At 43.8% G+C, this 72,089-nt stretch overlaps 1 protein-coding gene across 2 annotated transcripts; it reads right to left on the minus strand.

The window, feature by feature from the left end:
* Nucleotides 1–21,277: 21,277 nt before the first annotated feature.
* Nucleotides 21,278–31,084, minus strand: SSTR5 (somatostatin receptor 5). Of its 2 annotated transcripts, none has more exons than XM_087733681.1 (2): nt 30,659–31,084; nt 21,278–23,256 (listed from the first exon to the last, which is right to left on the minus strand). In XM_087733681.1, exon 2 carries the CDS (start codon nt 23,190–23,192, stop codon nt 22,080–22,082), a length of 1,113 nt encoding a protein of 370 aa, XP_087589807.1. In that variant the 5' UTR covers nt 23,193–23,256; nt 30,659–31,084; the 3' UTR covers nt 21,278–22,079. The 2 variants fall into 2 exon arrangements, with proteins under 2 accessions (XP_087589807.1, XP_087589808.1); XM_087733682.1 differs by lacking the exon at nt 30,659–31,084 and adding an exon at nt 30,259–30,438.
* Nucleotides 31,085–72,089: the final 41,005 nt, after the last annotated feature.

Here is a 72,089-nt window from a genome sequence, read left to right on the forward strand (position 1 = left end):
CTCTCTGCCAGCACTGGCTGCAGCTCAGGGACTGGCAAACAGGCAGGATGAGCTGGTGGAGCCCCTGCAGTGCTGCGGTGATGGGGGCTTTGCTTTCCCTCTCCCAGATCAGGGGAAGTTTTCTTGACAGCAGCTGCATGTCATGTTCCAGCCAAAAGCTGCTGCAGAGGATCTGGGCACTCCAACAATTGCTGCCATACATTAGGCATGACAACCTAATGCTATTTGCAACTCCTTTCTTCCAGGGAAAATTGCATTAAAGTCAATTTACAAAGAAATTCCTTCCTCCCTCGGCTGTGGAGGGAACATACGTTTTTGCTGGCTCAGGGACCTAAACGCTGCAATGTGAGCAAGTGGCAGATCTCCTCCTGTCTTTGCCACCAAAAGAGCATTGAAGGAGCAAAACTTCTGTTGCAGGAAACAGGAATTGCCACGGGGTTTGGTTTTGTGCTAATGCAAAATGCCAGCACTGCATGGCTGCCTGTGCGTACCCAGGGAGTCGTATTGCCCTGTTTCCCAGCAAGGAAGAATGCAAATCAATTACTTGACAAGGTCATTCTTCCCTCTGTTTCTCTGTCTGTGCTTTTCATCCCTTTTAAGGCAGAATTCTGACTCTCCTGTTGATTGAAAAGGCACCTGTACAGAGAAGTGTAAATCACATGCTGCTGTGTAGATTTTGGATGGCAGGTCCAGACAAGCATTAGTGTTCAGGGAATTAAAAAGTGTCTGCCTGCTTTTGGGGGGTCTGCCACTCTTATTTGTGGTGCCTGGATCCCATTGATAAGAATTTCTCTGAAGTGGCTTGGGCAGGAGCCCCTGTCATTTTTGCTTTCAGTCCTGGGTAAAATCAAGGAGGGAAAGGCTCAGAAAGTGCTCTGGACAGAAGGAAAATGCCAAGACTTTCAAACTTCAGTAAGAAGCTTTGAAAACACACAACTGTGAACAAACACAGGTTCTGGCCCTGAAATCTGCTCCTCTCCATAGGAAATGCTCCCTCAGACCACACAGTAATGGCAGTTGCTCCCCAGGGTGGAGAAATGAGCTGAGAGCAGCATAACACTGCTGCAGTGATGCTTGCTGTGTGCAAGACTTGTCATCTGCTATTTTTAAGATCTAATAAAATACAAAAGGAACTGCTGGGATAGGCCATGTGGATGCCAGCTCCTCCTTGCTCTCTCCTGCCATGCTTTCTGTGCCCATTTGGCAGTGGTGCTGCATGTCTTCTCTCTCATTGCAGAGAGAGAGTGACCCTTGCTGCTCTCCTGGGAATGGAAATACAGGGCTGGGAGGAGTATGTAATGCAGGAAATGTGAAAAAACCTACCAGGCACATTTAATGTGGGATGCTACAACAACCATGTTGAGTTATAGAGGTTCCTTGCACAACCTTAGCTCTAACAGTGGACATGGCTTTAGTTCTCCACCATGCTGGGACACTTAAAATAGACCTGAGCGGCTAATGTATTAAATTCTCTCCTTAAGAAAAGGAAAATATTAGTTCTCTGAAGACCCAAAGTGAAAAGTAGATCAGGGCTAAGAAAGGGTATTGGTGCACTCAGGATTTTGGCAAGGATTCCTCCCCAGCCCTGCTCCCATTTGTGAAGGCTGAAGGAATGGCTGGTGCAGGTTACACAGCTAAGATACTTGAAGTTGTAACTCAGCCCAACCCAATATAATCCCCAGATGTTCCCCTAGCTATACCCCTGAGACCAGAATGAAGTAAAATCAAGCAGATAGTGGGAATCTGGCCTGAATTTAGCAAGTTCATGGAGCCTGGGTTGTAAAGTCAGCACTGCCTGTACTGATCAGACCTGGCCTGTTATTGGAGATGATTCAATTTATTGTGTCCTGGGGATTTCAGGTTTTTAGTGACAGGTCTCCTAATGGTTTGCATGTTAGCAAATGTTCGATTACCAGTGTCTCTGTATTTTGTGCTTAGTAACTCCCCGTGCTGGGGAGTTTCACCTTGGATGATTCTGAAGTGGAGCAAATAGCATTTATTTGGTATATTAACCTAATCTAATTGAGTCTCTCTGATCATTAAGAATAGCAGTTACAATTTATCAGCCATAAAATCGCTAACTGCATTTGCTTAATTACTCACAATGTCATTTGTTAGGGGCTTTGAGGAAGAAAGCAGTGGGTGGTCAGAGTTGATAGATACCACATACTCCACCAAGCCAAAAAACACCTTCCCTACTGATGCTCTGGGCAAAGCAGTTCACCCACTTCATATGGTCTGCAACGCTGCTCTTCCTGTGCAAAGCAATTTAGCCTCTCAGCACCCCCTGCCTTCATTGAGAACTGGATAGCTGAAAGTCAATTCACAGCATCTCAGGACTACTCCGTGATGGGCAGGGTAAATAATAACTAGGTGATCTGCCCCCAAAATCAGCAGCGCCACAGGCATCCCTCCCGCTTTGCTGTGGCTTGTTCACCTGTGGCAGGAGCCGTTGTCTCACCGTGCTTTGGGACTCTCTCGTGTGAAGCTGAAAACGCTGTGGCGGTGCTGCAGGCTGAACCTGCAGTGGTGCAACAGCCTCTGAATTACTGCACTGACTCATAGCCTGTCTCTTTGCTAAACTGGTGAAAAGGAAAATACTAAAAGTTTTTATTATTAGGTGGCATTTGTCAGAGGCAGAATGGCTTTGCAAGTCAAGTATTAGGTCTTTAAAATGCAGAGCGAGCCATGGCACTCAATATAGAATTCCCAAATGCTTTTAGTTTCACACTGAACAATACCCTGTGGCACTAGATAAAATATTGTTACAAAGTGATTTATGAGTTGAATAGAATCCTGCTATTATTGAAGTTAATTGCAGAATTCATCTCTCCCTGCCTGGAATCTGTTTTGGGTCCTCACGAAGTGTCCTGTAATCTCTTATTCCCAGCTACGGGGCTGCAGCCTCAGCCAGTTGCTGAGTAAAAGGAGTTTGTTTGTGTTCGCATTTGTAACCAAATTAAATATAGCACCACTTTTTGTGCAAAGTGGCTTGTGCACAGTAAGTCCTGATGCAAAGAACTACTTGAAAAAAGCCCTTAGAATTTCAGGTGTGATAGCACGTCACAAGCTGCAGAGCAAAGCAGTACTTTCCCAGCCTTGTGCTGTGGGAGGAGTTTCTTTCAGGTTGCTTGATCTTGCTGTGATTGTTACTCACTGGAAATGACACTTGCTAAATTGTCAAGTGCCACAAATTTGTGCTTTCATTTCCCTCTGAAATTCAGTTTGACTGGAAATGTATCAGTGAAAGCGTGTATATTGCGAGCTCCTGCTGTACTCCTCACCTTGATGCTTACACTCACGAGAACTTAGCAATAAGAGTGAGTTTTATTCTTTATCACTATTAAGACACAGACCTGTGGTGCAGCCAAACAGGACAAAATATCCCAGCTAAAATGATGTATTTGACACGAAAAAGGCTACGCTGATTTATTGGCAAAAAGACCAAAAAAACAGTGTGCAAACTGGAACATTCACAGTGTAATTCATGCCCCTGCCCCACATTTGGTGAAGCCCAGTTGACCACAGAGCAGGTTATTCCCGATGCTGATTTAAGCCCAAGTGAGACGTGCGAGTCTGTGCTGAACTGTCCCAAGCCTGGTTAACTGGTGCGACATCAAGAAATCAATTCACAGCAGTTCTTAACTAAATTTTGCAGAACCCACATCTTTCCTTTCTGGTTTTGTCACATTAAAAATAAAATAACTTGTAGCTGTTGAGAGGTGTCCCATGAGATACAGGCTTTCTGCTCACCTAAAGCCCATCCCTGGACCAGCAGCACCCTCCAGGCTGGGCCAGCTGAGCTGCCACAGCATCCAGTGCCCAGTGTGGCCTGGGTGACACGTATGTACCCCAAGGCACTGGCCACAGTCAACTGCACCTTCTGTTCTGTCTCAGCCAGACTGAATTTAAACATTTCAGCTATGTGTCAGACACATCTCAGTTACTTTTTATGATTTATCATGATCTTCCTCAAACTAAGATCTCCTCAGTCCCAGAGTGAATTGGAGAGTTGGTGATGCATGATCAAAAATCTTGAGAATATTGTACTTTTTTCATCTTCATGTGCAGGATATGCTGTGCTTTGAAATTTTTCAGCATTTTAATTAGATATTAGGATCAGCCTCAGCTTTCAAGTTGTACCTTTTAAAGGCTGGGGAAGGAGGATGGTTGGAAAAGGGGGAAAAAAAAAAAAAAGGAAGAGAAACACCTTCATATATGGGCTTTTCATACAATTCCATTTTTCACACTTTTTTTTGTGCTTTCTGGAAATTGCAAATGCTTTTTGCTAAGTGCATCTCTAACAATGCTGGCTCCTGCTCACTGAACAATATGGAGGTGTTTTAATATCGTATTGGAAAATTTCTTGAGGGATTCACAAAGGATGAAATCCACCCCCGTGCAGCCAGCCAGCACCAGGTCCGTCATTGTGAGACGTAAGTGGTTCATAAACTTCACTCTGGCCTCTTGCACAGCAGTGAATTTCACCTAAATGAACTGCCTGAAGTGATTTGAGACTAAATCCATGCTGGTTTTAGCTGGTATCTATCATGCTCGCTACTGGCATTGCAGAACCTGGTCAAGGAGGCAGGGCTGATGTTACCCTGCCAATAAACCTGTCCTTTTCAGGGGTGCAGAACCCCCCTGTTCACATTGCTTGGCTTGGTCTGTAAATTCCAGCTCAGCTCCACATTTATGTCACGGCTACATCAGGTCAGACATGGGATGCAATTGCATTTTCCCTACATAAGATTTTACAGGTGTTGGAGAAACCCAAATACAATTTGGTGACATGAATTTATTCTATGTAAATTACACTTTGCTGTGCTGATTCCTGTCTGGAGTAGTCAGGCACATGCATGCCAGAAAATAAAATATTTGCAAGGCTGAGATGTGAGGCTCATCAGACCTCTGTCTATCACCTGGCATATGGGACTGGATTCACACATGTGGCTACAGAAAGCGAACGCAGCCTGTGGTGTGAGGCTTAATAGCAGTGCAAACAGGAAAGCAGAATGATCACATTAATTCTGGAAGCCGCACAATTAACTCCCCCTGCCCATGGGAGCTACTGTCATCACGTCTCTTTAGAGACGGCATTTCTTCTCATGACATGACACCGCTCTGGCGTGTGCTGCCTGTCTTTGTTCTGCTTGTTTGAAGCAGCAGTTTTGCAGAGAAGTCAGGGTGCGACATGCACGATCTCTTCTGTTGTGCGGAGCTGCTGCAGCCCCAAAGTGTTAGTGATGGCCATGACTCATATGCGTCAATCTGAGACTGGTAGGAAGAGCCCGCGCAATGTGTCATGTTATTAACTGGAGTAAATGTGTTTCTGTTGATCCCACTCGTTATTATTTTGTGGTGGCTATAGGTTCATGGGCTAGATACTCATGACAGCCAAACACAGACTGAAAGGTGCTGTCTGCTGGAGGAATGGTGAACTCAGATGATGGACCTGAACTTCTGAAGCCTTGGACCTTCTACATGGCGTTGCTAAGAGCCCTTCATCTTCACCCTGGTTTTGTTTGTGCTCTCTGGGCATGCTGTTAACTCCCAGGCCAGGAATACAGCACACTTTTATTTCAAATTTCAAGAAGGCAAGAGAATGTTATGTTGGGAAAAGCCAGGAGAGGCATAAGTTAATTGAGACCTTGGGAGGGAAAAAATATTTTTCTCCAGACTCTCCACAGAAAGACGTGGTGGGACTTGCCCCTGGAGCACTGGGAGGGGAAGCCCAAAATCTTTCTCTGAAGTTTTGAGGCGGGGAAGCCAATGGCAGATGCTCTGGACCAGTGATGGTTGCGCACCCGGACCTCCCATCCAAACACTCTTGACTTGCACAAGGACTATAAAACCCAGATCCACATTTTACATCTTAGACTGCCTGGCAGAGGGACAGCCTAACTATATGAAAAGGTATAGTAAAATACCTGTCCCTGATGGTAATTCCCAGACCATTGCTGTGCTGCAGGTTCAGGGCTGTGCTGTGCGTACATTTGCGGCACGGGGGCTGTCGAGTCAAATTCAGATGCAAACTTATCTGTTGACCTTACAACACCTAACCTCACATCACCTAACCTCACATCACCAGAGGACAGGACTGTACATCCCCTGTAGCACCCATTTCTTTTAAGGGATATTGCTTTTCCATTACCCATGTTGGAAAAAAACAAAACACTACAGCAACTCTGAAGGTTCATCCCAGGAAATGGAGAGTAGGCTAAGGGAACAGGACTCATCTGATGTTTGGGACGACTCGGTGCTCGAGGTCAGAAACCTGAATCGAGAGCTTAAAGGCTCAAGATATAGATGGTAAGAGAGCAAACAGAGAAAGCATTCACCTTTAGTGACTTTTCAGGGGAAGATGAAGAGATACAGAGGATTAAGTGTTACAAGATTACAGCAGGAAAGAGCAAGAGAACACAGAAACCCCAGAGCATCATCCATCTCATAGCAACAAGGCTGGATTTAGATGGAGTTATTCAAACAATACAAAAATGTGCAGAAATAAATGTGACATGGAAACGAAGTGCATGTTGAGGTGACCAAGACATTTCAGGTAACCAAGTTGGTGGAGCTGGATAAGCTGTTCTGGGAACAAACCACAGTAGTATAAAATGAGCAACTTTTGCCTTCTGGTTGAAGATGGTAATGGGCAGTTGGGAGGACCAGGGGAAAGGCACCATTTAACACATGCTAGCAACATGGCCTTGCAATTTTTAAGGGTGCTGCTGCAGGTATCAAGGCTGTTCCATGCATCGCAGGAAACATTTAGATCCCAGTGTTAACCCAGTCCTTGGGGCCACCAGCACACAAAGCCTCAGGGAACGGAAATCTGGTTTTAACACATGGTCTCTTAGGCTTGTGGTAGTCCCAGGGAGGTTTGCATTAAGGCACACGTAAGCAATATTGATTTTGGAAGTTAGACTATGTTTAGCTGCAACTCGAAGAGGGAAGGAGTAAAAATAAGTCTCTGCTCTTACTCCGATGTAAATCCATCGGTCTCTCTATATACTCCTGCCTCATGCCCCAATTCAGATACATGCCTGGGTATCGACTCCCTTAGAGAGCAACCAGAGAGAGCTCCTGATGCCAGTGGAGTCAATGGTGACCCTACTGAAGCCCAGGAGGCCAGAAGTCACCGGAGAAGCACATTAATCCCAGGTAACTCCTGACCTCTCTGAGATATCCACCTGGAAGCTGCCATTTGGAATTGCTGCGTTCTGCAAATGCCACTTGTATAAACTGAATATGTGACTTTTCCCCTCACTTATACCCATTTTTATTGGAATAAAAGGTGGTACACTTAAGACAGGTGCTCCTCTATCCCAGCTATTGCTTGTTTTACGTTTGCACACGTACTTCAGCAAAGCACTTTGGTATCCAGCAGTTGAAAATCTGTTTATTGAGAGGTCCGCATGAATCTCAATGAATATTTGTAACTGGGGGTTTAAACAGAAATGGCAAGAAGCAAATACATTTTTCAACCTTGTGAAGGTCAGATGGGCACAGGGCAAGGTTTCCTTGACCTTCATGTGCAGGTGGGTGTGTGTTTTCAGTAGCGCAGCAGGAGAGTTAACATTTGTAATACTTTAATGAATCAAAGGGTTGGCTAAGAAAAGAGTATTTAAAGCTGAACGGGAAGTTTTAATTTCAAGAATTGTCTGTCGAGGTATTAAAAATGTCAGTCAGTCCCTCAGGCTTAGTGACTGGATTTGAAATGTGTAAAAAAAATAACTGCATTGGGGAGTGTCACTTCTGTCTCTTGCTTTCTGGGAATGGCTGGCTGGGAGGACAGATTTTCATCTGAATTTGTCGGTCTTTGTCAAAGCATGACATGTTTTGATGAAATGTGTTCAGAGATGCTGTCAGCTTGCCTGGCTCCTCAGAAATCCACCGCCAAGCTACTGGGGAAGCCCGTGTCTCCCCAATAGCAGGGTACAGGCTTTGGAGAAAGAGCAAGTGGAGCTTTAGAAAGCACAACTCAAGCCTGAGAAAAGTCTTCTTGGGATAAGGAGAGGATTCCGTGGGGCAACGGCTACATGGCACCGGGGCAGATGGTCTGCAGGAGCTGTGGAGGATACCTGCGAGGAGTACAGCCGTTCCCAGAAAAAAAGCGCTGGGCCAGGAAAAGAAATGCCAAATTTACACTGAACTGCTTTATCTGGGCCATGCTGGGGAGATGATGCCTCAGAACCCAACAGGGCTGACCCAGGGACTGGATTCTCCCTGGGGGTGGGAAGCAGACCCTACGTGTGCTCTTGGCTGCAGCTCCACTGTGCTTCCTCCTCTAACCCCAGCTGGGGACAGGCATTCGTTACGAAACCAAATTCCCCAGACAGTTGTTTGTTGGAAAGGTCATTTGGCTGTCTTATCTGAAAATTGATGCATTGAAAGCTTTCCGAAATTTGCTCATTAAATATGATGCATTGCAACATTATCAACAAAAATGTTGGCAGGCAGGCTTCTTACTGGAACATCTATTTTCTGGCAACCATGGTCACAATCCTGACCCAGGGGTAGTGGGAGCAGAGGCAGGGTAGGTCTGGCCCCACTTCAAAACTAGGACCCAAAATGATACCTTTTCAGACCAACCTTCTTTGCAAATTCCTGTAGTACATAGATCCAAGGATGAGAAGAATAGAAGAACAAAATGTCAAAGTCACAGGAGAGATGATGGAGCCGGGGGAAGGTGTGGGAATGCCTGTGGGTGTCTCTAGGACTGGGCCTGACCTGAAGGAAAGGCAAAGCAAGTGCAATCGGGAAGAAATCTCCTTCCCTAGAAGAAAGACCTCAGCACCCTGCAGGACATTACTGCTCCTGCCAGGAACTACGGGGACTGGGGCATGTTTCATGATGTGAACAGCCCTCCAACCCACACGTGGTCCCTGGCAGTCCTGCCCTTCTTTTTTAGAGTCATTTAGCAGTCGTGTGCAGCTGTGTGTGTACATCAGGCATTTTCACGACTGGCATTTCAGATACCACTGCCCTCCCAAGAGGACCATTGTGTTTGAGACTGACTTCCCAGCTCTCCTGGATGCAGCAGCAGCTGGCGAGTGAAACGGCAGCGTTATGAACGGTGCCCCCGTCCCCTCTCCCCTCCTCCAGCCTCTCGTAGCAATTTGTCAAAGCAGCATGAGAGTCAGAAGCAGCACTGAAACACTTTGCACTGAGATTTTCAATTAGGGAACACAAAAGCCTGTATAATAAACTCTTAGAGGCTTGTTAGCTGAGACATAATTAAGATTAATGTTGACTTGGGACCAGAGGAAACAGGGCTGAAAGTGAATCAAAGCGGGGCAGACAGTTTCCACCATTAGGATAATGCAAGAATGAGTTTCCTCCCTGCAATAGCGGATGGTATCAGGTGCATTGCTATGCCGGAGGAAACCCTGCTTATGTTTCCCTATTCTGTTAGAAGGCAAACATTAAAAGGGGTAAAAAGTGGCTTTCTTCCTCTTGTTCCCCAAAACGTGCTTTCAGCCCTTGCACAGGCAGCTGTTTTCACAACAGCTTTGCACACTCAAAGCTCAGGCAATAGCAGGTTTGGAATAAAGCTCACACTTTGGGTTGACGGGGAGACAGCTCTTTGGCCAATTGATTTCTGATGCTTCCCCAAGGCTGTGATTGCCAGTAGGAAGAATGGCAAAATTAGGAACCTTGGCACACAAGCACCCCTGCCTCAGACAACAGCTTACAGGGGGGCAGCCCCACACAAGGGTCAGACAGACCAAGCCAGCAAGTGTGCACACACAAGGGCACAGGGCAACATGACTTCTGCATTCCCTGCTTTGATCTCAGTTTTATCAGCCTATTTTCAGGTGTCTCACTATTCCCTTCAGGTAAAACTTTTCTTGGTTAATTCAAAATATGATCAAATCCTATGGAGGAAGGAGAGAAATAATCTTTGCTCTGCTAATGCAATGCCAGGTTTTAATTGTTTCCCATACATCTTCATTTATTAAAGTCCTTTTTCTTTCTGAGGCAGAAAGTGTTCCTGGCTGAACCCATAAATCAAGCCAGGATAAGCGGGTGGTAAAATCCACAAGCAGTTACACACCAATGTCAGTGAAACAGCCCTGTCGCTCTCTCCAAGCTGGGTTTTCAGGCATCATGTGGCCAGCCACACACTGCACTCTCCAGATGACTCCCATGGATGCTGAACTGTCTGTGGTTTCACTGCTGGGTATATACACCAAAAACTATACCAAAACTCAGGAGTTTGCTGATTCAGTTCCCACTTGTGAACATCTAGAACCACGTTAACACCACCTTCAACAGCAAAGTGCTCACTCTGGCAACACCAGTGGGGAAGGATTGCCTTCCCTGCCCCAGTCTGTGTCCAGATGCTGCAAACCCCCTGTCTTTCCAGAGGTCAGAGAAAGGTATCAGTGAAAACAGGAGGGGCAGGCTGTTTGGGGGATTCCTAGTAAAGACCAGTGCAGATGAGGTGTAGGATGGTACAGCTTGGGACAAGGCAGGAGGCAGCAGCAGGGACTGGGAAAAAATTTCAACATGGGCACCTATTCTCCCTACAGAGCAGCAAAATCCAGGATCACGAGGCAGAGCATGGGAGGGAGAAAGAAGGGCCAGGGTGCAGGGAAGCACTGTGGGAGGAGTGGATGGGCAAAGGCACGTATGTACCAAGGGGGATGCTGGAGCAAGGGGGGACACATCCCAAAATGACAACTGAATTGCACCCCATGGGTCAAATCCTGAAGTCTGCAAATATCCTCATAAGGAGGTGGGAATTGTTAAAATGTTGGTTCCCACACCACTGCCCCAGGTCTCACAAATCTCTATGGAAAATAGCCCCCTTGTTATTGAGTTGTGAGGCAGAGGGCTTCAGTCATTTTTGTTTTGTTACCTAGAATCTCAAGACATGCCTCATCATAAACTATGCACATACAGAATGAGCTGATGGAAGGTTACTGATGTTAATCACAAGCTGTGTGGAGACAGAGAAGAAAGAGATGAAAACCTGAAATGCGTACAAGCCGCAGGAGTCCTCAGAACTGCCTGTCTCACTGCTATCCCCCATCCCTCATCCCATGCTCTCTCATTTACATCTTTTTCAGGTAAAGACCAAATGCTTTTTTATGTTGGCTAAGTGCACAAATACAGCAGCACTGGTCTGCTCTCCTGGGGTGCCCTGCTTCTTCCATCACCTGCTGCTTAGGGGCCCCACTCTGCATTTGTGCAGCTCCTAGCACAAAGGAGAACTACTCTTGGTGCGCAGGCTCTACAGAAATGAGCATGCTCAGTACTAGCTGGCTTTTCACTAATATTAGTGAAAAATAGTACTGTAACTCAGTAGTTATACCAATATTGACCAGAAATGTAAGACTGCTGTCATGGGGCAGTCAAGCTGGATTTACATGGCTGTACTTGCGTGAGGGCTAATTTAGGCTTTAGATAGGGTGGTACGATGATACCAGACCAGTTTGCACCTCTGTCCTTTCCTGTTACTCCTCTGTCCTCCTGTTACACCACACATGATGTGCAATCATGTTGTCTCTGTGGGCTGAAATCTTATGGGATGGCCCCATCTGTGTTTACCCTACCTGTTTGGATGGATTTGGCACCCAAGTTAGTGTCAGACCATGAGTCTTCCAAGTTGCAAAACCAAAAAAACTTTGCTAAAATTCCTGTGATCACCTCCCCTTCACTGACCTCAGGGCCAAATTCTCCCTTCTTGAAAGTCTGCGATAGTTTTCCTCTTGATTTGCATGGCCATAACCCGAGGACAGAGCTTAATTCACCATGCACAGACTACACCACCTTTGATCGTTCAGCCAAACTCTAGTGCATGATCAAAAGGGAGAGAAAACAAGAAAATATTCAGAAATGGGCTGAAAAAAACCCAACCAAACAAAAAAACAAAACAAGGGTGGGGGAAAGAGTGGCTATCCATCACCATTACTGTGTCACACAAGAGCTGTTATAGCACTGATTTATCAACTGCTAAACATTCAGAGTAACACACACAAAAAATCTGTGCAAGCCAAAACACAAAAACCTGCAAGCCTGTTTTAGCTCAGGTGAGTGTTTCAGTAACAAGTCTTTGCTAACTTGTCTGATTTGAACTGAAATGGGTTAGGGAGGGCTCACCTGAGCCACTACAGCAGCAGGGAGCTGCATCACCCTGCTGCCAACCAGAGGTGGGCAGGTGAGGTGGGACTGAGGCCAACTTCTTGGCAGCTGTAGGTGGCCCAAGTGGCTGTGGGGCTGCGGTCCCAGCAGGACAGCCCTGTCCTTCTGCTATTGCAGGTGTGTTCAGTACAAGGCAGACACTTCACATGCCCATGCTTTGCCAACTGGCAAAGGCAAATCAGCCAGGCTCCTGGGAGCAATCTCAGGAGCTGGCAAATACAGTGTTAGCATCTCTGTGGGACCTCTTCCATCAGGTTCTTGGGATAGCTGATGGATTTCATGATTAATAATATGCCCCTTCTCATCATCCTTCAGACCATAAATCTTGCTCGCAGTGGAGTGAAAGGCTGAAGAGAACAACAGCTGCATATAAATGCTTTTGGGCCAGACAGGGGCATTTCAGTGCTGTGGCTCAGCTTGAAACAGTTAATGGTGGCCAAGGAAAAAAAATATGTTCTCTTTTGTTCTGTCATTGTGGGGGAGAAGAAAACTTAATAATCTATTTCTGTTCCTAACTAGGCAGCCTTTGGAAGCCTGCTTTAGCAGGTAGTCCTGAAGCCCAGCTCTTAGCTTGCCTGACTGCCCCAGGCTTGAATTTTTACAGTCATCTCTCATGCCTGAGCTTATAGGAGGGGTCCTGACCCCCATCATCCACTTCAGGAAATGGCTAGATTGGGTCAAAGTCCTCTTTAGTTTTCATCTGGCTGGAAACTAGATCATGGGGGAAAAGGGAAAGGTGTAAAGCCAAGTCTCTTCCCAGTATTGAACTGGATTGCAGATGTATCTGAAAGCACTTCTTCCTTGGTTTCAACAGTTGAAAATATCTGCAAGAACCCTCCCTTTATCCCAGAACACCCTTCCCCCTTAATCCATCATTGCAGACATGGCCCTGCTTGTTGCTGCCATCCCTTTAATTTTGCAAGCCCTTTTGTTCCTCATCAAGTTATGCATAATTGCTTTGATTAGAAGCATGAGCTGGCAGAAGTCACCCAGCCAGAGATGGGCCTCCAAGTCTCAGTTGTCTCGCACCCCTCAAACCAAGCTTCCCTCTCTTAATTGTTTCCTTAATGGTTTAAGTCATTAAAGGGATGGCCTAATTGCAGGTAGCATTTTTTCACTGCCACCCCTCTGCCAAATGAAAAGAGAGTCATTGATCATGTCCAGTACCTTTGGCCTTCGCCGAAATACCTGAAAGGCAAAGAGGTCACAATGGCAGGGAAAGGTCTGCACGGAGGAGGCATCGCAGCCCTCTCTCCCCAGCAGCCTGCCCCAGAAACCAGATACCTATGAAGTCCCTGGCATTAGTTAAAAGACTTCAGCTTTGCTATGTAAGTTGTTTGATACTTGCAGCCTTTTGACATCTAGAGTCATTATCTGCTGTCAGCTTCTATTTTCCTGAGTGCCACCCCAGTGCCACAACTGGGGCCGATTTGTAGCTGTTGTAACTCACTGAAAGACACCAAAGCAAGGCTGAGGCCAAGCTGATCCCTGCTTCTCTTCCTTCCCAGCACACTCCTGATCCCTTGAAGGTAAGAGGGACTGTGCCACGTAGAGAAAACATCATCTTCCTGTGTCTGGGCTGCAGTGCAAGACTGATCTTGCTCCTCAGTGAGTGCATGCCAGCAATTCCTGCTGTTTGCAGCTGCCAGTGAAGTTGCTATGAGCCCTGCCTTGAGGTCTAGCCAGAGCAAGACACAACTCTTTCAGCTTATACTCTTCTTTCCTCCCTGTGTTTCACATCCTTAAGGAGAGAAAGTGCATCAGGCAGCCAGCAAAACTCTGGATGTAGGAGTACAAACCATCATGTATCTTGTTTTGGAGTATTGCATCTCCTCCAGCTCACTCCACAAAAATTTGGGCTTACAGCACCGGCAATTCCAGAGTTGGCCCAATAGCAACAGTCATGTTACACCAAACAAGATGGTGTGGACACTCTTCTTGCACTTGAGGACTTGTCCAAAGCAGAGGATTGGGTTGCATCCAGAGAAATGACACACCGCCTTTTCCAGCTGCGGTACCACAGCAAACCACACTAACAGCAGGAGGGATGATGTTTGCTGTAGACCAGGAGAGCTGATGATGGTCATTAAGGCTGATCAGACTTTGCTTCCAGTGGCACCCCAAGGACTGCTGTCTTGAGCAGAGTGACTCTGGATTGTCTCAAGGGCAGGAGAAAGCACAGTTTGACTCGGTATTTTTCGGGCATGCCTGGGTTGAAATGAGTCAGTCAGGCTGAAAACCTGCTGTGTCCTCTGCTCAATCTATTTAACCAGAGACTCTGCTCTAATCCAAATTAGGACCATGCCTAATTTTTTAATTTATATAAAGGGAATTTGGCAAAAATAGTTCCCTGCCTTTTTTAATGTTATTTTAGCAACAGAAATGACATATTTCTTATAGATCATGCTGCAGCTTTGTAATCCTTTCTGTATTTTCGCAGCACAGTCAGTCATTTATTTGCCAGTCATTAGCAACCAGCAGAGAATAAAATCAGTCAATACTATTTAGATAAGGCATGGTTGGTTATAAAGCGCTGGCAGAATCCTTCCACTGGCTGTACTTTGAAATTAGTCATCAGTACAACCTGGCAGATGCAGGTTGATAACTCACCCACTGAAGGTCTCTGGTACTATGGCCCTGGTGGTGAGAGTTATCTTGCTCCGACGGACAGGATGGTAGCAAATCTCCAAACAGGCTGCTGAAGCGTAAAACCTGCATTGATGTTGGATGCCAAACCTCTTATAAAAGCCAAAAGCGCCTGGCTATACTGGTGATTTGCAGGGAGGAGGAACGGAAAGATTCATTTTTCTTTTTAATTTTAACTCAGACAAGTGTACGGGTTTTGAGGAGGTCTGAATGAAATGCCTCAACAGGCGAAGCACAGCAGCACCCTGCTCACGTAGGTCTGCTTGGAGGGCAGGAAATATGCCCGTGGCTCAGAGATAGGGAGGGAAATTGCGGACGAGGCCGAGTGCGATCGAACGTGGACCATGACAGATAAGACGGAGCGTATATCAAGGGCAAGTCTGACTACAGAAGGACTAAGACAGGCTCCGGCAGCCTGTATTTCATTCCTATTTCAGCACTCAGGACATCAAAGACCCTACTTCATGCTATATGTTGAAATGCTCCTTCATGTGCTTCAGAGATGTGATTTCCCAAGGCTTTACCCAGATTTCATTCTTCCTCTTCTGTCACTGTGTACAAATTACCTGCATTTTCTCCATAAAGTGAGAATATTATTTCTAGCCTATACCACACACACATATATAACCCCTAAGCGCTGGCAAAAGTTATCTGACTCATATACCATTTGCCTAATTGCTATTGTGGCTGTCGAGTATTGCACATGGCTGGGATCTGTGACTCTGAGTACTCTTACCCAGGTTTCATGGGGATATTGCTTGGCATGGTTTAGCATCATCATCCTGGCCGTGCCACTGATGGATGGTGTGTTAATGTGTTGGATGGCCCGGTTTCTGTGATCTATTCAATCCTCTTTGCCCCAAGAGAGCCACGCTGAAACCCAATTTTCTTTTGAAGTGGTCCCTCTTGGAGAGGGTAATGACAAGCAGGCACGCAGTGCCCAGAGCAAGCTGCAAATTTTCTGGAGATACATTGTCAACGAGAGCCACCTGATTGTCCATCTAGCACAGCATTTACCAGCAAAACCCCCACCTGAATAAGGGAAAGGAGACTTATGTCAGAGAGACACAAAATCAATGCACCAGAACTTATCCTTTTCAGAAAAAACAACTACTCCTGCAAGACTTAAACAAAACTGATGTAAACTCCATGGTGCTGGCACCAAACATGAATTTTGTGATGGGAGTTTCAAATGTCTCTGCCAGGTAGGACAGGTGTGAGAAAGGAAGCGCTGGGTTAGTTTTACAGGTGGAAAACTGTGGGAATCACATCCTGCCTCACACCAAAGTTGTAAGGCTAAAATTAGGAACTGAACCAAGATCTGTGGAGTCCTAAGTTGACGCCGTAAGCACAAGCCCATCACTTCTTCACAGACAGTGCATGATAGGAGAGAGTCATTTCTTCCTCATTAGTTCCCCTGTTTTTATGGGAATATATTGCATTAAATTAAATGTGTTTGCAAAACAAGAATTCCTTCTGAAATGCACATTTATTCATTCAGTGGAGCGTGACCATTACTGTCTGCTTAGTAAATAAAATTGGTTTTGATTCTTTTTAAATTAGACAACAAATCAGTCATTAGCCTAATGGAAAGCGTTTTTCAATCTCATGGGTACATGCTGCACGTATTTCTAAAATGTTTTCTTGGGGGTTTTTATGGCAAATTAATAGAAGCTAACTCCTGCTCCCCTGCTGTAAGTCAAGAGAGGAATCAGAAAGAGATTCAGACACTTCTGAGTTTCTCTGCATTCTGGTGCCATTCTTTCTTGCAAGGAGTTAATCTTCAGTGCTTTATCAAGAACAGTTTCCTATGAAATCAAGGGAAAGAGGATATCTGGCTTGATCAGCAGATAGATCATGCTTTTCAGCATCCTTTCTGTCTTTCTGATAATCACTTGTGGTCAAGGCATCAAATGGGCCATTGAAAAAAATGGGTGATTAGCAAGGTATAACCCTTCATCATGGACTGCAAATTTGATTTCACACTGAAATCGGCACTGATTTGCACCACTTCTGTTCAATCTTGATGTAGGAGTAAGCTTCAGGGCTAGCTTGGACATGCCAGCGGAGCAGCCCCGATGTCCTCAGGGTCTAAAGCCTCTGTGTCCCCAAGGCGACAGTTCTTCCACACAGGAGATGAGCTGGGGCCTGAAATAACAGCCCGGTGAGGTGGCCTTGGGCAGGCTTTTCACAGCAGGTGAGAGACCTAAGAGTTACCATCATAGCAACAGCCAGATTACTTGAAAAAAAGACTTTTTAAGACCGAGAAAATATGCAAACAATTTTTGGGTTTGGTTCATTTGATGCATAAATTGTATACTTTGTCCAGAATGTTTTATTAAAGTGAAGACAATCTCTGCAGCGTAAGCCTGAAGACCATGGTAGGTGATTAGTGCATGGTAACTCTACACAATACATGCTGACCTGACTTTGAGTCAGAGAAAAGAACAGAGAAATTTTGCTCGATACACAAAGAGCTTATAGTTTGCACTAAAACTCTTCCTCTGTGGTAAAAGATGATGCTTTTGTTAGCACAATATTAAAGTTTATAAAGCATCTTGGCATGAAATGCTGTTGGCTTTTCTTTCCAGCGTGTTATAAAATCATCATGGAAAGAAAAACAGAGTATCCCTAATGCACCAGATTATTGTTACACTGGTGTCTCCTGATACTGCACCAGATTAACGTGACAGAGCAATAAAACTCTGGATCTTCATTTATCACACCTCTTTAGCTCTCTCCCATGCTCAGAGAGGTTCAAAATTAATATTAGCTTTTTCACTGAAGAGAAAATAAGAAGTTACCCAGAAACTATCAATATTTCAACTCTGCCAATTTTTACTCAAGTGTTGGTCCTGTGAGTATTCTTCAGTTCTTCTGTGTTCTTACCTAATCCACTGAGGAGGTTTTTTATTTTCTTTGGTTTTGGAGTTTATTCTTCCATCTGCTTCTTGTTATATTGCTTAATCTCTAGGTGTGTGATTTATTCTGGCAATGTGGTTTTATTTTTGTGTTAAAGTAACACTCACACAGTCCCTGTGGGTCTGATACACCTCAGCCTGAAAGATGTCTAAAAGGGGTGTCCGGTCCTGGGACGAAATGTCTGGAGGGACATTTTGGGCTTTCTATCTACCCTCTGTCCTCAAACCACCACTCTGAGTCTGCAGACAGTTTTGTCTGACTCCAAATTCCTCCGTCTCTATTCTGAGCATCCTTCTGGCAAACCAGTATCCACCTCACAACCTCTCTACATCATACATGGGTCTCTGCCCCACCTATAAATTTATTTTAAAGTATCAAAGGCTAAGTATGAGACTGTTGTTCCTTGCACATTTTAATTCTGTTGGTGGTGCTGCCAGTCCCAAGCATATCAATGGCTTCTGTTGGACTGCTGGTTTTGAGGCTATTGGGTGCACTTGCTTCAAGTTTATAATGAATCCTTCATAATCTCCAAGTGAAATGATTTCTCTTACAAATGAAGACTGAGATACCCAAGCAGCCCTTCTCTCAGGCAGCCTTAGGATAATACTAGTGAGGACTGGCAGCAATGACACCCTTTCCCCCTGGTTCCCAATGCATTGCCTATCTCCAGGACTGCCAGCTCTGGTTTTTGTGGAGCTCCAAGTACATTGGTACGAGACAGCAAATTACAAGGGGTTTTTTTTCAGTGCTGACTTTCAGCCCTGAATGCTGTATTGACGGAGGTCAGTACTGGTCTTCCCAGTTTTACAGATACATAAACTGATGTACAAGGGGTGAAGTGACTTAGGAGGAGTCTCACAGCCTCAGGGGAAAATTCCTAAATCTCTTCCTGGCATTTCAGCTATTCCCTGTTCATAACCATGTCTTGCTACTTCCATAGCAAATACTAATATAGCATACAGCTGGTGAGAGCAACCAGCCTTGCTCAGCTTTGCTGCTATTGTGAAAACCCCTCTGGTTTCTTCATTCTGCTAATTTTCCCTGTGCTTAAGAGATCAGCTGCTCCAGAGGATCAGGCTGGTGATTGGTGATGGCATAGATGCAGCAACACAGTTTGACTTGAATTCTGCATCCCTGCACTGCTGCAAAGCAAGCTACCGATGGTGCACACACAGGGCACCCTCCCTCTGTGAAAGCATTAATTATTACTGCTGCTTGCAAAATGATCTGTGAACTAAAATGTTTTTTTCTAATTCTGTCACTGGAGAAGAACTTCTGGCTAATCAACTGGAGGCAGATGGAGTTGGCAGAGATGACATAAAGGCCTGCACTAATTATTCCACATGTCTCAAGAACTAATAAGGGCGTTGATTTATGCCTGGAACAGCCCGATAATTCTGGAAATAATAGATATTGCATGGCTTAATTAATCAATGTAAACTTGATTGTGCTCTGATTTTGAATTAATGGCTGTGGTATAGCACAGGTGTGTGGAAGGTGGGCTGCAGCCTGCTACTGCAAGAAACCTAAATGTACCTACTAATGTCCCAAGCCAGGGACCCGGCTCTCGATACATCCTGCAATTGTCTGTTATTGTATCTGGTGAATTCTTGTGCTCTCGTGCTTGGGGAATGTGAGTATGGCCATATATGATGGCACAAAGAAGGAAAATGGTGCATACACACACAACAGTGGGCAGGAGCAAGAACTTACTTAGGAATCGGTCCATCCTATGAGTTCAAGCTAAATAGTTGCATCAGGAGTAAGTAGTTTTAAGTCCTGAGGGGTTTTAGCTCAGGCTATCGCCCTGCCTGGTGTGCTTGGTCCTCAGGGCTGATGGTCATGCAGGCAGGTTTGTTCTCCACCTGCACTGAAAGGGGACACCCTTGGGTGGGAGCGAAGGCTCTGTCCACTCTGAGCTACAGGTCCTGCTGGCTGGAGTCAGCCTACAGGACAAAACACATTTTGCTCTGGCTATTGTCCTGCTTTCTCCATTCTTCATACACAGACCATTGCAGCGCTATGGTCCATCATGGGACCTCCCCTGCCTCTCACCCCAGGCTGATTTTTTGGACATACACAATTTTGCTGATGCACAATGTTTTCCTGGACCAGCCTGGGAGGATGGACAGGTTTTACTCTGTTTTCACCCTCCTCAGAGCTTCTTTTCATTCCTCCACTGTGGTTGTTGAAGTGAAGATAGATGTATGGACTGGTTGAGACCGACCCATGGTAGGCCAGAATATATATCACTGAACAGAAACACATGCTTTTCCCAAGACAGACGTCAGTTAGAAATATCTTAGCTATGAAGACAAATCCAAAAAGGAACTTGCCTGCTAGGGCTTATGGTAATATCGGTACATGCAGAGTCAGTTTTAGCCTATTAAGAAGCCCAGTGACTAGGTCTCTGAACAGGGATTTAACTTCTCCCCCTGCAGAGCATTTTAAGGAGAAGTATTTGTGTACCATAGTGGCACGTTTTAACAAATTATACCTGCTTTTAGCACCTTATGGCACAGGTGACCCAACACGTGAGTAGATTTTGAATGGTGCATGTCAGGATGTGGGAACTCCAAACTCCTCAGAAGGACAGTTAAGAGAAGCAACAGGTCTCTGCTCCTAGGCAGTCCTGAAGGCCTTGGTCAAAAAGACTCATGAAAACAAGCTGCTGTGGACTAGCTGATAACAGTAACTTGGCTTTGAAACAACATCTTCATGCTCCTCTGCTGAACTTGCCGAGCCTTTGCAAAGCTATAAGAGGGAGAGGACTGCAACCTGGATCTCATTTTGGAAGGCTGCAAACCCCAAAATCTTTAGTAATTTCAACACAGGGCCTCTCACTCTAATCACTCTTGTCCACCCTTCTCTGGGTTGCACTCCAAGGGGAAGCCATGTCAGCATCATGCTCTGTTTACAGTTATTTAAATAATCTGCCTTGCTTGTACAAATGCCAGGCTGGTATTTACTGCTGGCGCCGGGGCTCAGCCACGTCCCTTAGAGATGCTATAGAAGGTCACCAAAGGTTGGAAGGATGGCTGAGATGCCCTCTCCTTTTGTATCCCCTGCCCTGCTTGCTATTATATACAAAAAAATTTCCTTACAGAAGGACTGTTTGACCTGTGTGGGTGGCAGTGGTGGTGGAAAGCAATTTCTGAAGAGAATAAATAGTTTCTGCCTGGATTAAAACAAATATCTAACTTGCTTTCTTCCTTTTTGTGTATGAAGAGTCCTCACTTTACCATGCAAGTAGCTTGGATCAGATACGAGGCAGGAATCAGGTTTGGATGCTGTTCCTTGCTTTCCCCATCCTGCTATACGGTCTTACATTAGTCATTTGATCTCTATTTGTCTCTGAGCTCCCAAGCACCATGAGGCACAATGACTTTCCTTTTCATGTCTGAGCAGGACAGAGCCCCACAGGTCCCCATCCTTGGTCCTACCATGCTAAACTATATTGCATCTACAATGATTTAAGCATCAAAGACTCAGCTGTATCTTTTTTATGCAGTGCCTGACAGTCCTTGGCAAAGCCATGAAATGGATAGTCAGAAGGGGATTGAACTTGTTTTAATTTCTGAAAATACAGTTTATATTCATGTCCATACTTACATTCAGAACCAATAAATATACACAACAGCTTTCCAGGACTTCACAATCATCGTCACTTACATAATGATAAAGTGGTTACATTACATTTTGTATGCAGTTTGGTTTAGAATGTGAAAGTATTATGAATACATTGAATCCTTTCAACAACGTTTTCCTAGTCTTGTTTTTATTCTTTCTTATGGTCTTTGAAAGATTTCCAAATACTATGAATCTCATATATGGGTTAATGACAGTAAAACAATGTAAATGGAGTACACAGCACTCTATAACCATGGCTCATACACAATTTCAAGGTCAGTGCTGTGGCCTTTTTTTGTATGAAACTTCCTCTTAAGAAATAGTGTTTTTCTTTTAAGAGATCCCCTTGAAGACTTCCAAAGATATTAGCTGATCCCAACAGTGCAAAGCAGCCATAAACTCAGCTTAACAAGTTAGTTAAAACAGGTTTAGTGTTGGTTTGCATCACTAGAGCTGTACAAAGCCGTCAGTGTGTGCCATAAATCAGTTCTTTATAGAGTACAGAAAGTGATAACACATGTCTGACAGCTAAAACACCATAAGAGCTTCACACAGCCCAGTATAGGCCATAACATTTTAGCTGGGAAAGGGGGAGAGTGAAGAGAAGTCTATGTACATTTATTTGAGCTTGTGAGTCTCCTGATTTTAGCTTTGCTATGAATTCATCTCTCCTTTAAGTCCCCAAGTTCTCCAGCTCTACAAGTGCTTTGCAGTACCAAACCATGCCCTTAGACCTTGCTAGTCTGCATATGTCCATTGAATTCAATATTTCTCTGGGTTAACATTGATTCCTGCAAGCGGCTGCTGTTCTCTTGCCTGTGTTCAGTGGGGTCACCATCCTCTACACCATTGCCCTTTCGGAGGTGAAGGACTTTCTGAAAACTCTGCTTGAAGTTGTCAGAAAGAAATCCATAAAGAATGGGGTTGGCACAGCTGTTTGCATAGGACAGGACCACCACAAACAAGTACACCCCTACCAACACAGGGTCTTCTGGCAGTATAAGTATCAAATTGACAATGTTCATCATGTAAAATGGGAGCCAGCAAAACACAAAGACCACCACAATGATCACCACCATCCTGGTCACCTTCCTCTCTGATCTCCTGCGCCTCGTAGACCCAACTCGGATCCCCGAAGATTTGACTTTAATCACGATCAGTAAGTAGCAGAGACAGATCACCAACAAAGGACCAAAAAAACCAAGGACAGATGTGTAAATGATGAATGCTGCTGACCAGATGTTGACAGGCTCTGGCCAGTTCATGTTGCAGGTGTGAAAGTCCTCTTGCACATCCGAAAAGATGATGACTGGAAGCACCACCAAGAACGAGAATGTCCAGACAGTCACACTGATGAGCTTGGCCACCCTGGGACGTCTCCACTTGGTTGATTTAATGGGATGAACTACTGCCAGGTAGCGGTCCATGCTCATCACAGTCAAACAAAAAATACTAGTGAATTGGTTAATGCCATCTGCAGTCATAACCAGCCTGCACAAAAAGGAGCCAAAAGGCCAATAGGAGATGGCATTCTGGGTGGCCAGGAAGGGCAGGCCAAGCATGAAGAGTACATCAGCAACAGCTAAATTCAAGATGTATATGTTGGTGACAGTTTTCATCTTGGCATAGCGCAAAACCACATAAATGACCAATGTGTTGCCACTGAGTCCAACTGCACATACAAGGAGGTAACAGATGGGAATCAGGACTTTGTGGATGTATTTGAATGTGGGCTGCTCTGAGAGCGTCCCATTCTCTGTCACGTTCGTCAGCAGTGAGGAATTCACATCGCTGGAACTAGCTTCTGTGCTAAATGCGTTGGGAAAGTATAAAGGATCCATAGCTTTTACTCCTCAGATTTTCTTTTAAGGCTAAGAGAGATTAAACTTCATGGGCATCTTGTTCCTAGAAAGAAAAAAAAAAAAAAGGGAAGAAAAAGAGAGAAAGAAAGAGTGAATTCAAAGTAGACTAAGTTTTACACAGCATTTAATTTTCTATCTATAGTCAGAATTTGTGTTTGAATTATGCAGTTAGCACATGTGATGAGATCAATACCTGGGCAAAGGAACTGCACAATGAGAGAGCCCAAGTGCTCATCCCAGTAGATGGTGGTATCTGCTTAATTTTCACAAGCTCCATGCAGTGGGGTCAGGGCTGGATGCAACTGGGAAGATGGGAGGCTGCACGGCAGTAATACAGCATGCATCCCGCCGGGGACAGCAAGCGAGAGAAGAGAGGGTAATGGCCATCACACTTAGAGGCAGAAGCTTTCCTGCAGCAAAGGAGTCCGAATGCCCCAGCATGTGGGCCGTTCGGGTCCAAAACCTACTGGTAACTAAGGCCAGTCCTTCCTCTGCTGATGCGAAATGTTAATTCTTGCATGCCTCTGTGCCACTTGGCACGCAAACTTTACTGTCTGACTGTCTCACCCTACATAACCTGTCGTACATGCATTTTTCCTCTTTTGTGAAACCAAGGAGCAAGGGGGATAATACTCTCTACTTTCCAACTTGCACAAAAATACGCAAATCCAGAACCCACCTTTCCTCCTAGCTTTCTGTCTAAAAACTGATATAGAAAATGTTAGAAGATAATTTTGAAAGACTCTGACCGAACAGCACATCCAAATTAGACTGAAAGCAGAACCCTGGCATTAGTGCCGAAAGCTTTAAAGTCCAATTTAGGGCAATTCTGCTGTCACTTAGCGGAGGGTGCCTGGAGAGGCTCAGGGACAGACTCAGCCCCACCTCACTCCCGTACAAGCTCTGGGTGCTTTCAGAATCCAGAACCAAAGATAGTTCCCAGCTCTTCTTATCTGAAGCTCCACTGTTATGTTTCACAGGTCTCCCTGTTTACACAGAAACAATCGCAGTTTGATATATTCAAATGCCACTTACTGCCTGGCAGAACCAATTGAGAACCCCCAGGGAACATCGGCAGCTGTGTAGGTGGGGAAACAAAACCTTCCATAACAACCAACAAAACCCTAGAAAAAAAATCAATGAACTCCGAGATGGAAAGGACCATGTCTGAGAACACTTTTCAGTCGGGTCAGGCCATGTGCACGCAGATATGAGGACTGCGATGGAAAGGAACAAGCTGTTTCTGTTACATCTCTCAAGACTATTCTGTTAGTGTTTCTGAATCCCTCTCCTCTCACCCTGAAGAGTGCTTTTTGTCTAACACCTTTCTTCTGCAAGAAATCCAAACTGCAGTGGGCAGCTTCAGGACAGACAACTGAACAGATTTGGTGACAGAATATGTTTTATTAGACAATCTGAAAAGGGCTGAAAATTTCCAACGCTCTGTTTCTGTGGAATGCTTGATTCATATGAATATTTTTTCATTCTTTGTCTGAACATGGTCTAAGTAGGTGTTTATAAGGCTTTCCACTATAAAAAAGTTAGAGCACCTGCTATAAAAGAGTGGAGATTCAAAACACCAGTCTGGCCCAAGATCTCTCCAAAGTCTGGCCAGCAGAGAGTGGTAAAGGTGCTCAAGGAGGATGTGCCCAGCAACTTTTGTTCCCATCACCTGATGGATGGGTTTCCATAATAATCTGGGGGCATGAATCTGGATTCAAAAACACCCAGCCCACATTGCGCCCATGCCTTTCAAACAAAAGCAAAATTCAGTATCATAAGCATGAGAGAGACTTCTCGTCTCCAAGAGGAATGCAAACACCTCCACGGGCTGGTTACTGTGCTTTCTCTTTGGGTGAGAAAAACTGCAGTGGGTGAGAGTAGAAGTCCCTGCAGCTACCAGTAGTAATCATAAATATGCTGTTCTGATTTGGAAATGTACAGATGGGAAGTAGGTGTCTCACATGTAACTCCGTGGCTGGGAGGAGATGTACCAGAGAAATCAGAAATCCAGGGTGGCTGGGATGGTAAAGCTGAGAGAGCTGCCAAAGCTCAAACAAATGATGGCTTGAAGATGGAGATGAGAAAGGTACAAGGCAGATCTGAAGGTTCTGAATATGCTACCGTGGTGTTTGGGGTTTAGGTATTGCAGCCATGGGCTCCCTGCAAGAGTCATTGCAGTCCCTGACAGCACACTGCAGGGAGAGGTCAGCTGAGACCATGCTCTTTGTGAATTAAATAGGACTAAACTTACTGCTTACATAAGAAAAGGCAAACTCCAGTTCTGGCCAAAGAATGGACTTTTAAATTCTGTTCTGACACTAATTTTAAATTATAAAGTTGTATTAAAACTCAGATTATTTTGGAGGGGAAATCAGGGAGAAGTCAAAGCAGCACCATGCTCCTCTTGGGCTGTGAGAGTTTTGATCTTTGGAAGATTGCATTTTCTTGCAATCCAGATGCTGTGTGACCCAGTTGGTTAGCCAGTATCTTTGAAGCGAAGAATATAAAGGAAATGGGTGGTAGGATGGGGCAGTTGGTGTTTATAAACTCATATTCACGGAACTGCATCTTTGGGATCGAGTATGGTGCTGACACTGGGAAGGCACTTCTCCCCAGACTAGCTCAGCAACATGCAGTCTAGGCCAAAAAGCAAAATTTTTGTTCTGGGACTGCAAAAATAGGAGGACAGTAGTCATGTGTGGCTCTCACCCTAGTGCTATAAAAAATGAGGATGGACATCTTTCTTCTAAAGTTACCTCCTTTTTCCCCACAGTACATATCGTTGAAATTGTTGACTGTAAAATAACACAGTAAGTTCTTCAAGCCTGTTGCTCCTTCCACCACATTTAGAGTTCAAGCCTTGGGAGAAGCACTGAGGAAGAGGAGTTCCCTTATGTGGATAACCTACTGCACAAAATCCCTGCTTGCCAAGAGCCTCAGGTTCTTTGAGCCATCCATTCCTGGCATTCCTGATGAACCCAAAGGTTTTTCTTGAGGGACCTTTGCATGTCTTCCATGGAGGGGGACAGCTCTTCCAGCCTTCTTCAACAGCAGCTGTAATGGTCTCCTCCTGCTGCTGTGCTGTTCCCAGTAGTCAGTGATACCTCAGCAGTTTGTCAGTCTGCTCTTTTAGTATTTTGGGGCTCTTCTCTTTGTTTTCTGTGAACGTTAATCTTTACTCTCAGTTTTTTGTTCCATTTGATGAATTTTGCACCTTTTGCTTCAATAGTGGGTGGATTCAGAAGGAAATGCATTTGCTAAGGCGCTCATGAAAAGTCTTTAATCTCTTCATTTGGTGACAGCCTGCAGGTTGGCAGCATCAGCAAGGAGCTGCCGTCATCTGGACGTTTCCCATACACTGGCTGGGGATGTGATGTGCTTAGAGTCATCCAGATCTGAAAACTGAGCCCGGATCTCCAGAGCCCCCATTCAGTGCTTTATCCACTAAGCCACTGAAACCTCATTGCCTTTGCCTTGTAGGCACTGGTATTTTGGGATTCATTGTGGCATGGCAACAACAAAAAAACCTGAACAGCTGCAAAAGCATGTTTTGCTGGCTGCCTGATGAGCATAGATGACTTTTCCCTCTGTCTAGCTGATAGCTTGCCCCTCACCAGCACAATTTTGTCTGAACTTATATTTCCACTACAGCAGTTAATGACCATGAACCTCAACAAAGGATGACTAAATATAATTAAGGCATGCTGACTGATACCTTATACACTTATTTTGGTATTCTTAATTAATGGATTAATAAAAAAACACCTCTAGGGGACTTTCTCTCATCCAGATATTTTTCTCTTTGGTGTTTGATCTCCAAGACACCATACTGGTATACTTGATAAATTATGTGCTTTCTGCTCAAAACACATGAACCAAAAAGGACAATGGAGCTAAGAACATAGGTCCAGAATAATCACTAATATAATTCCAAGTTCTCCTTTTACAGAGCAGTACCCTGACAAAAAAAATAGGCATCCACTTCAGCTGAACATATCTGACTGTCTGTGTCCCTCCCCAAGAAAACTGAGAGAAGAAATAGCAAAGATATTATGGTACAGACCATTCTGCTCAGAAGAAGGTATTTAGCCTTTGTGAAAACTTCTCTAGCAGGTGTCCTAAACAAACGTGCTTTTGCTGGGCACAAGAGCCTATCTAACAGCACACAACAGCCCATTAGTGACTGAAGCATCACCACAACATAAGGAAGAACAAACCTTAAAACTGTCCAGGCAGATCACGGTTGAAATTCTTCCTGGCTGTGGTTACAATAGCAAAGCAAAAATAACTCTATAAAGTACATTGCATCAGAGTCAAAGCTGGGTATAGCTGGGATCAAGAAGGAATTACATAAAGAAACCTAATTTTATGAGTCAATATTTGATCTCGCTGCCTGTTTATCACTGGAATCACAACTCTCTTGTGCAGCATTGAATGTAATTGCTGCAAGAGAATTACGGCAACAGAACAGCAGATTACTGCTTCCAGGTGCAGAATAACTAGCAGGAATAGACAAAACGGTAATCCAGACAGGTATGCTTTTAAAACAGATGCCCTTGGTAGTAATGGGAAGAAAAGCACCTGGATAAGTATCCAAGAAGTATCTAACAGCAGCAGAACCTCATGTTTTTTGCACCCGTCCTATGGAGTTGGCCACGATGTGTTAGCAGAGCAATTTGCTGCAATGAAGCGAAGAAACACTCTCCTGGTCCCGTAGTAAATTTGCCCTTTTGGGGAGGAATGTTCATCACCTGCTTCTTCAGATACAACCTCTGGGGCCTCATGGTTTGCATTTGCATGGATCGAGCAGGCAGAGCCAGGAGTTGCTGCTGCAGGAGGGAGAGCGAGCTGCTGGTGCAAGGGGAAGGGAGGGAGGTGGTGGTGTGAAAGTTGGTGTGACCTGGCAGAGCAGCTCTGAAATTACACAAACACCCAGGCAGGGCTCTGCATGAGGAGGAGGGAAATGCAGCATTATGCCAAGACCTGCTTCAACTTCTTACAGTTATAATAATGTTCTTGTACTAAACCAGTAGCTCCCTGAGAGCATAGAAATCTCATCATTTCATATACAGAATTCTAGGTTTTCCCCACTCCCTACCCTGTTCTACCACCTGGGGTAAAAAAGCAAAAGGATTCAGTTCAGGTGGGAACTTTCTCCTTGTTAAAATCTGCCATTTGACATTTCTCAGGGTGTGTTTCTCACTCCAAAAAACTGGAGTGATTGATTTTTCTCTACAGAAGACATAATGAAACAACTTTCTTGCACTAATTGGTTTTCTCTTTTGCCTAGTTGTATTGGTACTAAACACTGATCAACTGAAGTCAAAGTTGAATAATGCCTTGCCACTTTTAGCATTTTCAATATCTTTAAGAACTATATTTTCAAGTTGGCAACACTTTGTTACCACCCTGCTCAGACCAGCCCAGTGTTTCCTAGAGCACTCTGCAGAGATCTTACCTGATAACTTGGTTCTATTTTTAGTTTGCAAATAAACAGTCCATAAAACACTTTTGCTTTTGCCAAATATTTGCTAAATACTTTTTTTCCCCAAACACATTTCAGGCTCTGTTATGCTCAGAGCTGACTCACTTTTGCTGAGCTGGTCCTGTCACACAAACAGTTGTGTAAATCACATGCTTCTGGTTTTGCTCCCAGATCAGTTGATTTAAGCAGCTTCAGCCAGAGGAAAGTGTGGAGCCCGACATCTCCGTGCTCACACCCGGGCAGGTGTGGCTGGCGCTAAGCTCCAACGGCTGCACTGGCGCACCACTGTAACCAGGCGTTTTTACCAAGATGTTTCTCTTCTGCCCCTCTCTCCTCTGCAATCTGTTGACATCAACTGATTTCAGGGACATGACAGGTTCAAAGACAGTTCGATTGAGGAGCAATTAACTATGGGCTGTGTCTGCTCCCAGGCTGAGGGAGAGCTAAAAGACCCACAGACCCCTTTGGCTCAGGGATCCCCTCCAGGAGAGAGCCCCAGGCTGGAAGGAGCTCAGTAACAGCTTCTCTTGCTGCAAAAAGTGGAGCAGCTCCAGGAGCCTCGGGGGGCACCTCTCAAGGTGCGAGGTCTCTGGCTTGGGCACACCCCACACCAGCAGTGTAGATCCACTCCAGCCAGTGAGCGCTGGTGACAGGGTCCCCCAGGAGTTGGGATTCCCAACACAAGCACTAACAGACTGATCCCAGCACCCTAAGTATTGGCTGCCTGGTGTAACCTGCGTGTCTCCTCCTCCACAGAACTATAAAAAGTCTCTAGTTTACCCCAACGCAAGCCTGCAAGTTCAGAACACCAGAGCTGGGTTGTTCTTTCCTGCTCTTCAGTGCAAAGGTCTGAGCAGAGGGAACAAGTTATGCCCGGTTCTGCGAGTGCTGGGAGCTGTAAGACAGCGGGGCACAGGGACAGGGTGACTCGGAGGACTCCGCCTTCACCTTGACCATCCGCTTTTTGCTGACCACCCTGGAGCACATCCGACCCTCTGCACTTCCCTCCCGTGTTTTATCAGAAAGGGGCATGGTGCGCTCAGCTCTAGCCCCCCGTGGCCGTCTGTGCCCCCGTCCCGCCAGGCTGGGCAGCATTCAGGGCTCTGCCACCTTTTCGGGTCATGGTGGGGCTCAAGCGGCGCCGAGCGGGTGGTGTGTCGGGCTGTGCCTGCGCATCCCTCCCGCAGGTGCCTTTCTCCTCCCTTTCAAGCGGCCGCTTTGAAGCAACGCTAAGGCTTGTCCGGCTTTAAGCACCGCATCCTCCGCTCGGCCAGCGGGTCCTCTCCCCACCATCCGTCCAGCCAGGATGGGGTCACTTCGCTCTCCAGCAGCAAAATCCCCGTAAGAAGGGCAAACTCGGGGTGACCGCTTGCTTCGGGGGAGCCGCAAACGGGACCGAGCGCTCCGGTGCCTCATTCATCCCAGAGAGCCCTCAAAAGCGGGGTGCGCTTCGCAAAGCCCCAGCCTGCCCCGTCACCATCCCTCCTGCCTCTCCACCCATCCTCTTAGACTCCCCCAACCCCGTTCGCTCTTCCCTTCTCCCCCGGCAATGATTACCTGCAGTTCCAGGGACTCCTCTCCGCCGGGTGCAGGCATGAACCGCCCCGCTGCCCCCCGGGCTGCCGCGCTGCTCCGGCTGCAGCCCCCCCGGGCCGCTCCCCGAGCCGGGAGCGCACCCCGCGCTCCGCCGCTTCCCTCCGGCGGCGGGCGGGGACCGCGGCCGCTCCCCCGGGGAGGAGGGACGGGGCTCCCAGCCGGGGCTGCCTCCGGCGGGGGGGGTGGAACGGGGGACGGAACAGGGTGCCGCAGCCCGGGAGGGGACAGCCTGGGGCCACCCACTCTGCAGAAAGTTGGGCTGCAGGTAGGGAGCCGTCGGTGCCCTCCGCCGGGATGCTCTGCTCCCCCCCAACCCCCGGCATGCCTGTGCCCCCCTCCCCAAGCTCAGGGAGGCCCTTACCTGGCTCTGTCGCCGCGCTGTGCTGCCGGTCCCGCTGCTCTGCCCCGGCCGCCTGCACCCCGAGGAGGCGGCAGTCCCCTGCCACGGGTGCGGGGTCTGCGCCTTGCGAGGAGAGCGGCGGCTCCTGGGAGGGGCTGGGAGCGCCCACTCCGTGCCCGCGGAGAAGAGAAAGGGGTATCACAGGAGACCTGCATTTCCTCCCCTGGTCTAGCTCCCTTCCAGCTCCGAGAAGTCCTTTTAAAGACTCCCGCAGGCTCGTTTGGAGCGAGACCCTCCCCGAGCGCAGGGGACTCACTGCTGCTCCTCCGAAAGCGCAGCACCTGAGCGTGCAGGCTCCTTCAGGGGCAATGAGAAGAGACTCTCATCTTCATCACGTTTATTTTACGCTACTGTCCCTGGGCACTGAGCATAAGGGAAGACTGAGTAACAGGGTTGCACTCGGCATCCCGCCTCTCCATGAGAGTGGGAGCTAAAATCTCATGTGGGGATGTTTTACTCCAGCTGGCTACGAATCAGGCCCTAAAATTACTAGCTAGTGGAAATATGCAGGGCTTAATATCCAGGCTGTCAGGCTGGATATTGGTGTTTGGTTTACTCCCTCCTAAACTCCCATTCACCTCACTGAGGTTCTGCTGGGCAGGAAGGGGCTGAAGTATTTTGCCCTTTGAATGCAAGAAGTGAATAAAAGCCATACATAGCTCCCCCCTCTGCCCTGCACCCTTCGACTGCTATTACATATATAAACACCCATACCAATGTCACCTAAGCCCCTTTGCTCCACTGCTTGCCCCCATGTACATAGTAGGGGGTGACCCGAGTGGCGGCTGTGTGGTTAGCTGAGCGCAGGGCTCCCCAGCCCCTGCCAGGCACTCCTGTTTTCATCAGCATGCACGAGGCACCGTGCTTCGTAATAATGTATATGATCTTAATCCACTGCTGAGGCTTTTCAATTAGAGATCTGTGATTGAGTCAGATGTGTGAAAGCAAAAAAGAGAAGGAAAAGCTGATTTTGGCATGTCACTTTCTAATTCAATCTGCTGATGTATTTATGGTCATGTATTGCTAAATTGAACCAAGACTCCAGTCTGCTCTTGCCATGACAATGGGGAGAGTCATCTGTTAAAAATAGAGTTGGGATGATAAACAGAAAAGAAGAGGAGATTTTGATTACCTTCTTTGAAAACATGCCAAGCAAAATGTGATACAATAGCCCCACTGTGAATATCAGCTTGAATCAAAATAGGGCTAATTTAATGAATTTCCCTCGTATATTTTACTAGCATTTTATTATCATTTGTGATATAAAAAAAGTTGCTAAGAAAACATGGTAGTCCCTAAGTTTCCCTGAAGAAAATGCCACTCTTCTTCTAATTAAACACCTTGCCAAAAGTATTTTTACCAGGATCTGTGCTATGACAAAGGCAGGATTTTCAAAAGCACTCAAGGCTTGTCGAATTCTTTACTCATTCAAGTCAACAGTGACGCTCCATTTCAGGGTTGAATGAAGCGAACACAAAGGCTATCTGAGAACGCTACCTTGTCATGCTTTTAATGTCTAATGCCCCTGGTCAGAGACCAAAGATCAATTGCACCAACCATAGAATAAACATGGGAGGAAAAATAACTCCTGCCACACAAGTGTGGGCGCAGATACCTGGCGGTACAGGCTGGGCATGCAGACCTTCAGAGGTGCGTGGGAAGGGCGATGGCCCAGATTTGTTGTGGTGAGGGTCAATGTGTGAGGCAGATGAAATGTGTGGAGGACAAAGCACACAAAGTTGATGGGACATAGTCTTTTCTTTAATTCTACTGGGTCTGTCCTTTTCGCTGCATGTAATATTTTATACATGTATAATCTATATATCTTTAACATTTTTATGTTGGGGTTTTAGAGAGGAAAGAGATCTAATATTGAGCAAAAAATCTCAAACTGCGTTATTTCATTTTGTTCTACTCTTGGTGTAAAAACACCTCTCAAATAGCCATAACTTGGATACAAGTCTATTTATTTTGCCATTCCTTGTCACATAGAGGAATTCAGTGTCATAACATGATCCCTGAACAGTGCATTTCCTACTGTAATGTTGAATGATGATGAAACTGCTGACAAATGTAGTGGTAGTAATACATTTTAAAATGGTGCATATGTGTAACATGGGGGAGGTGACAGCTCCAAGGGAGCTGTAAAGACAGGTTGCATGGGAAACTCCTCCTGTGCTTTTGAAATTGCCTTGTCAAAATTCAGCTGAAGTAGAAAGGATGAGTTGTGATCATTATTTTTAGAAGGAAGAACTCCTGGGTAACTTATGTCAGTAGCCTCTCCTGTTGAACCTGGCAGCAAGGAACAGAGACTGATTGCTGGCGAGGGAGGAATTATGTGTGTAAACCATCTCAGTGATAGGCTTGGGTCCAGGCCTGGCTTGAACTAGACGGAGGTGTTGAAACTGAGACCCTGGGGTTGGATTGCCTCTGATTAGAAGGACTGAAGTAGTGCAACATAGCTACTTTTCAAACTCAGATGAATAGAGAAACTGAGAAGGAGCAGAAGATGTATGGTTTGCTCCTAGTTTGTTTCTGGAGCCATTGCTCTAAAAATTGATTGTGTGCTAAGGATTAGACCCAGACTTTTCATAACCACAAGAGGACTAAGGTCAAAACCAATGAAATCAGTATTGAAAAGCAGGCAAATCTGCATAACTTTGCCAGGCTGGAAGTAGACTCCTTGGTGCTTCAAAATCTTCCCAAATGGTGAAGGAGCATCTTTATTTAAAAAAAAAATGGGAGTCAGAGGCCCTGGCAAAGAGGGAAGTATGTTCTTGGTTAAATAACCAGTTGGGGCTGAGAGACACATCCATTCCTCATCCCCACAAGACTACCCAAAGTGCAGGATGGTCATGTTGTGAAGATGCCTGTCCCAGCAAGCTACAACACTGGGAGTCATGGCGAGTGAAGCTGGGGCTGCCAAGACTCAATTCCAGCCTCTGCCTGAAGGTTACAGTATGTTTTCCTCTAAGGATTTTAAACACATTTTTTTTAACTTTACCAGTTTTGAGAAAAAGGAAACGTGTGGGGTAAGAGCTCTAGTATGTTACCTTGAAAGAAAATCATCGGACTTGCTGGATGAGAGTGGTTGCTCATCACTTGGAGTTTTCAAATCCAGCTGAGATTTGGACTATAGTGTAGTCCTGAGTTATTCATGTTACCATAGAAATAAATGGATCTATTTTCTGCCGTTCACTGTTCAAAGCTTCAGACTACACTGGCTACAGATATCTATCACCCCTCCACCTCAAGAGCCCTGGCCATGGCCATGGGGTTGGGTTTCCAATCTTTGCTTCTCCAGGGAACTCCACATGCACATGCAGTAGGGACTATTCTTTTTTTTTCTTTTTTTTTTTTTTTTTCAAGTATTGGCTTGCATTCAGCTCAACCATTTTTGAAGCTCACAGAAAACATGCTTCAGCTCAGCTTCTAACTGGAAGACAGTTACTCTATTCAATTACATTCACAGTTTGGCTGGCTGAAGCTGAATGTTTTCACTTTGCCTGCAGAATATGCTGTGAAAAGCCAGGCAGCGGGAATCACAGTAAGGTTGAGGTGTTTTTGCTTCTCTTTGTTATTCTCCTTGCGAGGAAGAAAAATCAATGCCTTTCAAATCAGTCCATTAATAATCTCTCAAATGGGCTGTAATTACAGGCCCATCTGTTGTCAAATTGTTGAATTGCCTGCAGCAGAGATGTGTGAAGATCTTCCCAGTTGGTCATTACTGAGCAACCCTGGGTTACTCCCAAAATGGTGATGCACTGACAGATTGCTCTGCCTCTTGGAAGCCGTCTTGGAGGAGACAGCACGGGCCAAGGGGCTGGGTTTGCTCATCACTACCTTGAGCGAGCATTGCTCAGTTATATGCAACTTGGTTGGGAAAGAAAACCACTCTTCTTTCCATGACTTTCAAACCAGCTGTTCTCAATAACCATGGAGCAAACTCATTGCTCCTTTAGCCCTAGATCTGGTAGACATACTGTTATTAAAGCCTTGATTTTTGCCCAGTCCTTTTGATAGAAATATGTATCTTTACACAGAGCTTACTCCCCTCTGAATAAAGCCGTCTACTACTCCCTACAGACACTGAAGTATGTTTTTTCCCGCACTGAACAAGAGTCACTAGTCTTCATCTTTAACTGGCAAAAGTTCGCATACACCACTTTGTTTGTACCAGCAGCATCTTGTGGTTTTCAGCCAATTTTTCTAGCATTTTAGTTTTTCAATGAGAAGCTCATTTTCCATCAGGAGGACTTCATTGGATGGGATTCTTTTGTTTAACCAACCATTAAGATCAGTGACCCCCTTCCTGCTATTGGGACGTGCCTAAGTGGCAGGTAATTGAACTGCTTTCGCTCAGTTCATTGATGATGAAGGATTCTGTGACCTTCCAGCGCTTGGTTGGAGAGACATGTCGATGTCACGTGCCATCATTTCCCACCACCCCTGTCCCTCCTCCTTCTCCTGTCCTCAATGCATCACTTTCCAGCAACAAAAGTGGTACTAAGCAGACAGGAATGGTCCTGGAGCACTGATTCCATAAGATTTTTGGGGACCATGGTTTTTAAAGATGAATAATTTATTAAAATAATTTTGCCCACATCCTGCTTTTCTCTATAGTTTTTAACTGGCATCGTGTAAGAGTCTCTCAGACAGACTCAAGTGATGTTTGAAGAGAATTTTGCCATCGTATTGAAATGAAGAGGGAAATGGCAGGGTTCCAGCTGCACAGCAAAACCTTTCCAAAGAATTGCTGGGTTTCATCAAAGGGATGAAACAGGAAAAACATTTGAGGTGACAAATGGTTAACTGCAGAATATTTGTAGGAAGATATTTGTATGTGCACATTTTTTCTTTTTTTAAAGCAGTGTACTTCTCTGTATTGTGCTTGGAATTGTTTGCACAGATTTTTTCTGATAGGCTGTAATAAAACAAAATTAGATGCATTTTCATGTAATTAAGGTGCTTTGTTTTCAATGAGATGATGTCCAAGCAGCATATTTTCTTCAGAATGTGACTTTCATCTGTTAAACTTGTGCCTACAGCTGTTAGGAAAAATATGAGATGCTGCATTTTGAAAACCAGGTGATTTGCAGACCTGTAGCTCAGATGAAGATATTTCTCTGAATTCTCATCATTCTCTGCATTATGCACCTGATCCTTAGGCAGCACCTCTGTAAAAGGTTCTATTACTCTGCATTACATGGCCATCCTAAACAAGTGATAGGACCACACACAACACACAGGGAGTCCAGATCTGGCAGGAAAAGACTCTTTTTCCATGAGAATTTCTTGTCTTCTACCAGTGCAATGGGCAGACCATCATTATTAGTTAGTAGGAAGCAGGTAAACCTTTCCAGGTATCTTCTAAGAAAAGTTCACCATAATTCAGAGTTCAGCTGTGCAAAATATGTGTCCTACATAAATGTCCTCTAAGCATGTTGATGCTGCTGAGGTGCTCAAAAGCTGCAATGGATATTGCACTGGTGCTGGCACTTTCAGAAATGTGCTCTGTGGGCTGAGGATTGGAGCTGGTGAAGTCAACAGGTCTCTTGTGACCTCTGTGGGTGGCTTTTTGTTGTACTGTTGTGACCGGGAAGCAAAGTGATGAGGTGAGTTACTTAATGATTCATTACTCATTTTGTAGTTATTAATGTAAGCAGCAGCCAGCATCTCAAGCCTGCAAACTTGTTTGGTTTTCTGCCAGTTTCCTCATTATGCACATGTAAACACAGGCAAATCATTTAATAGAACAGCCTTTATTAAATAAGGAGAGAAGCTTTATTAAATAGAAAGCTCCTGAGCTCTAATGACAAATATTTACAAGCCTGGGGACTTGTTGCAGGATTGGAAGGGATAATAGCAGCAACTTGGTAAAAATAAAGTATTTGGTAAAATACTGCATCTTTTAGGATTCAAATCCAGAACTTGCTGCTCTCTCCAAGGAGAAGGGTAGGAAAATGATCTTTGACTTACAACTGCTCTCCAGCAAAAAGACATGGAGTGTACAAGTGCATTCCCTGGCCTCTGATAGAGCTGTAAACAAGTGTTTCCTTCATGTTATCTGAGAAACACTCAAAGCTGAATGATAATATTTCTGGTGAGCCAAACAATATTTTAGAAATTGTTGAGTCAGAAAGGCTTGCAAGATTTGAGTTGAGTTCAGCGCAGACCAGGAAGGTTTTCACACACCCTGTACTACCTGTGACAGACAAATCCATGCTTCAACCAGCCCTATGGTGCAATCTCTTGTTTAGGGCATCACTCTCAGGGGAACAAGGCTATAAACTGCTTAGAACAAAACCCAAGTCAAGAGGTTTTTTAGTGCTTAATCTGTTGTCACTACCAAATAGAAGCAACAATAAAAGCTTTTCAAGAGAATGAAAATAAGTTGGGAAGTAAAAGAAGTTGGAGGTATTACAAAACCTGAGAAGAATGCTGCATCTTTTGTGCTGGGGTTACATCAAAGATATGTCAAATAGCTCACATCTGCAGTGATGCACTGTATGCACTTCCACCACATGAAGACCTTAATGTGAGTCATCTCACAGGGAACAAGTGAGGAAAACAAACCAGGTTTATCACTGCTGATCACTATCTACTTTGTCCAGCATGTTGATAAAGAGGTGACTGTGCGCTGGCAGAACTGGTCTCCTGCCTTAGGGACAAATAGTGCCTGTGAGGATCAGCTGGTATTTTCAACTTTTCTCTCATCTTTGAAACAAGTTCAATCCTTCCCAGGAGAGGTGAGGTGAAGGAACGTAACCTTGACCACATCAGCTCTGGGGCATTAACAGTGTGAGCTGGTACATTCCCTACAGTACTGCTTGCAGGTACTTCTACCCACCTGCAGGTTCACACAGAGAGGACATAAAGCATGAGGACCATGTAGACACCAATTTAGATCTTATTCCTGTCCTAAAGCAGCATTTTAGAACAGAACAGAACAGAACAGAACAGAACAGAACAGAACAGAACAGAACAGAATAGAATAAAATATTTCAGAAGAGACCCACAACAGTCATCTAGTGCCACTGCTGGACCGCTTTAGGGCTGACCAAAAATTATTAGGGGCATTGTCCAAATGCCTCTTTAACACTGACAGGTTGGGGCATCAGCCACCTCTCTAGGAAGCCTGTTCCAGTGTTTCACCACTCTCTCTGTAAAGAAATGCTTCCTACTGTCAAATTTGAACCTCAATTTTGAATAGTCCTTGAGGATCTTGGACCACAGAGGCCTGCCTATGTCCCTTGCATTTGTATCTCCTGCTCAGACAAGCTGGAAGCAGTCCTTCCCATGCCTGTAATATCTGCAGTATAATATGATTGAGGTTGTGTTTTCTGCATGTATTCTTTTTCTGCTAGCATTTTATCTGTCTTTTAATGGAAATAACTTGCAGCCTTTGGTCCTGTTAGGAAATTAAGTCTGCAGACAAATTCACTTCAATTTATTGCTTTGCTTTTAATGAGAAGCAGATGTAAAAAAATGAAATATTAAAAAGAATCTCTATGCGCATGTGCCAATTCGTGGAACATAATAGTCTCATTATTAAATTCAACAGTCAAATTTGCTTTGGCGCTGAAGTGAGCCTGTCTCATTAGCAGGCTTGCTACTGCTAGTAAGTGTTTGGTTAATGGGTAGAATATGTTTTCTTGGATTCTTCCTGGCACTTTACATGTCTTGCTGTATGAAGAACAAACATTACATAGGTTTTTTTTTTAATCAGCTATAATGTCTTACACTTAAAATATTTCAATTCACTCTTTTGAAATGCTCTATCAATACTTATTTAATTTCTGTCCCTGGGGAGTATTATGCCCATTTTACTGGCACACTGTGTTCTGTGAAGCCTCAACTGTGAGTTGATAACAATGCTGAAAAAGAAGCACTGATATCTTTCCTCACACTACATAAGAAAAGCCAGCTGTTTACCAAAAAAAGCCCTATTACAGCGACCAACAAGTTTCACTTCAATTTTTGTAGTTTTTATGAGACCATGATTTTTGAGATCAACATTTAGAAAACATTTATTTACTTTTTATTTACTTCTTTACAGTCAAAATGCTTCCTAAATTGGAAAGTCATACTGATTTCTGCTGAGGTTTCGTTTTGATCCTTGAAACAAAACCTCATTCCCCACAGCTCTAGTTTCACCTTTTTATTTTCTGCTTCAGGGAATTGAAAATGCTCTCATCAGAGAGACTGGGAGGTAAAACTTGGTGGAGATGGATATATTTGTGTTTCTAATGCCACATTTCAAACCATGACTCAGACTAGTCAACTTTGAATGAAATTTCTTTGGAACAATATACCCCCTAAAGTATCCAATACTCCTACTTCTAAAACCACATGACAATGCGTTAGCTGAGATTACAACTGCTATTAATGTACAAGAGAGCAGGGCTTAATCCTGCTTTTCAAAATATTTCTGATTTATATTTCAGCAGCCTGAAAACACATCTTCTGTCCTCCCATGTTGATAGCTTGCCTTTACAGGTGGTTTCCAGCATTTGGAAAACCAAATGAGGCAAAGAAAAAACAAACTCAGACATGGAAAACAGGACATACACATAATGAAAAGTTTGATGGTAGGTGAAGGACTGGTCTTCAACTGGCTGGTCATAATTTCCCCTGCAAAGAAATAGACAGGGAGGTGCAATACACTTATTTTGCCAGGATTGTGCCCAGAGTGAAGCATACACCCCGACAGTGTTTAGTAATCACTCCACTGACTAACCAAGATTGAAGTGATTACTAAAAACTGTTTAGTTAGTGAGCTTTGGCTGAGGTGCCTGGTCTCATCAGAAGCAGAAGGACATGACTATGTCATTTCTCCTGTACCAAAAATGGAAACAACTTGGAGTTTGTCACTTAAACTCACCGGTTCCATCTGGCAGCTGGACAGGTTGGGAGCTGGGAACACAGCTCACGGAAATGAATAGTTGGAATTGGGATTTGATCATGACAGATTCATCGGACAATATTTGCCATGAACAACTTAACATCCCTTCATTTTAAGACAGTCCACATGTGCTTCTTGGCCTGCCTTCCTTTGCCGTACAAGCCTTACAAGGCTTTGATTTCTGTATAGTGGAAATGCTGTATACATGCCAAATATCACGATTATTAAGGTCACTCACATGGAAGAGAGTCTTAATGAAAACATGAAGAGCCATGGCCTTAATCCAAATAATCCAGGGTGCAGTAATAAAGAAGTTCAGGCAGAGACATCTCTCAGCCTTCATCCCAGCCTGGATGTGAATGTAACACTTATTATGTCCCTGACAATGAATGAACGAGCAGCTATGAGACTGCGACTCATCCTGGCTCTTCCCTGGGTAATTAAATGGATTTTTAATCTGTATTTGCTCACTGTGGTGTCTCAGGAATATGCTTGAAGTTTAAGCCATGTGTAATTCCTGCTAACTTATGTAGTCACCCGCTAAGGGGTCCTTTGAAAGTGAGCCACTTGCCCTTCAGGACTGAGGCTGGGGTGAAAGGAAGGAAGAGAAGGATGCAACCTGTGGTACACATGGAAATGTGAAGGTTTTATGCTTAAAACCTCTTTCAATTGCACTTTCCCCTCCTGAGAAGGTTTGCTTTCAGTTTTCCATCAGAGAGCACTGCAGCTGCTGGCAACAGGAGCTTTTGCTCACCTGGATTATTCGGCACTGCCCTTGGGCAGCCAGCAGTGAGGGTGCACCTTTCCAGCTCCTTGCTGCTGGGAGAAACCAGGATAGCCCACAGGGGTGACCATCTCCAGTGGAGATGATCCTGCACCAGGGCAGACACTTGAAGTTGAGATGATGTCTCCATCAGAGCCTCAGCAATAAAAATTTTAATAACTGGGCTTCTTCCTCCACCACTAATCCCTTCCCGTCAGGTTCTGTGTCCTTGCTGAGGTCCAGGTGAAGCTTAACTCCTGTCTGGATGCAGATATAACACTCTATGATACAGTAGATATTTCATCCAGTTATACGCTGGGCAGCACTGCTTTAGTGCTCAAGGTAGAGCCTTAAACAAGCATTAAATTGACTTTGTGATCGATGTGAGCCTCTGGAGAAGGGCATATCTTGCCTACAACCTTTTTTAAGGTTTGTCAGCTTTATTTTACTCTTTCTCTTCTTCAGCTTCATACTAGTTAAACTTCCCCCTGGCTGCTATGCTTGAGAAGCAAAGTAGCTTTTCCCTTTAATAGAAAAAAAATTGCTCTTGACAAGTAGGACTTCTTGTCAAATATGTTTAATTTGTGGCTGTAGCATCCTACATAAGAACATGGAGATTCATAACTTACATAAGAAGCTTGTCTTCTTCTCTGCCCTTGTTTCCTTCTTATTATAGCGTTTTATTGAAGAATCCTGGGCTGGTAATTTTTCCACTGCTTATCTTTGTGCAGTTTTTAACAGATTTTTTTTCTTCTCTCTGCAGAACAAATGTCAGAAACAAGATGACAGATTTCCCAATGAGATTCACACGCAGTCAAGGCAACAATTTCTTGTAAAATAGTGTTTTCTTTAAATACTTCAGTGTTTGCAACCTTCAGCAGAGCATTTCGTCAGATGACAGAGGATTTATTATAGTAATTTTTCTTACCCATTTTAGACAACATTCCTACTTTGCGTTGATAATCTCTGTGGTTTCTCAAGAACATATAATCATAATAAACTTACTGAGTGCTGGAACTTCTGTGACCAACCATTTTCTGTCACTTTTTGGAAGTCAGGATATGAATGAGCAGGGTATTAATTTCTATCTCTTTTCCCAGAGTTTACACCTGGCCAGTCCTTACCCTTCTTTATTTTCTGAAGTTGAAGACATGAACTATCTAGAAGCTTTTATGGCTCTCAGTATGTCAGGATTTGAGCATCTTGCAGCCACTGATGTTATTTACATGCAACTCTTCGGGCTTGCCAAAGTGTTCTCCTCTTTGACAGATGGGGAAACAAAGCACAGGGTAAATTAGTTGATCTCCCCAAAGTCACACAAGATTTTTGTGACTTATCACTGCTTTCATGTCCTTCTTCATTAGAAATTAGGGAGAAAATTCCCTGTTATTGCTGTTCATATATGCAGATGAAATGCAAAGTAAAACAGCGCTGAGAATTCTGGAATTATTTTAAATCCAAAGATTTTACAGGAAGAAAGATGTTGAGATAGGAAAAAGTTGGTTGTTTTTTTTTTACCACAATGTTTTAAATATAAAGATATTTTGGAGTAATTTCTATTTTACCACTCTTTTGACATTTTTGCTCATCTGGTTTTCAAATAGCAGGAGAGACACCTCTGCTTTCATAGGAACTGAAGCACAGCCAGTGAGAAAGGGAAGGTCAGATCCTGGAGTGGTTTGCACTTCACCACAGAGGTACTTTGGCTTTGGAGCCTCCACCACAAGCCAGGAGGGAAGGATGCAGCCTCTTGGGGCACAGAGGTGGAGGGAAGCTGCCAACGTCATTTCTTGCTTTCAGCATCAAGTCGTGTCGTTGAGCAAAGAGGAAGGGTAGGAGCAATTGTACTGCCAACTGCCCCTGGCAGTTATTTTGGTACCTTGGGATCTTTAGTGGATCCTAGGACTACCCGTGCAGCCTAATAGAAGGAGGTGGGTTATCTGGCCAACCTCCCCAGTCTCCTCCTCAGCCAGTGGAGATGCAGAAGTTCTCCAGGGGCTGGTTTGGAGAAACTTACTTCACATCTTGCTCCTCAAGGAAGGGAGTATTTACCTTTGGCTAAAATTGTAGTCCAGCACAGGCATTTATTTTGTTTATGCTGAGGCCACACTACCGGGCAGCTTATCTGCAAAGTGCACTGGACAGAGAGTGGGCAAGAGACATGTGTGGAAGGAGGCAACTGCAAGGGGTGGAGGCTTGGGAAGCCACTAACGCATGCTTGCAAGATCAAAATTCACATCTCAAGCTGCCAAAGAAAACATGTTGCAGGGCAAAAGCATTTCAGGAGAAGATCTTCAGAGCAGTTTTTAGCTCACTTGGCTTGAGTGCACCTCATATCTGTCACTTTGCAAACACCCCCCACTACCCTTCAAGGGAGTGGTGGGATCCTGATGGCAGGTTTCTCTAAGGATCCTCCTACGAGGAGGAAGGGTGTCAGTGTTCCCATGCCAGGAAACATTGATGTGCTCCAGAACTTCGTATTGCTCTTCTGTGCTCACCAAGCAGCAGGAACTTTATACCATCCGAGGATGTCAGAGTTTCTCCTCTGCTATTTTGGCTCTGCTGTCCAAAGGATGGGATTTATTCTCAGAGAGGCACAACCTGCTCTTCCCAGGACAGCTAATTGCCAGCCAGGGCCATGCAGGCACATGCTGCACAGTAGCAACCACCGGCTGGTGATCCCACCACCTTCCACTGACATCACGAGCTGTCAGTGCTGGGGTCTCCCTCTCAAGCATCAGGTCTCTTCAGAGCCAACATTTTGTCTGGTTCAAGACACACTAAAATGAAAGAATAGGAAAGTGGCTGAAAAACATCCAAAAGGAATAAAAATCAAGAGGGAATATAAATGATCCTCAGATGCCACATCAGAGCTAGTGTGTTTAAAGATAAGTTTTACAACAAAAAAACCCTCCCTACCAATTATTTTTTCCTAAGTTTTTTTTTTTTCAAATATAGAAAGAAAAAGAGCTCTGAAAATATTTTTCAATATTTTGAACTCTTTCCAGTTCAAGAACAATTGCAGTGTCTCCAAGCTACCGCTTGTCTTACCTGCTCCCTCTCTGTCCTTTGCTTTAGGGGTCACACTTTCTATTTGGGAATTCTTCCTCTACACAGATAAAATAAGACTACACCCAAGATCAAATGATGTCGATGTTCCACCTGGAGTCCTTCATACTATGTTGGGGCAGTGAGTGGAGTTCTTACTTGACACTTAATTGGCTTTCTTCCTCTTATTCCGTCTCAGATTTATCTTCCTCCTTCACCATTTTAATTGTAGTCTGCATTGGGAAAGTTTCTGCATTGCACCCACTAAGCTGGCAACACAATCTATTCTAACATTAACTCAATTTGCTTCATGTCAGGTTGCAGATAACACACGGAAATTCATCCTAAATTTCCAGCTTACTGGGGGACTGGCAGCAAATACCAGCTGATAGAAACAGGCCTGCATTCACTCTCTCTCCATCTCCAGCAACAACAGATGTTTGACAGCCGCAATTATTATCTGTCTTATTTTCCTTTCTAGCTTTTATTTAGTGTATTGACAAGCTGGATTGGATTTGGAGAGGGGCAGGGAGCCAAGCCTGAGCCACCAGTAGAAATCCATTTGATCATCCGAGTTCCTGTCCAGCTTGCTGACCTTTGCTGCTCTCACAGCTGTAACAGCTCAGAGCTGAGACGACAGCGAAGCAGAAGGAAAGTTTGAACGAAAGGATTCCAATCTAGGGAGCATCAGATGTTTCAAGGTACAAAAGGCCAGTGTGATTATCTGGACTGCAGCAACACAAAGCAAGGAGTTTCCCCAGGCAAGTCCAGTCATCCAGTCTCAATTTAAAGCTGTCTAGTGCTGAAGAACCCTCCCTAGCCTTTGGCAGGTGGTTTCAGCAGACAGGGATCACCATCACAGAAACCTGTGCCTTGTTCCTAGCCTGAACGTGACCTTCTCCAGCATCCAACAAACATCTGAGTTTTATCTTCATTGTACTGGGATGAATGAAATCTTTGACAATCAGAAGCTATCCCCACACCGCAAAAAACAGACTGATATCCTATAGATATTCTGGTTATGATGGTTAATATTTAATTCATCCAATGTGGTCAGTAGCATAAGAATATCCCTTTGGCCATTTTTATAAGCATTTTGTCCAATCTAAATTTAAAAATCCCAAGTGCTCAATATTTTCCAATACTTCCATCTCATTACCTCTAGCGATAACCTATTACATTATTTCATCTCAGTTCTTTCTCAGTTGGGTCATTTTTTGCATCATTCATTCACTATGAAAAGCATTTACCTGCAAATGTGCTAGATTTCAGTCGTACATCTTTCTTTTGGAGGCTGACCTCGACGATTAATAACACAGACTTCAAGAGCTTGACAAGTATGAGTAAATGCTCCTCAGTATGAGTAAATGCTGAAGCATACATCAGCTTTAAGAAATTTGTAGACCATTAGGCTCCTTTTTATCAAGCTTAGTCAAGCTGTGCTTTAATTGTCTCTGTTAAGCTTTCTTCCTAAATGAATTTCGTGAAACTCCAAGTCATGTCTGTGTTCTGAGTGTGAAACACCACTCTCATTTCCAAAACAAAGCCCAACAAAAGCACCCTCTTATGAACATGAAGAGCCCTTAACTCTGCTTTTTCAAACACTGCCCATACACATCTGTAAGATTTATCAAGCCCTAATGAAGGATGCTGTCTCAATTTTGTGGCTAGCAGCCAGCTCTCAATACCTTAGATGTGAAATCAGTTTATACTGAGACTAATGCACCACAACATACCTTATTAGGTGATTTATAGTTTTGGCTTGAAGGCCTTAATATGGGTATGTCTGCAAGGGGCACTTAGCATCGAGGTAGGTATTTAAGAGACTTTAGTTAAAGCCCATTAAACCCAGGATGGATGTTCTTATTCAAAAGCACATCTGCACCAGTGGGGAGGGAGGAGGGGGCAAACTCTTGACTGTAATTCTCTAACTCTGTAACTCTTGTCTTCAGCTAATTCAACTGAATTTTTCTGTATATTCTCACAGAGACACACTGGAAATGTAAACCCAACACCAAGTGTTTAATTCCTTTTTGGGATAGGACTTCTGCTTTTTGAAAGGATTTTGGCTATAAAGATTTTAACCAGATTTGTACAATCTTGGTTAACTATAGGAAACTATGCTTGAATGCAAAGAGTTTTACTGTCAGTATTTCTCTGCCAAAAGTTAAAAAAGCTGTCCTGCACCATGGCTCATCTGCTTTTAAAGCTCTGCTGTATTCAGGGTGCAGAGATGCTTCATGGTTAGTGTTGAGGGGGCAGAGGCAGAAGATAAATGAAGTCTGGATCACACCTCCATACATATTAGCTGTTTGCATCTAGATAGGAACACAAGTCCTGTGAGACTGGAAGGGAACATCACATTTACTCCCCTGCTTCCAGAGTCTAGAAGGGTTCAGAAAAGATATACAGCACAGGTTAGAGACTATTTCATGATATTCAATAGTAAATTTAAAGCCCATAGTAAAGACTGAAAGCTACAATTTCAGTGCAATATAAATGAGAATCATGTGGACAATGCATGTATTTATACACATCATCTTAGATCTTTGCACGTTTCTACCAATGTACTTTGAGGTCCACATAAACATGCTCATCTGCACCTCTTCATGATCTTTGTAATTAATAGAGTTTCTCAGATGACAGCCTTGTGCTAACAGAAGAATTACACTATCTGAATGTTACAGCTCAGAAGCAATGTAAAGGTATGGAAAGTGGGCTGTTTATGCAAGGTCCATGTGCTCCTCCTGCTCTACCAATAAAATGTCACACCAGGTAGCACTATGATATAATCAGTTACAGTATAATTACTCTCTGTCTACATGCAAAGCTTCAAATGGGTAAGGGAAGAATATCCAATATGAGGCACCACTCACTGCTGCTTTTATCTGTCTTGCTGATAGTGTTGAAAAGGAAGATGAAATAAATTGCATGTTCCTCCAGTTTCAGCCACTGCAGCTGTCATAATAAAATATGTTTTAAAAGGAATAGAGGCTGCAGACCCACAACCAAGACAGTTACTGTGTGCATACCAAACCAGGCAGACAAAACTTTCCATCCTAAATAAATTGGAGATGATATGGACAAGCTCAGTTGCAGTGAGGGGAACTGATTTGTCAGGAAACATGGGCAGAGCCCTGAGCAGTTTTACTCTGCAGGAGATCTCCACGCCTGAACGTTTTTCTGCTCCCCCTGCCAGCCACGTCAGTTGGTCTGGTAAAAGATGTCGCTTCTTCCTCCATGCCTCCCTTTGGCTGAATGAGGGATGATATAAAAAGAAGGACACTCTCCAGGTGACTAAAGGTTGCACCTGTCATTGCCAGTGTTGGTCTGGGAGGCAATTTAGACAAGTTATGAACTAGATACACCAGCTCCAAATAGGAAAAGGAACAAAATGCGGATGATCAACACCCAGTGGACCAGACCTTTGATGGTGGTCAACAGCACAACTCCCATTCTGGGACTGCTACACTGCCAGCCAGTTTGTCTTCCATAAATTATGCATGTTGAAAAAATAAGCTCCAAACCCAAAATATCCTAATCTTTTCTGCTTGTGTGCAACAACCTGTGCTACTCTTTCTATCAACCCTCAGGAATATAACAGGTATTAGACAGCAACAGAAGACCTTCTTCTAGGGGAAAAGAGAGTGGTGATCCTCCCGGGAGAAGCTTGACTTGCTCTTGTGTTCTTTGCTCTAATGCTGCTCTTAATTGTTCAGGCAGGAGGCAGCCCTGAGTAAGCCCTGCTTGGAGGGTTGTAGGACTTTGATGTCCATCATTCTGAACATCGATCTTGTTCTAATATGAGTGAGTGATTCTGGACAGATGAACTGATCCATGGCAAATGTTAATTGTATTCAAGTAGAAGCTTCGTTGTCTCAAGGCCATCACAAAACCTGGGGAAAGAGGAAGATACTAATAATGGTGATGGAATGAGCTTGTCAGGAAGCCTCTGCCTGAAAATATCTCTGTGGTGGGGTTTGTCAGTGTCCAATTTGGAAAATGACAGGATGTCCATTCCCAGCAAAAAGCCTCTCTGACTCTGTCATGCACTTGACCTTCTGTAGTCAGCCCCTGCAGCACAGTGTAGTACTGCATATTTGATAAACACTGTGCAATTCAGAATGGATAAGAAATAGAAAAAAAATAATCAATAGATTTTACTTTTGAGTTCAGTAGGACTTCAGAAAATTTCAGACCCAGTTCCTCAGCTGCAGTCTATTTCCTCTGGAGCAAAACTTTCAGTAGTATCCACTCAGGTATTTTCAGAAAAGACTTTCTTAGGCTCTAACCTTGAATCAGAGAGGCATAAATCAGATTGCTGCATGTCAGCTGAGCTATTTGTGGGCACGCTCTTCAATTTGAAATCAACTTAGTTTAGTCCTCACTGGCAAACGGACAAACTGAGTTATATTCTCCCAGAAAATACTATGATTTTGAAAGTGTTTAACTGGGGAGATTTCCTGCAGAAAAAAAAAAAACCCTAACGTACGAGTCAGCAGTGCTAAGTTGTTATGAAAAAAGGAAACCCCATCTCAGTGTGCAAGTATTATATAATGTCTACATATGAAATTATGAAGGGAGAATACAGCCTGTAAAGCATAGGAAGGAAAGCCTTATCTGGAATAGCATGGTTTGAGTATTGCATTTCAAGAAAGATGCGAACTGATTGGTGAGAATCCAAGAGAAAGACAGATGGGAGGTGCACAAACAGGACCAGCAAAGAATATCTAGAATTAATATAAAAATAAATGACTGAGGGAAGGCATCAGAGTAGTCTCTGAATTGTATATGAGGTGGCTGGTCAAAAGTAGTCTTTTGGAAGAATGAGAAGAAAGAAATCAATCCCACCCACAAAACCTCACAAGGATGATAAAGTCCTACCTTGGCCCCCAGTATGCACTTTTTCCAACATCATTAAGAAGCCTTGGACTGATTTTAACAATCTGGTCAAATGCAGATCTAGAGAATGTCTTAAAGAAATGTTATCCTATGACTCCACCTGACTAACACAAATTGAGTTACATTAGATAATGCAGAAATCTCTTTCACAAATCCATTCCTTTTTTGGAAAACATTTCTCAAAATAAGTGGAAGACGACCAACTAAATACAGAAAGTCCTTCAACAGTGCTGTATAAAACAAATAATCATTTTTCTTTTTTTTTTCTCCATTCTACATGTTTTCAGACCATCTGAGCTCCTTGAGTAAGGACAATATTTTGTCCAGTGAGTCATATGAAAGTTTCCAAAAGTTTTATTTTAAAAAAGAAGCAGTGAAAGGACTGTACCTATCCCATCTGTTTCTTCTAATACACTTGCATCAGACTGTTCAGGACGTTTCTTGGTAAGAGCTAGTGATGTCAAGAAACATTGTGATTGAGTGATGTTGCTTGAGTGCGTGGCAGCTGACTCAAGAACCATATGTCTCATTCTGCTGCCACAGCTGAAGTAAGGATGAGACGTACTCCATCAAATTCAGACATGAGCACAGACTTTTTTTCCTAAGCTATGCAAAAAGTTCTCACACTCAGCCAAAACTCATTCACACAAGGGGAAATTCTTGGATCTACCAGATAAGCATAGCAAACTCAGCAAGATTCCACAGACTGAACTGTGCTTTTGCACTTGGTTAGGAAAAATGCTGCAACACTTGTTCTATTTTTATATTTCTATATCTTGATCTCACCAATAGCCACAAAATGTAGGGCGAAGAACTCTTTCTGGGGTAAAAAAAGCATCAAAGCACTATTTTTAGTATATAGGTGTAGATTTGGTTGAAGAATTCCATCCTTACTTATTTTCCACCTTCTCCTCTAAAACAGACTTCAAGAATAGCTGAATGAATGCCTCCCAGAAATCCACTTCTTACAAGAATGGGAGAAGTGGTCACAGTCTTATCAGTGTTTTCAAAATATTAACAATATTCTTTATTGTGCTCTTGGGACTCAGTCTCCCTAAAGAAGCAGATGACCTTTTTGCTTCTGTTTTTATTTCTTCCAGCACATCTGTCTTTCCCAAGTACATTTGAGATGTAATCTTATTGTTCTGAGAAAAGTCTCACAGCAGCTCACAGGGGTTAGTTAGAAAAAGGCCAGCGTATACTGATAGCCTTATAATTCAAAATCTGAGTGCTTTGGGTTCTTATGCCCTTGGATATATACATACATCTTTTCTTGCTTGCATAAATGAGTGCTTGAGTGATATTGATAAGAGCCAGGGTATTGTTTTCTTTGCAAGGCAGAAACACTTAACAGATACATTGCAAGTGGCTCTGCAAATTTAAGATATCCCCAACAAGCAGCATTTGCTACTGCTGAAGATAAAAGCAAGAATAGAGAAGTCATTTGCAGCCATGCTCTGTGGAAGGGAAATCATTCTGCGAGACCATTTCACTTTCAAATGTTAATAGTCTTTCTTTAGTATTATTCAAAGACGAGTTTTCCCCTGAATAAAGCATGGGAACCCACAAACTGGTGTTACCAAGCAAACCTTTCCCCTGCAGCAGCTGCTGAAAGGTGAAGATATTCTTGACACTGACAGCCATGACAATTCAGGGCAACAGGTCAGTGTGTGGTGACTGAAGCCACCCAGCTTAAACCAGTTGGTGACTTCACCATTTAAGGACCACAAGACTATTGAGAGGGGGTCACAGTCTTGTTTAGATAATCCCCCACTGATCTGGGCTGATCTCCCCTCCAGACAGTCTTCAGTCTGTGACGGCCACCCCTTCTCTAGCAGGGTGACACCAAGCTTGTACTGACACTCCAGACCACTTCTTGTGGAAATAGAGCCACTCTGTTCACTCATAATGAACAGTGATGTTCAGATGTCAGAAAACCTCACTGCAAATAGTTTTTAATGTAAAGGCGCAAAGGGAGCTCAGTCACCTAAATGTGTCCGTAGGGAATCATGTCTTAAATCTTGCTCCAGAGGTATCAAGAATGACCTATTCTACTTCCTTTTGACCAACATGGAAGGAGGTGAAGCTATGGTCTATCTATTGTCCACCACACATCTCATCTACACTCTCTTGAGTACTTGGAAGCAGGACTTGTCATTTTTCCTTATGTTCTCATCTAGTTACAGGAAGGCAAATCATTGAGTTGTCAGAACTGGCTTCAGGATTACTTTTGTTGCATTTCTTTTCACATCAGTCTCCACCTACAAGGATGGGTTTGGTGTGTTTATGCTCCAAGCTAAAAATATTATTACATTGTAGAACGTGAAAGCAAATGTTCATGGAAGGCGTGAGCTTTAACATCTTATTCAACACCATAATTAAATGTCGCTACCTTTATCTATGTAAGTGTTGTAGTTTGAAGGAGAAAATTAATAAAATTTTGACTCTTCTAACAATATTATTTCAGATTTTAGAAACATGGTGATCTAAGTATTTTATAAATATATGCTTTAGGGTCAAATAAACTTCAGAAGAAAAATGATTTTTCACTGAAAAAAAGCTAAGCTCAAGCCAAAATTTGAATAGCAAAATAACAAGCTGTTCTTTGCCAAAGGCAAACAAAAAACCCCTACTGCTATGCCTACTGAAGATCCATCCCTTCATAGGCCTTGTTTTTATCATTTATTGTCACTTCCATCTCCAGTGTAATTTAGTAATACTTCAACCAGTCTGCTGGATAATAAACATTAAAAATATGGTATTAGCTTAATTTAGATATTAGAGACTATAACTGACCCTATGAAGAAAAACTAGCATAAAGCATATGAGTCATTTAAAACTCTAATATTGTCATTGTGAGCATCTGAATTTATTCCCTTCCCTGCAAGGTAGGACAGAGTGAAACCCCACGGGGTTGTTTCCCAGCACAGACACAGTGAGATGACTTTCATAACTAGTATTTGTTGATCTCAGGGTGTCCTAATAATAGGAATTTTAAAGCCATAATCTTGTCTGTTTGCCAGTTGATGGATTAAATGTTCATAAATCGATTCCTGTATTTTCCTCAACTAGCCCTAGAGGTGATTCAAGACCCAGGTAATTCATTGGGAGGTTGGGGAGGGTGGGGGGTTTGTTTTTAGTAGGAAAGAGGAGGAGCAGGGCCCCGTCGGCAGCTCGGCCGCTCTCCATGGTGCTGCAGCGGCTCTGCCTTTTGCCCAAAGAGGCCTCTTCTGGCCTCATTTGCACACCAGCTCCAGCAACCAGCGGTAGTTTATCTCCAATCTGAAATCCATGTTTTCCTATTACCAGCACTTTGCAGGACAAGATGAGCTTAAAGCACAGCAGTACGTTATTCCTGCTCTATTCGCACACCATACCAGCTTTAAAGCTCATCAAACTGTATATTATTTTTAAACTTAAAATATGCTTCCAGCAAATAAAGGTGAATTCCTAGATGGAATTTTTCTTTAAAAAACGTGTTTTGTGGCTGAGGTGCCTACCACCGACATTGAACTTTTGTTCACACAAAATTTGAATAAAGCTATTTGTACCTGAAAATAGCTGATATTCAGTGTCTCACAGATAGCACTTCCAAACACAGCAAAACTGAGACTCATTTAAAAAAACATCATTTTCAGAGTATCTTCTCTTCAGTGCCTCAGAAACATGGTGACACTTTTGGAAACATATCTGTTACTGTGTCAGAGACCAAAAAAAAATCAATTGCAGTTATACTCTTAACATATAATGTTCATTTTTTTTCCCTCTGCATTGACCAGTGCATTTTAAATAATGACTATTTGCATTCAAATCCAATCATTTAATATCTGCAATACCATACCCTCATGAGACTATCTACTATTGAACAACTTCAAGTTTGGAATGAAGCTTTAATTGGAGGATTAGTACTTTTCAATGAAATTCAAGATAATTCAATTAAGTTTCACAGCTAAAATAGCCAAAAAGATTGCAGTGAACTTTCACAGGGAGGTTTTTTTTTTTGTATACAGTTACAATTTTAAATCGGCAAATTTACTACTTCTGACTCATTTGGTGATGGATAAAACTCCTCCTTTAAAAGAAATAGATTAATTCCTTTCTGTATGGAAGCTGTGGTCTGGGCACTTCTTTCTGCATATGATCCTGTGGATAGACCCTGTTTCCACCCACCATTTCTACTGCTTGAGTCAGCTTGGGAAGAACAGGGCAGTGTCTTTTTCTTCACCTTAATCTGTAGTTCTGCTTTAAATGTTTCTTATTAAAGACCTTAAATCAGTAGGTAAATCTTTGAAATAAAGCCACTATTCAATTACATACTCACTCATACAAGTAACTGTACTATGACTTCAGTGCACATGTAGATGGTGACTATTTGGTCATGTGGACCTACTTATTGCATATTGTGGTAGGGTGTAATTGTGGCCTGATTATCAAAAGCAATAAATAATTTAAATAGATTTGCCAGAATGGAAGTTGATAGACCTGATGCCCTGAGGGTTTCTTCAGGAGCCCACTTAGAGATTCAATAGTCTACTACTTAAAATCACAGCAGCAGAAACCTTCTAAAATATGTTTAAGAGGTCTTCTGGGTGACCCTCTCAGGTTCTGGGAAATGCTTGCACTTTGCATTTCAGCATCACTCACTTCATCAGGAATTATAATTGAATATGCCTACAAGCTGTACTAATATGGCTTCTGTCCCTGCTTAAAATCCAGGTGCATGTCACATTGAGGTTTACAAAGGCTCTCAGAGCACTTGAACACCCAGGTCTGTGTTTGCTTCACTAAGGAAGAAATAAACCCAGGCATTGGTAACTATTTTAAGTTCTTGCTTGAGAAGTTTGCTAAATTCAAATCTCTCAGCCTCAGATAGAAAACCTAGTGCTATTTTGAGCTAGTATAGTCACTCAGATTATTGAAAACAAGTGTGTGGGCATCTTTGAGAGAGAACAACAGGAGTCTATGAAAACATTCTGTGATAAATGTTTTTCCTCACTGGAATTTTTAATTAATTTGTTGGCCTGAGGCAGTTTAGATTTTCTGGCTTGTGATAAGAACAGCAAATGATGGAGTAGTTTTTGTCTCAAGTTTGTTACCATTTGTGCAGTGCCCAAGGGGCAGTTGTAAATTAACTACTCTGAGGAGCAACAAGATTGTGGTCACTTAGCAGATGTATTATTATGGGACTTCCATCTGATGCTTACTTTCTTTTTGTCTCTGATGATAACAGAGATGAATACAGGCAATGCTGAGGCATTGATATTAACTCACAATCATAAAAATGTACATAAAATTAAGGATGATCCAAAATGAGCAATTGACTGGCACAGGGGAAATCAACCTGTTCTGAAGCAAGATCTTTTTACACTGGAAACTACTTAGTGTCTTCCATCAAGCTGTGTTTAATCAGGATGCCTCATCCACTTGCATTTTGCAATACGAGAGTCACATACTGAATACAAGTTCCTGAGAGTATCTGTGCTTGCCCTGGGAGTTGGCACAAAGCCACAGTCAAACATATTAGCCTGTGCAGAGGGGACGTGAGACATGCAAATCTGTGGGAATGTTTATTTTTGGTGTCATAGGCTTAGGGATGTTTTAAATGAGAGGCTTCAATGTATACAAATCTCCCATTCTTTCTTATATCCTGGGAACCTCGTCAAAACATGATAGTCCTGGTATTCATTGGTGTATATTCAGGTGGTAAAAGGAAAAATATTTTTGGTGCAGAACTTCTGAATAAAAGAAAGGACACAGAGGGACTAGATCCAGATAGGTCAATAATCAGACATAAGTATTGTGTCAAAACATGTTAAACTTCCCAACACCTTGGGAGTCAGGATGGACCTCACCCTTGGTTTTAAAGGAAGAGGTAATGCCACTCTATGCTGACAAATCAGATAGATAGTTGTGCACATGGTCCCTCTTCATGACAGCATAGCACAGAGGTCTCTCTGAATATGAGTTAGTCTGAAATTTGCTGCTGTTACTCATCATTATTTTCAAAGGAAAAAAATTACTTTGAGAATTCATTCTGCGTTGTCTCTAAAAGGCAAGATGCATTTCATCACTTGTATGCTAAACATGAAGACCTTCTTAGCAACATCTTTACTGTAATTAAGAAGAGTTTCACCTGAATAATAGGGTGAAATTTAGTGTCATGCAAAAGGACTATTCTACCAATACAGTCATTCAAGGCCATTATGCTGTCAAAACAGGATTGAGGAATTTAAATGGTCTGTAGATTGTCCTGTAGACCTTTGCACAAAAATAACTTTGATCCATAGAGATTCACTGTGTTTTACATCTTACCAGTTGTCTACACAAGGTGAATTTCAAACAGAACAAAAGTGACTGCATGTGCGTGCAAAGACTTTGAGGAAATATGGCCCTGGTATTCATACTAATGCCTCTTGTTGCTTCATAACACAATTCAATACTTTATTGCTCAGAATAGTGCTTCAATGTAAGGTTTTGGTTGAATTTTCTTCTGACATTTATATGAAGGAATTAACCAATAAATTGAACTTTCTCCATCATTGTTGTTCTAAGCTAATCTACAATGAAAATAGCAAAGCAGACAATATCTCAGATTTTCGTGGAATCTATTTTAGCATCAAGCTAGTCCATATGTGCTGTTGCTGTACACAGATAATCTGAAATAGATCTTCATAAAATTGTTATTTTAATCCTTTTCTCCTGTTTTCAGCCCTAATTCATTCTGGGATGGTCTGGTGACCTCAACTACATGAAATCATCCTCTAATGGTTTTCTAATTTATTAAAATTTGTGCAGGTAGATGTGAAGGGTTTGTAGTTAATATGAATATGAAAAGCAAAATAGAAGATGTGATGATGAAATTCCATTCAAAAAAAATTTAAAGGTCTGTTTGGAAAAGTAAAACTGAGCAATAAACAAATCTATTTAACAACTCTTTTCTTGATACTAGTCTTTGAAAATGTCATGGTCCCTTCTGGAATAAAATTCAGGCTAGTCTTATTGGAATAGCTCATTGTCTAGTCTCGTGTTTGATAGGAAAATTAGTGGCTGATTCAGAACAGTCTTTTAAAACCTTAGCAGGTTAAAAACTGAGAATCACTGCCAAAATTAATGAAATCTCATTAATTAAGGACCTAAAAAGAGCTTTAAAATTCCCCCTGCCCTCCTTGGAGGGGATTCCAGCCTTGCAAAGTAAATGTCATTGAAAGAGTTTGAGCTCATGGAAAAATAAATTCTCTCTGACAGAAGAGAAAATTTGAGGGCCCCAAGAGTGCAAGAACATAAAGTCTAGCCAGAGCGAACCAGATCTGCAATATATTAAGCCTGAATCATAATACTGAGTCATTCTTCACACTGAAGGAAACCAGCTATTTAGAGTTAGATCATGAGGTCCCTATGCTCAGATTTTACTCCAGTAATACTCTCATTGAGGATTACATGTAACAGTTTTACACATTTGTTTAAACTTACCCACTTGCCGGTCATAACCCCCAGTCTGAGTAAGCACCAGTAGGGATTAATGCTATTAGATACCAAAGGCTTCTCAGACAGCATGAAATGGAGGTGAATGGAGAGATCCGCACCTTACCCCAGCCTGGGGTGTGTAAGTGTCTCAGGCCCTCAATCACAGCAGAGGGAAATAGGAAGATAAGTGAATCCAGGAAAACTCTGTATTTCTGTGCTTTATCTGCCCACAGAGATTGTGCTATTATGTCTTTATTTTCTGGATTTTTTTTCCCTCCTCCCTACTCTTAAGCTATGAATTGTGTTTTTACAAAAGGATCTTGGCAGGCTGAAATTCAGCTTGCCAGCATGGTTTCCTTTGACAGCAGCACAATGCTTGAATTGAATACCAGATGTAGTCTCTGTTCAGTCATTCTCCTAAGCAGATTGGAGACCTAAATTTGAAAGTGCTTGTGTTTTTGGAAGTGGATTGCTATATGCCAGTTTTCCATATCTACTGTTTTCACAGCTATCTCTATTTATTACACTGAGTGGTTTTAGCCTTACAGAACTCATATACATAAAATGTATAGGGATATATGTTTGTGTGTATACATGCATATCATTATATCTAATTGTGTATGCATATATGTAAATGTATTTAGACAAGTTGGCCTGTGAGGAGCAGGAAAATTTAAGCTCATTTTATGACGTCTTTCCCCCGCTGTGGTTTTTCTGATATCTAACAAAAGTTAAACCTTCTAACCCTTCTTCCATTCTTTCTTGCATCTGTTCTCTGCAAGTTCCTTGAAAATAAGGGACTGAATTGATGTGGGTCCTCTCTCTTTTGGCTAGGTGTGATGCGGATTAAACAACAGGTCCAAGAGTTATTGGAATCAGATCCACTTGCCACCCCCATGTAGGACAGCACTGATATGTGCCACTCTACACCTAAAGAGCTATTGCACAAATTTTTGGTCACCTTATTGCTGAACAGACACTTCAGAAAGGGAAAGTGTGGTTTAGGAAGCATCTTTCTAATGTCCTTAAAAAATATCCTGGCTTTTTTCAATAGTCCAAGGAGCTATTATGTACATTAGTAATGCAGCATACATCATTGCAAATGTCTAATTGCCATCATTAGAAGTCTGATCTCCACTTATGCTGGATTTGTTTTCCTCCTTATAGGCAGTAAAACTGTGAAGGAAGCATGGGGCTGTCTTAAAGCTCTGGCTTCAACTCTGATTTCAGGCAGGTTAAAGAGTTCTCAGCTGGCTCAGAGTGTCAGTATTTACCTCTTTTCTTGGTCAAGAAACAGAATTTTAAATTCTTTGGAGCTTTCCCCTTTGCCAATGCTACAACATTCATAGCAGGCTAATTACTCTGCTCTTTAAAGCAGAGTAATTAAACTGCAATTAAACTGACACCCAGAATATGGTCCTGGACAAATGCAAACAGCATTTCATTCAGGTCACCTTGTCTAAATCAGAATCTCAGCACACATCAGCCTTAGCAAAAAGGGATAAAAGAAGTCTCAGCAGTTGATTGGCATGAGGAGGCAGAGGGAACTCGCCAACATCCAGCGTGTAAAACCGAGCTCTGCGATGTTGGCTACCTCACAGGAATGTGTGAATCCTTGGATTAGCATTCTCTGCTTCAGCTGTCAGGCGACATTCAAGGAAGCACCACGCAGGTTTATTAAAAATAATTTCCTGGAGTATAACACGCATCAGCATCACTGCTGCCAAGTACTGAGAGCGGTAGTTATGTGTAGAGTGTTGTATGGATGCACTGAGCTGTCTCCTTCTCAGAGCTTCAGAGGTTCCCACTTCTGTCCCTCATCAAAGACAATGGAGACCTGCTTGTCACCTAATGGGATGTTCTGGTGTTTGAGTCAAGCGTTATAATGAAAAGTGTAATTGGACTGTTCCACAACAGCCCCACTGCTTGGCAAATGACTGTCCCATTATAATAATATTCATGGAGGAGAGGCATAAATAAAAATCCATTAATTCATTAAGGGGACAGTAAAGGGCATATCTGCAATTCTTTCTCTTGTTAATGGAGATTAACTCACAAAAGTAACATCTGATGCCACTTGGAGAGTCAAGCAAGAAGTGGACCTGTCCACTCTCCATCCTGCTGATCTGACTCCCTCATGTGCTGGGAATCAGGATTAAAGCCTTTTGGCAAAATTTATTTGATGAAGTAGACAAGAACTCTGCTTGCACAGCACTTCTATTGGCTATTTAAGGGCCTGATCAGGTTGGCATTGGGATCGAATCACTGAGAGTTGAAATCTAATTCCAAGCAACAGTTCCTATAAACTGACCCTTCATTTAAATCAGTGATTAACCAAATGTGGCTTAGAGAGTGCCATGAGGAAGCAGTCCAGAGCTGAGCCATGGGAATAGTTTCAATAGGAAATTGGTTCATGGGAAAGAAATAAACCAGGAAAAAATCACTGTAATTTATGAATGAATCTCAGATCTATGAAGGAGAGCTATGCCAGTGAAGTCCAAGAAACAATTCCATAAAGAGTGTGTCAGTTCTAAGGACTAAGCAATAAAAACCAGAATAATTAGCCTCTATGTCTCTGCAAAACTCAGTATGTGCCAAAGAGAAAGCAATAAACATTTTCTGTGATTGGACTGCAAGAAACCTGCATAGCAGGACTAAATTATCAAAAAGAAAAGGAACGTGCCCAGAAGAGAGGTCAAGTGCAGCTAACCACAGGTTGGGCTGAGAACAGCATGGAAACAAAAGTAAATTTGGATGAGAATTAGACTATACAACCTGAGTTTAAGCATGAATATAAGATCTTGGGGCTTGATTACATTCAGAGACATTTTTAAATAACTTGTTGAGTCTTGGTCGTAGCACATATATCTTTAATAACTGTGTTCCTTTGGAAAGCCATTTATAGACATGTATATCAGTCTTGCAGTAAAATACAGTCAAGAGTACCTTGTTAAAATGAGTCTATATTCCAGAGGAAGTGAGGACAAGAAAACATTCTCTGACTGACTGGTTAGCAAGTCCTTTGCTTTGCCAGGTTTTGCTGCTTGTTTCCTTCTGTCTTGAGGTATCAGCATTTATTTTGTTCTTTAAATTCATCATTTCCTTCTGGAGAAGTTGTGTCTTCAGCCTTTAATGCTCTGTGACCTTCCCAAAGGCAGGACCTGGTGCCAGGCTTGGTCGCGGGAAGCCCAGGGGGAGATACTGAGCACGCAGAGCACACAGAGTGAGCATGCAGACCGCATGGAGCTTGCAGAGCATGCAGAGCATGCAGAACATGCCTCGTGCTGAGCTGCAACACCCGGGGTGCTAGTCACCCAAAAGAGGAGCCAGAGGCACTTCCAAAGCCAAGGGAAGCCCCACCACAACTCCACTGAAAGGTTTGGGAACCGTCCCTCACTGCGGCTGCTGGGCTCCTCTGCCAGAGCCTGTTTGTTTCAGAAAATGGTTCAGATGGTTCAGAAAATCCATCTCCAAGATAAGGAAGCATGGTAAGCTAGCTACATTAGCTGGGATTTCCACAGGAATTAAGGGATCAAGCGATCAGAATCCCTTAGGCTCCAGTGCAAACAACCGTCTTTGTACCTTGCATTTAACAGCATTACTTTTTTTTCCCTTCAGCAGAAAATACCAAGTCTTCTAAAGACAAGAGATATAACAGGGAATAATGTGTTTACCACCTTTGCAGATTTTTGCCATTAAATTTTTATTCATACTGTGTTAGATAAATGTAGCCCACATCATCCCAGATTAGGTTTCATTTATTCACAGCCAATTGTGTTTATTTAATTCTCTCCTTTTTCCACATGTGGAATATCACCGTCCCGTTACCTCTCAGCAGCAGATGTTCACTGAAACCTGATAATACAGCCGCAGCAAGGATATCTGCTACCTCACATGTCACCATTCAAAGGAAAAGCTTGGGTTTAGTTTGCTCAGGTTTCACCTTATTTAACTTTCCCTTTTTGTATTCACGTAGTATGACATGTAGTAAGAGACCTTTACTCAAGCAAGCCTGAAAGAAGCTGGGCTTTTTTTGTTCAGCTAGGAAGGAGGTAAAGGAAAGGTAGCAGCACTGTACATGGCTGAGACTTGATACAAAAACTGAACTGGAAGAGATTAAACACCCTTGCACCCCAGCTCTACCGTGTGTGTTTATGCATCTAACTGCTTCCGAGGAAGCCACGCATCCTGAATGAATGACTTGGTGCGATGGCTGCATTCCTGGCCTGGTTATTGCAAGGCCCCTGGGGATCACGGCTGCATCCTCTCGCCCATCTCCCTCCCCTTGGGAAGGTACCCCCCACTGCAGCATGGAGCTGAGTAAAACCTGCACCACCTTCCCCAGGGATTTTGCAGCCCTCCTCGAGCATTGTGTGTGTGCCTGCAAGTCAGGAGCAAACCAGAGGTTCACCAAGAAGCTTTGTAGAGCCATGCCCTGCTTCTCCTTCCTCCTTTCCCCTCCTCCACTGCCTTGTCTTCCCTCCCTTGCAGACCTCCCCATCCCACTGCTCCTGCTATTTAACTGTCCATTACAAAACACAGCCACTGCGTCGCTTTATCGCTTTGATAAAACTGCTTAATCTCTGATTTCAGCTGCTGATTTTGCTTTGCTCCGAGATGCCACTTTGGATTAGGAGAGGGGAGACAGCTTGCTAGCAAGAAAGAACATAAAGCCAGGTTTGTCACGTTTGTACTGTTCCTGAGCAGTACACAAGCTTCATCTCTAGGGACAATTTTTCCAAGATGTTCAAGCTTCATTCTTGCTTAGAAGCAAACTGATTCAAAACGACACATTAAACCCAGCCTTTTTAATCATTGATGCCCAGATTTGGACACCCTTCCTCATGGTTTAAAGTAGCCAAACAGCCTCTTTGATTTCCCACATGAGCTAAAGCAGGCAGGTTTAGAAGCAGCTCATCCAAACTGTCCCCCCTTGAAGCCCCCACACAGATCATTTCTGCTGTGGCTCTGCAGTCAGTCCATGGCCTCAGAGCTGCATTTGAGCCCCATCTTGCAGGTGCTGCTGCTCGGCTGGAGGACAAGTTTTATTCACCCAGGATTTCTGAGCATTCTTCAATCCATGTTGTTGTCACCTGGAAACCTGGCAGATCACAGCCAGAAGCAGCAGGGTAGGAGTTTACTGGGCAGTTCAGTAAAATCCTGACATCTCTGATCTGTCAGGATGAGGAGGGTGCACAGTGGTCCCTGGGGCTCTCAAAGCTCTTGCATATGGCGTGCACAGGAAAGGGCAACATGTTTCTCCAACATCTGGTCCTGTAGCGGCTGATCCTTGCTTGATGGAGGATGCTCTCTCCAGGACTGACAAGCTTCACGTGAGGCCTGACATTTAAACTTGTCTTGACATTTTGCTCCTCTAAGTGAGAACAAGGCAGACATACAGTAACAAGGAGTCAACAGGAATCTGCCTGAAGTGTTTGCTCTCTCAGGGAGGCACTTGCCCTTGGTGCTTAAGGCCGAATTGTTTGCGATGCAGAGAGCGTAGCACGCTGCCCAAGCAGAACAGCCAGTGCTGTAAAAGGATAGAAAGACATACGGATCTTGCTTCTGCAAGGAGTTGGCTCTGAGACAGAGATGTGTAAATGACACCCAGTTTGCTGGACCTGAGCACTTACTTTCTTGTTAAACAGGGCTGTAGGTGGTAATAAGATGTCTGCATCAAGAAATGCGGAGAGGTCGCAATAAGCATCAGCTGAGCCAGCTATGTTTACAAAATGACAGGTTTCTAGCAAGCTGGCACATGCCACAGATTAGATCCTTAATACCCACATGTGACTGGGATGCTGTCACTCCTGTGGAGCAATGCGCTGTGCTGTTTCCGTCTCCTGCACTTCTGTTGAATAAGTTCACTTCACCCACTTCTGGTTTAGTTCAGCATGGGAGGACTCAGTAGACAGACAGAAGAGGAAAACCACATCTCTAGTGGCCTGTTAAAGCTTGGAAATCCCCCAAATAAACAACTAAATTGCTTCTGTAGAGGTCAGCTAGGATTGTGCAGGTAGGATTCCCCATGTCATGCACTTGTTTTCTGGTTTATAAAAGAGGGTGATGGTGTGCTGGATTGGGCTCCCACTTGTAGCCCTGTGGAACACACAGTCTGCGGGTACACTGTTGTGCACCCTGGGGAAACTCCTTCATCTCCTTCATCTCCCTGTGCTTCACTTCATCTGTACATGGCAGCGCTGCCCAACTTCACAGAGGCAATGTGAGGATAAACAAGACTTAAAAACCCAAAGGCTTATGCTGTACTCATTCACCATAGAAATAAGAGATCACAAAAGAAATCTTTTTTTTTTTTGTACATGCAAAGTGTAGATGTGGTGGACCTGTTAGGACTTTCCCGTTGGAGTAAGGCTTCATCCAGTTATTTGCTAATGCTTGCCAACCTTATTTTAGAGTGGTCCAAATGGCAACATTCCCAGGCTGCTCCATGTAATCAGTGTAATGGGACGGAGCTCTTCAAAAGCACACACAGACTGGCAAACCTGGGCCATTAGTCTTTCCCCAAGAAAGGGGTGAAAATGGATGGGTGACACAGGTGTTTGCACTGCAGCTGTGCCTGTTACTGATGTTCCATCTGCAAATGCTTGTGTGCATCACAAGATTGCTTTTCTCTCACTTTGGTGACATTGTGTGTAGCCAATTTTCATAGCCTTTCTGTGGCTTCTTTTTCCCTTTGAGTATCAGGGAGGATCATTCTCTCCTACCCTGCCAAAAGGGGTTTTACTGACAGTGTGAAGCGTTTATAGCAAAAAGGACCGTTTAAGTACCTAAGACAAACAGCATACTGCATCAGAAAAAACATTTTGGCATGTATGTTTTGTAGCCAGGTGTCCTACGTGCCAGTCTAGCCTGTGATACGCACTGTGAGTGCTATTAAAATGCTATCATTTACCTTTTCCCAGCTGTTCTTGTGCTTTAGAGGGAACTCCCTGGGCTCCACGCTGAACAAAGAGGATTTCTGCAGCACCACAGTAACACTCTCATCCTCAAATGGTGAGACTAAACATTTGGTTTGTGGCTAAAAACCCATTTTAAAGACAGCATTTGATTTCAGTGGAGTGGTGTTAAAATGTCACGCACTATAATTTATGTCCCATTTCCCCCAATTACTGATTACAACTAACTCAGCTTCAAAGATCAGCACCTGCTCCATACATCTCCGTTACTAATGCTTGGTGTTTCTGGCAGTATCTTTAGCCCAATATCCTCAAAATACAGCTCCGCACTATTAGTTTTCCCATTTTTATGTGTCAGGATAGCATGTGGTGAGGCTTCCCCTCTTATTACCGTCCACTAGGTCTGAGCTACCGGAGCCCTGAGACCTGCATTGACTGACATTAGGATCTCTCACAGCTTGCCCGTATTAATCATGCCAGAGACTGGCTATAGGGAGGGCAGCAAAGTTCTGCGCAGAACAGATAGGCTCAACCTACAGCATGGGATGACAGGAAGGAGAAGGCTCAGCTGTAGCAAGAAGGAGGCTCCGTAATCCTCACCATGATTTTTGTTATCGTCAGTGACCAAGGGTGTAGGAGGCTGTGATCTTTCTCTTCCCAACTCGCAGGAGCACGTGGCAGGACGCAGATAGTTTCATTTTATTCATCTGAAAGCCCTCTTTGCTTCTCTGCTCTGATGCTAAAAGTTCAACTGTGTATTTAAAAATCAGGATGCACCTGAGATGGAATGAGCTCTGCTGACACCGGCACTGTGTTTCAGTCAATTCAATCAATGCGGTTGTTATTAAATTGGTCGGTCCTTTGCTTCACCATCCAGGATTGCCTGTATGTTTCTTCCCATCATGAAATTAAAAAATAATTAGTAGTAAATTGTCTACTGGTGGCAGCAGTTGCTTGTAAAACCAAGGCCTGGAGACCCTGGTATTCACTCTCTTGACTTTCCTGCCAGGTTGAGGTTTAAAATGCTGTATTTCCTGGAATTTTTCCTTTCCCACACTGCCTGCACGTAAAAGGTGGTGCAGCGGGCCAGGCCTGTAAAGGGAGTGAGGACAGGTCTAAAGGACATTATTGATGGTGCAGTGTATCATGCACAAGCATAAGGGGTTGGACTGGAAAAAATGGCAAGGAGTTGCTCTGCTCTTTCAGCTCTTAACCAAGGGACATTGCTGTGTGCATCTGTAGAGATGCTTTGACTTCCTTGGAGCAGTCCTGATGTGGGTGACTGCACCCTAATGACCTTGGCAGGAAGGACTTTGTAGGTCCAGATCAGGTTGAGGAGACCTCACTCAGCTTCTTTGCTGTTTTCGTCCTTGTCTTCCAAGTGTCTTCATTATCTCTGGCATGTATCATGTATATTAATGAACTTATCTTTTATCCTGTGAGTTACGGGAATAGAATTATCATTATTTTGGAGACAGATTATATTATTTGCTTGACATCCAACAGGGAACAGAACTTTGATCTGCCTTCCAGCTCTGTGCCCAGGCTATGAAACCTGCCCATCTCCTCTCTCATTATTTTCTGTACTTTGTAGCAGGTAGAGTCCAAGCTGGTAAACACAAAGCCTAGGTATAACCAAGACAGGGTCTTCTCCCAAAAAGGTTACAGTCTGAGTTTGTAACAACAGGAAGCAGATGGCTACAACAGACAGATGGGTAGCACAGGGTTTGCTGTTGTTTCTTGTAATGTTTTATTCAGTCCACGTCAGTTATCATCTGATCTGAGCCTTATCCTGAGTCTTGGGAACATTCAATTGTGCTTCAGATTGATTTGCACCAAACAGGAAAGCTTCTAGGTTACAGGAATCTGCCTAAAATGACAAGGATGTGATGGAAAACTGGGTATAACCAAGGACAGAGAGAAAAAAGCGAAGTCCTTGGCTACACATACATTTCAGGGAAAGCACACACCTGGGTCTGGAAAAGTCTGAAGTGTGCTCAGGTGTCTGCGCCTTTGTGGTGTTCTGAGTCAAACCACATCCCTGAACGTGGAAGGCAAAGTGCATTGACGCTCTCCCCATGCCCCTCCTACCACCCCATGGCAGCAGTGGTGCATGGCACAAACCAGTTTCGTGCTCTCAGTCTCCCTGACTGGTACTTACCTTGTGCTTACCACCTCCATACAGGTAGAAAAAACACAACATGCTTAATATGTAAAGCCCAGCTCTTTCTCTCCCCCCCGCCCCGAAAAATACCATGCAATAATGAAGACTGACTCTATATTTATCCTTGCGAGAGCCTTGAATCAGAATTAATTCCTGCGAGCTGCATTTATTAAGAGAACACTATTTCAGATGGGGAAACAACGCTTGCAATTATTTAATTAGAAACCCAGTGCCAGACAGCAGAACAGGATGTGCCCTGGTCTAATAACTGCAGGTTTCACAGCTCCCTGTTTGCATCATGTCCCCTCCTTTAATGTGCCTCCAGACAGACACACTGGAGGGCAGGGCCAAATGGGACACAGCTACAAATGCATCATGATGTGTTTTATACCCCAGTGAGCTACATTCACTTCCAGCCTCTTGTATCTTCGGTCATATATTGTGATTGAATTTTACATGACCTCACCATCTCTGAGGAAGAGATGAGGGTGTGAAATGGGACAGGCCATTGCAACACAAATTGTGTTCACTTTAATTAACAAACCAAAAGATCCTCAGGTCCTGTATTTTATTTTTTGATATTTTTAATTCCCTGAGAGGACTGAGAAAGACCCTGCGGACTCAGTCTGCGTTACTCCAGAGTTCATGAAGAAGATTTTTCTGGGCAAGTTTCCTAGACCACCTGCAATGCTTGGTGCAAAAGTGACTTTGTGGAATAGCTAGAGCTCATCTTCTGTGGAAACAGCTTGTGTGCCAGAAGGTCAGGGGAAGATCATTGTGCACCTGAGGAAAATGGAGGTGGGTCATGCGTGGTGAAGCAAAGTCTGGGGACAGCTTTCCCTGCTATGAGTGAGTGGTGGAGAGCAGGCAGAGCTTCGGTGCTTTCCTCCCACACTTCTGTTCATTGCTGTCTGCAGAGAGAGAAGGTGACCTTTCTCCTGCAGCCATCAACTCTTCCTCCCCAAGCCCCAGACCTCCTAAAATGGGTCTGTTGTGCTTTCTTAAGGAAAATTCCTCCTCTCTCCTGGTCCAGAACAGAGCTCGGCCATGAAAGCCCGCTGTTCCTCCCACAGCCCCACCAGTTAAGGTAGGGTTTTTGCTGTCGCTCACAGGATGCTCACAGAGAGGGCTGGGTTGGTTTTGCAACACAACATAGGCACTGGGTCACGCTTCACGCAGATTCATTGTCAGGGCAAAAAGTGCCAATTTTCAGCCACCAAAGCCAGATCTAAACATTTCTATAAATCCAGGAACCTGGGGGAAGATTGCTATGCAACTTCTCTTTCCACTTTTTTTCCTTTGATTGAAGGACTTGCACTAGAAATAAGTGCTGCTTTTTGTGAGATGTCTATTTCTGATAAGCTCTTGCCAGCCCACCAGGAAACACCCAGCATCGCACAGCCTTTCTCTTTCATTTTTGAAAGGGAATATGTGTGATTTACTGCATTGCTCAAATCTCCAGAGCAGCTCTTGTCATTGTCTTCTTTGGCATCATTATTTATCATCATTTCAATTCTTGCTGAACTGGAGAAAGAGAGCACCGTAGTGAATTACCAGGCAATTGCACAAAGCAGGGAGGTAAAGTTGGCAGCAAAGAAAGGGAAATAAAGCAGGAATAATCAAAAATAATCACCTGGAGTGATTAGCACAGCTTTTGAGAGAGCTGGCACCGATCACCATCCCCAAAGCTTGTTTCTCAATGCTTTAAGACAACTTAATCAGGCAGCTGGAGTTTGTCTTATCAGGTGGAAACCAAATCCTGCTCTTGGATGAATGAGAGTCCAGATCAGATGTTTTAGTGTGTTCCTCCTTCTTGCGAGGCTAAGGTGACAGGCAGCGGTATGATGTGAAGATTTATTCTGCAATACACTGACTTTACAGCGGCCTCTGTAAAGTGCTGAGATGACAACTCTTCACCTGGCCCCTGGAGACGGGACCAAACCAGGCATGTGGCATTTGCTACCTACCCTTCACTGCTTAGATATTAAAAACGGATGCTCACAGCTGGGAAAAGGGGTTACTTTTAAAGTGCACGAGTGCACAGCTTTCCTGGGCTGCTCTGCCCATACTGCTTCGTGGCAGATTAATCTGTTCCCCTTCCCAACTAGGCTCCTAGAAATAAAGTGCAATAAACTCAAAACAGGATGATAATTGCTAGCTAGGGTTTGGGTAAAGTTTTTCCCAAATACTCTGATCTACTCTTATCCATATCAGGGCTTTTTTCCCCTTTGCCACATGAGCGTAGTTTTTCTTTCACATTAGTAGCAAGCAGGAAAGGGTCTCCAGTGGCACCAGGCGAAAGCAGGGGTGACTGATTGCCTGGTGGAATATGAGAAATGATGGAGTAACAGGAGAAATCATAACTAGATTTTTTTTTAATAAAATTTTGTTCCAAGGCTTAATTTGTTTAAAAAAAAAAAGATATTCAGAATTAACTTCATCTCCCATTGTAATAGTAGCTGGCAAGTGTCTGTTAACAGCTTCAAACACTCCAAACAATACCTACTTATCATTTCCCTGATTTTTAGTGTAATGTTAGCTTGGAAAGCTCAGGACTGGTAAGGAGCAGAAAAGCTGTTGGGCAAAGAGGTATGAGAGGGCTGTATTCACGGAAGAGTTCTTCAAGTTCTTAAATTGTCTTCTAATTATGCTTTATTACTCACTGGTAAGGCTGGGCGCTTGCTTTAGGAATGGCTCCCGTTTAACTGCAGCAGGGCCCGTGGGAAGGACCACTCAGCAGACGACACCACTAGAGGCCACTGTTGTAATTTAGCAAAACATTTCAGAGAGAAATACTGCTGTTAGTCATCGCTTATTAATTTGTTAATGAAGTGTTCAGTAGGTGCGGACCATGGAGCCAAGAAAAGGGATTTTCTTTGTTTGTGTTTCTTCCCTTCAGCTCTAAAGACAGAGTCTGCATAATCAGCTGGAGGATTTGCAAGGAGGGTTAAATGAATTTTGTTGGTTTGAATGTTCAATAAAAATCCAAATGTCCTGAAGAGCCAGTGTTGAGTTGCTCCTGGTTATCACCAAGGACCAAGGGCTGAGACGAATGGCAGTGGCAGAGGGCACATCCACAGTTGCACATGTGCGAGTGCTCACATTTTCCCAATGAAAAGCCAGCTGGAGACACCGGCACGTGGTGACACTGGCACGCACAGGAGCACAGGTGACAGTGAAGGCTGCCTGCAAGTCCAGGAAAAAAGGTGCCATGGGCTTTCCTCTGCTTTAGTTTTGCTGGTGGAGTCAAAGACAAAGCTGGTATTTAGGGAACTCTGGAGTCAGCTTAACCAGAATTGCCACAAAACCTTAAAAAAAGAGAAATATTTTACATTTTATAGACGTCAGGATTTTTTTCCCCAATATTATTCCCTCTCTCCCGTCCCTGCTGGATTTCAACACCTCCCTCTTTTGCTCTGGTTGCTTTAGAGGGCAAAACCAGCAGAGTTGGCTGAGCCAGATGTCGCAGGAGGGTTTCCAGCCCCACACCCAAAAGCAGAGAGAGGGGGTGATGCATGACCAGGCCTGTGAAGGGGCAATGAGGAATTAGGTGGGCTCAGCTGCCTTCTCTTGCAGGATAAAAAGTCACGTCAATATCAGGATAGTTTCCCTCCAGCAAATTGCTCTCCAGGAGCCCCTCAAGCCCATTTTCCCATGCAGGGGAGCAGGGGTCTCACCATGTCATACCCAGTTACTCTCCCAGCACTGCTTTAAGGCAGGTAGCACTGATTCTGGTAAGCTGCTCCTCTTCCCCATTAATCACTGGTCTTCACTGACTCCAAATGACTTCTGATTTCATGCTACAGTGAGTGACAGGTAAGCCTCCTTCAAGACAGCGTATTGTGATGCCCACACTCATCCTGGCTGAACTGGCAGCTGGAAATGCCTCCTATGCCCAAGGCAGTGTGTAGGTATGTCACCTCGATATTTGAACTCAGAGCCTGCAGAAGCAAAGCATGAGCATTGCCCATGCAGCAAAAAAAGTCTGACCCCCCAAGGAAGAAGTAGTTTGGACTCTGAGATGTCTTTTGTAGATATGCCACTAGAGGGGAACAAAGATCTATAGTATTTCCTAGATTTGCAATGAGCTGAAAAGCTTCCTGCAATCTGGGGGCTATGGTACCCGCCTGGAGATACTTCTGTGCCAGCACCATGCAAATGTTTCTCCTTGTCTCCCACAAGAAAAAAACCAATCAATTTTATTAATTGCATTTATCACAAGCAAAGAAGAGCAAAAGCAATTGTTTCTGAGGATCTGTGCATTTTACTAAGCACTGACAACTACCCTAGGTGAAAAATCAAGCAAACAATATTGCTTTTGGCAATACTTTTTCTGATAACATTATCTCTAAATTGGGTGTTTGTGATATACATGGGAGGTACATGTGTAAAAACTAAAGAAATTAGTTCCAAACCATTCATACTTTACATTGAGACCTTCATAAATGAAGTACTCGGTCATTTCTTTGCAGTTTGTCTAGAAATAACAAAGGTCGATAACGTGATTATTAGGTTATTCATTATGGAGGCATCATTCATTTGCAATAATCTGGAGGCGTTAAAGCTGAAGATCTCTAATTATGATGCTTTTAGAGGAAACATACATAAAAGAAAAGTAGGGGGTAGCTTGTAATTCTCTCCATAAAATTAGTTCCTAGATGAAAAGGAAAGGGTCAGAAAATTAGTTAGTGACTTAATTAGTTTAGAGAAAAACTGTAAATTATCTGAAAAAATAAAGTTGGAAAGCTTTAATGCACCAAGAGGGCTTGTAATATCCAAAATCACAGTAGAAATTTGAATATGGTAGTGATTTGATTAGTGTAATGGAAACACTTTGGACATGAAGAGGGGACAACTGCCATCGATTTCTCTTATGGTCCATTGGAAGTTGAGCGTGCAACAGAGGAGCATGTCACATCAGATAGAACAGACTCGGTCCTCGAGGCTGTCAGGAGACCTCTCCTGCCCCGGCTGCATGTGGAGGAAAGCTCGGGAGAGGTATTCTCCCCCGCGTCCTGCAATAGGACTTGGCTGGTATCCCTCCTCCAGGGGCTTTCCTACCTTCCACCCCAGCTGCTATCAGAGCTTGATGGTGATGCCTCTGTTATTTCAGCCAGTGCAAAGGGAAGGTTATTTCGGGCAGCACAAAGGGAAGGTGTGAAGGCGACACGTGCGCACATGTAAAACCTCTCTCGCACGCATACAGTCTCCATGCTGGGTTGAGGCACCAGTCTCAGAAGAAACATGGATTTCTTGCTCACTTTAGCTTACTGCAAAATGTAATGTTGTGTTCAGGAGGGAGGAGGCTGTGTGTCCTTGCTGCATTAGCACAAAAGGGAAGTTTACGTGCCTGTCTGGACATAAAAGTTAGGCAAACTCCCAAAGGGATACTCACTTATGGTCTAGCTGATTTCTTTAGCAAAATGTAAACTTCTTTCCTGCTCTGTGTCATGGGAAACCTCTGTTCCTGGTGGCACAGCTGCAGGACTGGAAGCTGACTGAAAGACCTAAAAGCAAGAACAGGTACAGCCTACTGCTGGACTTGGTTTATGTCTACTATACAAGAGGAACTTGAATCTGAAGTTATCTTTATTTGGTGTGTGATAAAGCAGCAGATTGCTACTTTGAATCATGAGCTCCCCAAACAGCTCCAGTGTGGCAGCCCCCCATGCCCAGGTTGGAGTTTGGACCTACATCCCAAATCTTTAATGGCTCACAACCCAAAAAGCTAGGAGATTCCTAGACTAGATAAGGTACGGTCCATCTCAGAACAATGTCTGCTGTCATCTCTAAATTGCACAGTCGCACACCAAAGCCTTCTCCATTTATTCAGAAAAAGTGTCTACCTCATCCCCAAAGCCAGAGAGCTTTGATTAACTTTTTGGCCATGATTAACTTTTTTGAGGCTGAATTCCCTCCCCAACATTTGTATCGCAATTGCTGAAAAGCAATGAGCAAAATGACCCATCAGCAGTGACATTTGTTCCTTCCACCTTGTTGAAAATGGTCCCTGCCCTTCTGACAAAACGGGGTGACGTCCTTGGGGATCACCCTGACGGGTGAGGGCACGACACATCTCTTCCCCGACCATGCTGGACATGTTTATTTGGGACACTAAAAGTGAGTCACTGTGGAATTATGTTTCCCCAGAGGACTGAAAAATAGTTGGACATGAAATCTCAACATAAATCAGCCAAGAGTTAATGTTTATCCTTTACCAGAGTAATGGGAAAAGTTCGAGCAAGCCGGCTAGATTCAGGGTGAAGTCAAACTCCCAAACTTTCTCTTAAATTAGGCCCAGCGGAGGCGTAAAAGCATCCTTAGGGACCACAGAGCTCTGCAGGAAATTATGCCAGCTCCACCAACTCATGTTCATTATCAGTGTCGCTCACTCATGTCACCTCCACAATTATTTTAGGACCTGTCACCAGTAACATTCTCCCACCAGCAAATGTTTCGAGCTCACTCTAATGGGGAGGCTGAAGTTCGAAGCAAAAGTTACCTCTGCACCTACTCCTTCGCACTTACTGCCTTTTCGCACCCCTGCTGAACAGAAAGCAGCCGCAGGCTCCTGCTATCCACCCGCGTCTGGCAGCTGATGGGAGGACCTTCGGAGCAAGGGGGCTGTGCAGCTTCCCACGCTCAAATAAAGGAGTGGAGTCGGGGGAGGTGGGATGGATGGGCAGCATCAGACTCTGGCAAGCAGACTCAGGGCTAAGCTGGGGTCTGTAATGCAAAAGCTTAAATCCACAGACTCCTAAATTTGAGGGAAATTAATATCATGCTCCTGTAGAGGTGCTAATGATGTAGGGAGAGGACAAAGAGGAGATAAGCAAAGTCTACCTTGTTATAGGGCTGTCATCCCGATCCTGAAGGCTGATCAGGTTGGATACGTGTTTACTAGCTTTCAGAAGATTTTTGGAATATTGTGGAAGATGGAAGAAAAGACCAATGTCACACAAGTACACAATAATAGAGGTTTGAAGAGATCCCACAGGCCTCTAATCCAGCCCCCTGTTCAAAACAAGTATAACCTCAGGATGAGACGACATTGCTTTGCCGGGATGAGTGTCGAATAGCTCTGAGGATGGAGGCTCCACAGCTTTCCTCTGCCCCTGTGCCGGGACTTAACCCCTCTCACTGGGACCATTTTTCTCTTGCATCTACTTCATATCTAGCTGCAAGCTATGCCCATTGCCTCCTGCTTGGGAAGGGTCCGGCTCCATCTC

Source organism: Nipponia nippon, unplaced genomic scaffold, assembly GCF_047370975.1.
Source record: "Nipponia nippon isolate SJK-2023a ecotype South Korea unplaced genomic scaffold, ASM4737097v1 scaffold_5, whole genome shotgun sequence".
NCBI lineage: Eukaryota > Metazoa > Chordata > Aves > Pelecaniformes > Threskiornithidae > Nipponia > Nipponia nippon.

What these genes read in the sequence shown, in the direction of transcription:
- SSTR5 (XM_087733681.1), bottom strand. Translation starts at nt 23,192, where the DNA reads ATGGATCCTTTATACTTTCCCAACGCATTTAGCACAGAAGCTAGTTCC.